At 44.8% G+C, this 71840-nt stretch overlaps 4 protein-coding genes across 5 annotated transcripts; 2 read left to right on the plus strand and 2 right to left on the minus strand.

Moving 5' to 3' along the window:
* The first annotated feature begins 12018 nt into the window (after positions 1-12018).
* Positions 12019-20620, plus strand: thbs1a (thrombospondin 1a). Its single transcript, XM_079752693.1, has 22 exons — positions 12019-12189; positions 12414-12497; positions 12613-13169; positions 13358-13436; positions 13543-13632; positions 13772-13881; positions 14375-14500; positions 14823-14919; positions 15244-15414; positions 15561-15737; positions 16041-16214; positions 16313-16593; positions 16689-16907; positions 17018-17125; positions 17581-17740; positions 17829-17947; positions 18304-18538; positions 18755-18982; positions 19115-19386; positions 19502-19599; positions 19707-19846; positions 19960-20620. The coding sequence occupies exons 1-22, from the start codon at positions 12174-12176 to the stop codon at positions 19965-19967; spliced, it is 3549 nt and encodes a 1182-aa protein (XP_079608819.1). The 5' UTR covers positions 12019-12173; the 3' UTR covers positions 19968-20620.
* A 3547-nt stretch (positions 20621-24167) lies between these two features.
* fsip1 (fibrous sheath interacting protein 1) lies at positions 24168-49458 on the minus strand (the record flags this gene model as incomplete). Its single annotated transcript, XM_079752136.1, has 9 exons — positions 24168-24329; positions 31266-31406; positions 42437-42598; positions 45737-45859; positions 46395-46504; positions 47077-47155; positions 48165-48331; positions 48563-48653; positions 49294-49458. The coding sequence occupies 9 exons, from the start codon at positions 49456-49458 to the stop codon at positions 24168-24170; spliced, it is 1200 nt and encodes a 399-aa protein (XP_079608262.1).
* Positions 49459-49691: 233 nt separating this feature from the next.
* LOC307086984 (sushi domain-containing protein 4-like) lies at positions 49692-57197 on the plus strand. Of its 2 annotated transcripts, none has more exons than XM_079752344.1 (9): positions 49692-49877; positions 50487-50628; positions 51512-51703; positions 52989-53180; positions 53683-53874; positions 54213-54458; positions 55076-55208; positions 55364-55776; positions 55888-57197. In XM_079752344.1, the coding sequence occupies exons 2-9, from the start codon at positions 50511-50513 to the stop codon at positions 55911-55913; spliced, it is 1512 nt and encodes a 503-aa protein (XP_079608470.1). In that variant the 5' UTR covers positions 49692-49877; positions 50487-50510; the 3' UTR covers positions 55914-57197. The 2 variants fall into 2 exon arrangements, with proteins under 2 accessions (XP_079608470.1, XP_079608471.1); XM_079752345.1 differs by having other exon boundaries at positions 54264-54458.
* A 461-nt stretch (positions 57198-57658) lies between these two features.
* LOC307086929 (hepatic sodium/bile acid cotransporter-like) lies at positions 57659-60004 on the minus strand (the record flags this gene model as incomplete). Its single annotated transcript, XM_079752275.1, has 5 exons — positions 57659-57714; positions 57859-58058; positions 58151-58329; positions 59247-59451; positions 59598-60004. 5 exons carry the CDS (start codon positions 60002-60004, stop codon positions 57659-57661), a joined length of 1047 nt encoding a protein of 348 aa, XP_079608401.1.
* Between the last annotated feature and the right edge of the window lie 11836 nt (positions 60005-71840).

A 71840-nucleotide genomic window follows, 5' to 3' on the forward strand; every position in this document is an offset into this window, starting at 1 on the left:
TTATAATCGGTTGTACAGTTTTAAGTTACATGAATGGAAGGTATTGACTACAGAAACGTTAACCTGAGGATCCCATGGCCAATAAGGAGCAACTCACTGCCACATTCATAGCATATGGTTTATAAAAATGCAATACCACATTGACCAGGCATAGTCCATCATGTTCTCAGTGAGTGGGTGTGTTGTAATTCAATCAGGAAATAGCCGGTTAACTAATATAAATGTGTCCACAAAAAAATGAAAAGAAAACTGAACAAAAAGACATACGTTTCACTCATCGTAGCTTAGCCTAACTTGGCCGTGTGCGTTCAGTTCCAGAGGTCCCGACGAGGTCTGGAAAACATATATCTCAGCGAGGGGCTCTGGAAAAGATGCAGCTTCTGTGGCTGCGGTGGCTCGGCATACTCTGCACACCCCTGCCTTGTGCCTCCAGCGAGAGCTGGCAGTGGACGGCGTCAGGAGACGGTGCCATCTGCAACCTGGGAGAACACTCTCCCCTACATCTTCCTCGCTCCACTTTCACTGACACAGCAAAAGAACTGTGTGTGTGTGTGTGTGTGTGTGTGTGTGTGTGTGTGTGTGTGTGTGGGGGGGGGGGGGCACATACCCAACATGTGGGACCTCCAGGATAGACTCGCAGGCTGGGCTGAGTGGGAGAGAGGGTTGGCATACCTCCCTCACTCACCCCAGCACTGGGACTTGGGTGCATGAATAGCTTAGTAATCAGGAGAAGGGTTTCCTGGTTGATGGGGTCTCGCTGTGTCACGCCGTATTGAAGCCCTCATCCATCAGCCTGTCTCTTTGGCGTACGGTTGCAGCTCCTTTCAGCAGATCACAAAACCATGTTGCGTTGCCTGGCCATCACTCGCATGGGCCTGGAGATCGGTATGCACCCCATTAATACCTTTGCATGGTTTGGGAACGGGACCGGTTGACTGGCAGGTCTCCTTTACCCACTCTGGTCACAGACGCTATAAGCTGTGATGTCTGTTCTTCGAAAAGCTGCTGTTTCAGATGTTGGAGCGATGTACAGAGCCCATTCCAGCAGTGGAAAGCGTTGCTGCGCGCTGTTTGATGTTTAAATATCGATATCGTCCAATATCCGTTTTAGAGGAAATGTCCATGAATAATTTCGCAGATTTTTCCTGGCATGTTTCGTTTTCAATCAGCTTGTTGGGAGTCTCAGGAAGGAAAACAGAGCTTCAGCACAGAGAGTGCAAATGGGTTCACTATTGAATGGGTTCTCCAGTCTTTTATCAGCAGATACATAGGTTTGTTGAAAGGGGCTTTGTGTTGCCTTGGAACACTGTTCATCCCCTGGTATTATATGGATAGGGTGTGCCCTCATCTGCTAAAGGAATCTCTGTGTGACTTCTGGGGATCTATTGATCCATTTGGAAACTCCACTGAACTAATACTAATAACTGAAAGACTTTTAAAACTTCAGTACCAATTTGATGCCTTGGTGGAAAATGACTATTTGTAACCTTTTACCGTCAGCCAAGGACTTAGTGTTTCAGCCTCGTTGGTTGTTGTGCAGTGATGGGTTCATTTCAGCTCTTTTCAGTGAGTCAGATCATTTGGCTGAGCTCCCCCAATGAAGCTAGCTCTTTGGGCTCCAAAACGGCTTTGTTAATTGATGTTTTCCTTGACAAAATGTGTTTTATGTTGTTTTTAAGTGCCAATTTAATGTGCTGATGAATAAAAGTATGGTTTAATTAAATCTTTGTTCTACGATATGTTGGGTAGTGTTTGATTTTATTGGAGGATTTGTTTTACAAGTCACGCCGGGAAATCGGGCTACAATTTTAAAATACAGTTTTGGCCTACGTCCCTCACTGTGATTGTTAGTCATTCCTACCTAGCAGTTGTTAATGTGGAATTTATAGAATACATTCATACATTTTGGGGAAAGAACGCAGCTAACCAGCAAAAGACTTTCCCGCATTTGATTGCTATGTAAGGTCACTATTGTTGTGATCATAGAGTACCTTAAATATCAGAACCAGATTATCTTTCCCAATCGTTTAGTTCCAAAAATGAAACAAATATTTGAAGTGTTCTGTTCATGCGTTCCGCCTGAGAACAAATCCAAGTCTGCCAACTTATTATGTACACAGGGATCATAGATAGTGTTTCCAGCTGAACGATTCCATGAGAGGATGCAATTCTTACTCAGAACTACAAACCGATCATAAAGGACAAAAGAGGTGCAAAAAGTACTGGCGATAAACGCTTTGACCACCACAGGTTCAAAATTTGTTTCAAAACTTTGGGGAAACACGCTTGCTGGTTGGCAGAGGGGGCATCTTCAAGGGACAGTACGACAATAGCTCGCATCCTACAAGCTTTGATTCCCTCTGCCTGTTCTCCCTTCATCTTGGTAACCTTCTCACCAAGCATCTCCACACAGTCAGCCATCTCCAAAACAGCCCCCCCCCCCCGGCCCCAGTGATACAAGCTGTGCATGTGTCAGCGTTTATAAAGCCTTTCTGACACGAAAGAATGACTTACAGTCCTATGGATGGGGGGGGGGGGGGGGGGTTGTGTGGGGAAGTCTCTATTTTACGGAGTAGACACGTGGAAGAAGGGGTGAAGCGAAAACGTGGGATTCCCGCTAGTATTAAAATCGCTGATGACCGCATGTTCCCAGTGCGCCTCCTTTTCCGGAAGAAATCCCCCATCATTAATCAAAGATGCAACGACCCACCCGTCAGCCCAGCCAGCCCTCTCAAAAGTAAGGAGAGGAACATTCCTCAGATTCTTCTTCCAGTAAAATGGTGGGCTGTTTGTCTGGCCCGACTACCACATGTTATATTTAGGATTTTCCTAAATATAATGAGGAAAATCCTCTAAGGTCCATTTGAAAGTCAGGGCACCACCACCTTTTAGCATGATGTGCCAAAAGCAAACAGTATAATTTCAGGTTACTCATAGCCTGATTATTAGTGGAGAAAATAACAGTTCTGTTGCAAACATGTGGCCGGCACATGGCGTGGAACTAAATTACCCAAATTAAATTTGGACAAATTGTGCAGTAATTGTTAACACAAATACATGCTTTTGCTTCTATCTTATGAACAAATACATTAAGTATCAAATATATTAAATTGTAGAAATCGAAGGAGCCAAGAAACCTAAGTCAGGCCATGTTAGAGATGGAAGACAATCGTTGTCATCATCTTGCAAAAATACAATTAAAAAAGGTACAGTTGGCCATAGTTGACAAAACTGTGTGATCCGCACCAAACATGAACTAACATTTGTGGGAACATCTGTCTCAACTGGCCTATTCTCGTAAAAAGAAATGATGCGAAGTGTTGCACAGTGCTTGAAGACTTACGTTCCAACCTGACGAGGCTTTGTGATGAATCACTGAATAATTCGGGGAAACGTCTAACCTGCGACCAGCTCAGAGGTCTCCCGTACTGGTCTGGTGTATGACCACTAGAAAATGGACCCGTCATACCTCTAATTGACTTTTGCGTGATATGAATCAGTGTCAAAAAGGCTATTTTTAGGGGTATATTCACAGAGAAGCATGCACCATGAGTATTTTAGATAACGCCTGTTTATCCAGGCGTTTTGGAACAGCTGCTGTTAACCAGATTCAATCTTCCATGCAAAGCCTGATGAAGACATAATATGTGTTTGGACAACAGCAGCTCATATACCTTTGAAGGACAGAGTAGGAAGCCAATTTTCAAGCATTTTTTTTATCTCATACAAATCATTCATGTGTGCCTCAAGCATCTTTGTAACAATCATGAGTTAAGATGTGCGACTGATTTCAAGAGAAGCCTACTTAAACCAAACCTCAAGAACAGCAACCTTTCTACTGAAGAATATTATTGCAATTGCTTTTTTTTATAATTGGCTCACACATGTGTCACTTCCATAAAAGCTGTAGTGTGTGTCACTCCCATAAAATCTGTAATGTTTGTCACTTCCATACAAGCTATAGCGCGTGTCAATCCCATACGAGCTATAGAGTGTGTCACTCCCATACAAGCTATAGTGTGTGTCACTTCCATACAAGCTATAGCGCGTGTCACTCCCATACGAACTATAGAGCGTGTCACTTCCATACGAGCTAAAGCGTGTGTCACTTCCAAACAAGCTACAGTGTGCTAGAAACCAATGCACAGCCACCATTGAATGTTGTACGTCCTGCCACTTGTACATTGCACTTATTCAAGGTACTTAATTGTGTAGCATCTACAGTAGCTGCTATCGCTGCTTTACACGGGGAATGGGTTAGCCTACGATTGTAATACTTGCACTTGGTTCTATGAACGTCTTTCCTGTACCGACAGCGATATATTGTTTCACTTCTTATGACAAATGTACTTATTGTAACAAATGCACTTATTGTAAGTCGCTTTGGATAAAAGCGTCTGCTAAATGCCCTAAATGTAAATGTAAATGTAAATGCTTCTGGGACTTCTGGGTGAGTCGTCTTGAGAGTTGGAGATCCTTGAAATGTAGGGGTTTCGAACCCAATTTCCATATCTACCTGGAGGCAACGTTGGGCAATGTGCCTCACCTGCTCCCGAATTATAAAGCTGTATCCCCCTTTTGTGCCATTGGATAAAATTTCCTGCTAAATCACTAAATAGTCAAGAAAAAATGTGGAGCTCCACTTAGCTTTGGACATTTCCGCAGTAGCTACCCCCTGCAGCCTTTGAGGAAGCTGGTAAAAAATAAAGAACAATAGCAAAGCCAAATTCAGTGATTGGTTTTCAAGATGTTCAGCTAAAGAAGGCTCTGAGGTATTATACAAGCTGCTTGTGAGAGCCCACGTGTCCCCGTCTGTATGAAAAAGGCTGTTTGGGTTTTCCTTTTTTTCATCCGGACAATGGTTGTGTTTTGGGTACATTCCTAGGCAGTTTTCCCAGACACAACCAGTGGCGTCCGTCCCAGCGACTTCTGTTGCAGAGCCATTAATGCCCTTGCCTTTTTTTTTTCAAAGCAAGGACGTTTGGGATGGATCGTCCAAGACAGTGAAAGAATGTAATGTTGAATCTCTTCTCAATGTCTATGAGAAGCCAGGAAACATTGTTTTCCGATACAGAGCAATCCCTTTGCCAAACGGGGCTACCGGGAGAATAATCCATGGGTTTACAATATGTGCGCACATCAACACTCATATGGAAAAAATCACAAAATGTAAAATCTAATTTATATCTTCTGGCTCCTTTGCTTGAGCTGGGGTGGTGATGGTGGTGGTGGCTGGGGTGGTGGTGGTGGTGGTGGTGGTGGTGGCAGGAGAAAATATCAAGCCAATGCCTGGAAGGAACAGCCCAGCAGGCTATGAAGACACTCAGTGCTGCTTTATGAAGATATTATTACAAAAACGTCCTGCATTAAGATGCTGGCAGCCTCTAAGGTTTCCAGTGCAGAAGTGCTGGAATGGTGCACTATCCAGATTTCAGTGAATACCACTTTATTTAGTCCATCAAGGATAAAAACAGCTTGATACAGCCTTGAGAAAGATGCCAAATAGAGAGAATATATCTGATGTGGTAAGAATCTGTTTCTCATCTTATACGTTTCTGAACATGGATTAGAATCAAGGATATTAGGTCATATTGGTATGACATATACATTGTTCACTTCAAATCAAATTGGTAACTACAGCAAAACAGATACTTGTAGACTAGTATGAAGGTATTCCAACGAAGGAAAACATTTAAGTGCATGACCTATAGAGTAAATGGAAAATATTAGAGATACCGGCTGTTTCCACTAAGCAAAGACATGTGCCAGACTTCTTAGAAAGAGGGTACCCCAGAAATTGGTAAACCAGCACTATATTCGTCTTCAGATGTTTATTCAGGGCTAAAGTGAATGCATAAATACCTCCAGGAACTACATGCAGTCTCTGAACTCCAGTTTCCAGCACTAGGGTATCCTCCTTATGTTTATTCTGAAAGTCTAAGCTGAACATATGTATATCTTCAGGCCTTACATTTATTTTTATTTTTTTTTACTACTCATTTCCATAATAGGTTGGTCAGCCACAGAAACATGTGTGATGTCATCTGACCTCTCACTGACCTCTAACTGACCTTTTACTGTTGGTTTGCTCCTTGGTGGGGGCAGGGCCGCTCCCTACCGAGGAAGTTCAAGAGCATGCTTCCTCGCCAATGAGCAAAGAGGTTTTCTGACCACCCCCCTGAGTGCACCTTGGTACACCTTGGTGCACCTGAGATAGACACACCCTGACTTGTAAACCATCTTGCCTTGAAATTACCATAATGTCTCATGACATTATGGTAATTTCAAAATACCAGCAACACAATTAAACAGAAAGTAGGCCACAGATATCATTTTCTGTCTTGACACACATTATAACTATTTTCAACTCGGTTTAAAACTTTAAGGCACTTTGTAAGTAGCAGTCTCCCCTATGGATTCAACCTAGACAAGTGTCTTTAAAGAGCAACTTAAAGGCCCACTTCCGAGCAGAGCATATGATGTCAAGAGAATGATGTAGACTGGCATGTCTTGCTTCCAGAAAACTAACGTAAGCTATAAACCGTTTACGGCTGCTTGGTACGTTGGAGGTGATAACACGAGGAAACATGGCTCAACGTTCAAACCCTGACCATCAATCAAACACAGATTTTCACTCAATGTGCATCCCTTAGCACCCACTTAGGGGGTGAGTATCACACACACACTTCCTGGCAAAGAACGCAGTTAGGTAAACATCGTTCATTTTGAATAGGAGACAGCCAAGGAAAGTAGGGCTGTCTTGTGGACAAATCTGGAAGGGTGGGTGGAAGGATGAAGTAGCGTTGTTGACCTTTGTTTTCTGTGAGCTCCCCGTGCGCAGGCTGATTTCTGAAGAATTTTCTTTTATACAAACTCCATTCCTCCATTCATGTGGAATGGAGGGAGAGACGGGGCCTGGTGGAGCTTCCCCTCGCCACTTGCTTTCCGATCCTCACTGCAGAACCCTCCGTTGAAGTCCAGTTGGACTGCTTCTGTATTTTAGTTTTAATACCTTATCTACAGATCAGTGGCCGTTCGCATGGACGTAGTTTCCAGGGAAATAGCTTGGAAAGTGTGTGTATACACAAAGAAGACAAGGGAATCTTAGATCTTCGGAACAATAACATTTCATAACACGTACGTGATGTGATAGTGATGGTGGAAACAAATAATAATAATAAGGTGTTTCCCTCAAGGGTCCAAGACAATGGTTTTTCTTTCACAATGACACAGACACACACATGTACACACAAACACACACACACACACACACACACACACACACGCACACACACGCACACACACACACACACACACACACACACACACACACACACACACACACACACACGCACACACACACACAAAGACATTATCATATGTGGAACGGGAGTTGGAGTTTTTACGGCCTATATTTAGAAAGGTGTTAAAACATTTAAAGTTACACAACACTTAAGTCCTTCCCAGAATAGCATTATAATGGCAGAATGCAATACAAAAGAAGCTATGCTGTTTGGAATAAGCCATTAACCGCTTGTGTGGTCCTTGGTGGTCTCTTGTACACCATGACACCTACTTGATAGCTGACATCTTCATGATGGCTCTGGGTGCTTTTACAAACCGCAGACTAGCATTCTTACCTTCCTTTGAGAGGACCTTTAACATTCCTGCCTACAGTCGTCTGCAGCCGGTTGAGTGACATGCGGTCCGTTAGCTCATTAGTCAAACGGTAACGGTTTGGCACCGGCGCCTGTCCCCGGCGTAGCTTTGCACGCTGCACGCTGCACGCCATAGCTCTGTGAACTGGAGCCGCTCTTCTGCTTGTATAGCTAGCTGCTACGCAAGGAGCACCTTGGTTGAGTTGGTGTCTGTCTGTCTCCAAGCACTGTCCCAAAAGATAGCGATAACATCACTTGCCAGAATTGAGGCGTGTCAACTGCGACTGATCGGTAATCTTCATCGTCTTCTTGCTCTGTGGAAATTCATCATCCAGAGGACGTATCCAGAGGTCCTATCCGGAGTTTCTATCTGGGGTCGTATCTGGGGTTGTGAGAGAGAAACAGGCCTGCTTAATCTTAAAGGGAATGAGGTCCACCCTGATAGCGGAACCCTAACTTCATTATCTTAACCCTAACTTCATCATCTTAACCCTTACTTTATTTTCTTAACCATTACTTCATCATCTTAACCTTCACTTCATTATCTTAACGCTAACGTCATTATCTTAACCGTAACTTCACTATTTGCCTTGATGAAGAATTAGACTCGAAAGTTTGTTTCAAGAAAATGCTTAAAACATGTCCAATCTGTATAGAAGGTTTAAACGGAACATCAACCAAAAATGCTTCTGAAGCAACCTTTGACCATGGCCAGACAGAGAAGAACTATACTGTTATTTAATAGCACATCCTTTTCAGCCTACTATGCCAGGTCTAAAGCCACTGGTAATATCCATATTCCCCACTTCAGCCTCAGAGATCATGCATGGATTTCAATCAGTGATGTAGTGTGACGGCGGGCCTAAATTCACTTTGAGGTTTTGGCCACTTCCTGGAAGAAAACAGTTGAAAAATTGTTTGGCTTGTCTGGAAAGTCTGGCAAAATTTGTCTCCCTCAACTCTGCTCATAAACGGTGACTTGAATTCCCGTTAACGTTTTTTGACCAGCCATCTCTCTTATCTGGTAAATACAACAGCCTACCATGGTAACGAACGTGCGCTCTGCCAACCTTTAACCGGGCCAGGATTGTCAGTGGCCATGCTGACCACCATAGCCAATGAACCTTCAGGGTTTAAACACTACTTTTTATTGAATACAGATCCAGCCTTTTCTACTCTGTTAAAGCATCTAAATTGTTGAATGACACTTCCCAGAGCCCAGCTATTACACTGACTTATTACTTGCATTTTTATATTTTTATTAGTACACAGACTTGAGTATATACTAATTGAAATGCTTTGAAATCATAGGGCTACATAAATACAAGTTGTAAATAAATTGTAACTTTACACTGGAACATTTATCTCAATAACGCTCACTGCACTGACAGTAAAGCCTCAAACAAAGGCTTTTTTCCAACAGAAGCGAATGTGTCAACAGCCTCCATTCCAGGAAATGATTCACCTTGATTGACAAGACACACAGCCGACTGAATCCCTCGCTAATCTAGAGTTGGCCTATCGGCTAACATGTGAATACACAGTTCTTTGACACAAACATGCTTTATTAGTCCCCCCATAAGCCTTTTAAGTCTTCTGCTGTAAAAGTATTTTAGCTGCAGGCCACAGAGCAAGATGCAGCGCTTCCAAGTAGATGTTGCTAGGAACTGATAACTTTCCCCAGCTCAATCACACTGGGTGATAAAGCATCTCAAGCCTTGAAGGGACCAGGGAGGCTCTAAGGCTCTTCAAACTGCCACTGTGTTAATGTTAGCTGGATCCATTATTCACCGCACAAATATTCCCATTAAAGTTTAAACCACATCTCAACTCCAGGTCAGGCATTGTGAGTCATGTCCTTGATTTTCTGTTAACACCGATAGCGATTAATCTTGGTTGATAATTAAAGAATGCATATCAAAACTGTCTATCAACTCTAACAATGTTCAGGATTATATCCTCTGCTTATAATTAATATCTACCATGGGGAATTTCAACAGTATTTGTCCACTATCAATGATAACAGCTATATATGTACTGTTATGGCAGATCTACTGATGTAAACTAAACTAATGTAATAATGCCAAAGTGTGTATCCATATACCGTGTAATGAATCACGATATGGAACTATCATCCACTTTTCACTGCATTTAAATCCAATGTATTGCATCACATGGTCATGATATGAACGCTACATTTTGTCTCATGTACAAAAAAGAATCGGTCCCTATCTATAGATCACCAAGGTTAAGCTTTTCAAGGCAAACAGGTAGGTTACACCCAAGGCAAACAGGTAGGTTATAATTTTTATAAAATAATAATTAAGGTCTGGTAATGACAAATATTAAAGAAAAGCACTATTTTATCGTAATAATGATATAATAATATAATGAATAATTGGATTTAGGATGAGCCGGTTGCTGGGTGCTAACATGAATGAACGGTCCTGTAGAAAGGATTTATCACACTAGCAGTCGGCTAGTCGGACCGTCTACGTAGGCTAACCTCTTGGCTAACACTTGGCCAAACACCACTGAGCAACACAGCTAGATATACAACATACAGCTCTGAAGGGAGACAAAGACAAACATGAACTCTCCCACCGACCCGAAGAGACAAGTTCTGTGTGTGTGTGTTTGTGCGTGTGTGAGTGTCTCTTACTTTTGTGTGTGTGTGTGTGTGTGTGTGTGTAGCGCTTTGTGTGTGTGTGTGTGTGTGTGAGAGTCTGTGTGTAGCGCTTTGTGTGTGTGGGTGTGTGTGTGTCACTTTGTGTGTGTGTGCGTCTGTGTGTGTCTCTCTTTCTGTGTGTGTGTGTGTGTGCAGCTCTGTGTGTCTCTTTCTGTGTGTGTGTGTGTGTGTGTGTGTGTGTGTGTGTGTGTGTGTGTGTGTATGTGTGTCTGTGTGTGTGTGTGTGTGTGTGTGTGTGTGTGTGTGTGTGTGTGGGTGGCTGTAACTACGTGTGCATCTGCTATCTATGGGCTGTTTCCGGTGCACTTGGCTGGCCGGCCTGCTTTCTGCATTCTGCCAAGGACGCCCAGGCTTTACCTCCCTGTGATGATCAGACACGCCCAAAGACATGCCCAGTCACAGCTGGCACTACCCTGGACGCTAACCCGACATGTTCCTTTGGGAAGGAAAAAACCGAGTCTGATAGCGCTATTCAACATCAAAATCCTCCAGGTTATTTTCAACTATGAGAGTGTGCTTTGACTTTGTTTTAGGGTTACTTATTCTAGAGGCCTTTGTTTCAGTGTTTTATTCCTGAGGGGCGCCGCCATGCCTGTAGCATGAAGATCTGAAATTCCAGCAGATTGTACGAACAGGCTTGAAGACAGGTATCCAGATGTTTGGGTGCCTGTGTGTCAGTGCTCCATAGATCTCATCCAAACTAATTCAGACAAAATATTTTTGGAGTGTGAATATCTGGGAATTCTGGGGTACAATTCGAAGAAATGGTTATAACATCAACTGAGGTCCGAAAAACGAATAAGGTCAATGCCCAAATCAGAGCCATGCCGTAAAATGCTGAGTCAGCCGGTAAGCCAGAAAGACAGCTGACAGATGGGCCAGTAGATAACTCTTCCAGACTTCCCCTAGAGCTGTTCTGCCCTTTTTTTGCCTGCTTGATCGATATTGCAAAGGCTATGTTGTAAACTGAAATAGTATAAGAAGAATGAAAAAATATATATAAAGAAAATAACAGGAATGTACTGATATAAGATGCTCACTGAAGAAGGAAATAAAGGAAGGAACTAAGAGAGAAACAACGAAAGAAAGATTAAATGTGTGGCTGCACATTTTATTAAAGGCTCAATGAAGCCCCTGGTGGATCTATTGGAAAAAACAAGCAGGCAAGTCTTCCCTAAACTCTTTCACTGTTGATGTTAACTTTAAAATATCTAATGTATAAAACATGACAACTTATATATATAAATATATAGGTGTTGATAAGGTAAAATCATTTAAATTGTAGGTCATGAGTTAACGGATGTTTGACAAACTATGCACAACTGATGTTTTATATTTCCACTCTGATATAGGGCTACAGAAAATATTGGGTTAGAGGGTTAGAGTCAAACAAAATTTGGATACTCTAACGAAAAACAAAGCGTTGACAGGAAACGACCGCCTGGCTCCTGTGTGCGGATTAAATAGTTGTCCGGTGATGGAAATCCAACTGTGGAATGCATTTTTTTCCTATGTGTGTGTGTCTCGGATAGAACTGTGACGGGCTGTGAGGTAATAACCATTGGGTCGTCCCCTAAGACGCTCCAATTGGCTGAGACGCGCTTTGAGGAATGTCATGAAAGCATTTAAAAAGCTCTGATGCCTCCAGCATGAACAGAACAGTCTAAAGCATCAGTGCTCCCTAGAACTAGCAAGTCTTACTATATTTCTTTATTTTAGCAATAGGCTGTAACTCCCTGAATGCACTTTCCGCAGAACTAAAGGAAACAACCGGAACAACGACTTTAATCGGGAGATTCTATATTTTATACTTTATTTCATTTCGGATGATCATATTCAAAGGTATGTGAATTTCCTTCAATTAATATTATATTATTTTAATAAATGATTTTGCCTATGGCCTATCATAACATTTTATATTATTATTATTATTATTATTATTATTATTATTATTATTATTATTATTATTATTATCATTATTTATATTTAAAAACAAGTCATAGATTAGGCCTACTTAGAAAGGATGTGGATTATATCTTGTAACCAATTGATTTGGGATGGATTAGGTATCACTCGGGACTTCACCATGATGCGGTGCAGCCTCGCTCTGCTGCTGATGCTCTGGAGCTGTGAGAGTAGAAGTGTGGCAGGTGAGTGGAGAGGAAGCAACCTGGTCCTTTTTGCTATATTTCTCGATTCGGTTTGCAGGCCAGAATTGTGAGGCGAGAGTTGGGCAAACTAACCGCTTTTGCTTTCCCTCCGCAGAGAGTGGCGAGGACAACAGTGTTTATGACTTATTCGAACTTGCCAAGGTGAGCGGAAAGCAGAAAGGAGTGACCCAGGTTCGAGGCGCAGACCCAAACAGTCCTGCCTATAAGATCCTCAATGCTGACCTGATCCCCCCGGTACCCGACATGTCCTTCCGGGACCTCATCGACTCCATTCAAACAGAGAGAGGCTTCATCCTCCTTCTCAATCTTAAGCAGTTCAGGAGAACCAGGGGGAGTCTTTTGACTGTCGAGAAGACCGACGGATCCGGACCGATATTCGAGATCATATCCAACGGCGAGGCGAAAATGCTGGATGTGGTCTTATCCACCAAGACCCAGCAACAGGTCGTGTCGATTGAAGATGCGGATTTAGCGACTGGACATTGGCAGAACATCACCCTGTTCGTGCAGGACGACCGTGTGCAGCTTTTTGTCGGCTGCGAGGAGATAAACGTGTCCGAGATGGATGTGCCGATCTACAAAGTATTGTCACAGGAACTTATAGACACTGCCCGCATGAGGATTGCAAAGGGAACAGTGAAAGACTTCAAGGTAAATCTATTTTTTTTGTTATCATTATTGTTCTTGCTTGCCAGAAAATTAATTGTGAACTACAACACGTGAAATCTTCTATCAAAAAGTGGGCTGTTACAGATATTATACATTTAGACTTTTAATTGAAAAGACTGTGAATCAAATCCAAATGATATGTGCTTTAAATGTTATGTCCTTTTATTCAGGGAGTGCTTCAGAACGTACGGTTTGTCTTTGGAACCACTCTTGAAGCCATCTTGAGGAACAAGGGATGCCAAAGTGGATGTAAGTTTCCTTATACTCATCGGGACTAATCTCGTTCACCGGTGCAAATGGACCGCTCCAAAAGAAACCAACAGAATAATAACCATCGCTTCCTTCCTCTCCGCAGCGACCTTGTCCGGTATGATGACCCTCGACAACCAGATGAACGTCTCCAGCCCGAACATCAGGACCGATTACACCGGCCACAAAAGCAAGGGTGAGCCCCGTCTCCCCCACCCTCCCCTCACCCCCACGCCGTTGATCGGCTCCCATCCCCCGACCACGCCTCCGCCCGTATATTCCTCACGGTCTGCGGTGATGTAACTCACACCTGGTTCCTCCTCCGCTTTGATCAGATGCGCTGTCCGTGTGCGGCTTCTCCTGCAACGACATCTCTGGTATGTTCGAGGAGCTCAAGGGCCTCGGTGTGGTCGTCAAGCAGCTGTCCGAGACCCTGCACAAAGTGGTGAGTGTCCGGACGCCCGCCGGGTCGTGCCTCCTGCACTCTGTCGTCCTTCCCCTGTCTGTCGCTTGCGTGTCTTTGTCCCCCCCTGCCCCCTGCTCATTGCATTCCTAATGCGTACCCACTTGTCGCTGTAACGGCGGGCCAGGGCCAAGTCCCTAATGAGACCCATGTTGAATGCACAAAATGTGTTTGGCTGACTGGTTCTCTCCCGCCTGCTTCACTAGAGTCAAAAAATTTCTTAATCACTGTGTGTGTGTGTGTGTGTGTGTGTGTGTGTCGGGCGTGGGTCTTGTTCCTATTGGCAACAGTGGCAATGCAAATGTTATCCGTTGTACTTGTCCCTAAACACCCTCTCTTGCTGTGTGTGTGTCTCCCTCCCTGTCTTTTTCTCTCTCTCTCTCTCTCTCTCTCTCTCTCTCTCTCTCGATCTCTCTCTCTCTCTCCCTGCCTCACTCTCTTTCTCTGTCTCTCTCTTTCTCTCGCTCCCCCCCAGGTCAATGACAACATGGTGATCATGAATAAGATCAAGACCAAGGACGGAGTGTGCGTGCACAACGGCATTGTGCACAGGAACCAGGACGAGTGGACCATGGACGGATGCATAAAGTGCACCTGCCAGGTAACACACCTCCATACCTGCTGTGGAGAGGGGATAATAGAGCCTGGTCCATTAGAGTTCCAGCCTCCAATTATACGTAGATAATGTTATTCCTTCACTTAGAGCTGTGTGGTGAGACATGCTAATCTATTGTGTAATAAAGTGTTGGGCGGAAAGTTTTAGTGGTGTTTAACACGCACAGCTGGATTAGTTTCCCTGAAACGTAGCAATTAGCCTTGGCACAGATCCACCTCACTTACTTTTTATGTCCTTTCTGTGTGCTTCGGGGCAGCGAGCCAGCAGGCCATTATCCATGTACTGATCTGAATCTTCCTCTGTGCAGAACTCGGCCACCATTTGTCATAAGAGCTCGTGCCCCATTATCCACTGCACCAACGCCACCGTGCCCAAGGGAGAGTGCTGCCCACGCTGCGGAACGGGTAAGGACCAGCTCGTCTCTCTGCGCGAGGAGATCATAGGCACTGAAGTCTTGGCCCGTTTTTTCAAAGGATAAGAAAGATATGATAATAACAGTAAGGATCGAGTGATGACAATGATTATCACAATGATAATGACACTGTGAATAACTATGATAAAACAAATGCTAATAACAGCAATGATCGAGTGACAACGATTATCATGGTGATAATGACGATGTAATAATAATACCAATAACTGTAATAGAAACTATACTATAATAACAATGACAACAATTCAAATTCATCCTAATTTCTAATAATTGATTGTAATGTGTTCGGCCTCAGACCCCTTGGCAGAGGACGGCTGGTCCCCGTGGTCCGAGTGGACCCACTGCTCGGTGACGTGCGGCCGGGGCATCCAGCAGCGCGGACGCTCCTGCGACCGCATCAACAACAACTGCCAGGGCACCTCGGTGCAGACCCGGGACTGCTACCTGGAGGAGTGCGACAAGCGCTGTGAGTCCCTCGTCTTTCCCCTAACCGCTCTTCAATGCCAAATTCCACTCCAGTCTGTTTTGATCCGCATCAACGCTGCCGACAGAGCCGGGGTTTGAGTTCTACGGCGCGTTGACCGTTGTGATGTCTGTGTTGTTTGTTCACAGTCAAACAGGACGGTGGTTGGAGCCACTGGTCTCCTTGGTCCTCCTGCTCTGTGTCCTGTGGCGAGGGCCTGATCACGCGCATCCGCCTGTGCAACTCCCCCACGCCCCAGATGGGTGGCAAAGAGTGTGAAGGAGAAGGACGCGCCACCGAGCTTTGCAAGCAGTCTCCTTGTCCTAGTGAGTCGTGCTGCGGTGTAGTAACGGCAGAGTAAATGAATATCTGTGAGGTCACTTTCTATCACTGAATGAGGCAACACAACGGTGATTGAGCCCTTAACTCACTTATGAAAGACCTTGCATTTGCAGTGTTATGAATGTTATGAACTGGGAGTCAGTGGTGACACCTCAGGGATCTTTGGGATAAATTACTGCTTATCGCCGAAGCTCTCAGCAAAGAAAACAAAACAGAATCTTTGGGATTTCCACTGCCAAGTTTTAGAGTCCAAGACAAAAGGCTGATAATGGTGTTTCCTCTTCTAGTCCATGGTGGATGGGGACCCTGGTCTCTCTGGGACACATGCTCCTTGACGTGTGGTGGTGGGATCCAGATGCGCAAACGTCTCTGCACGGACCCTGCACCAAAATATGGAGGAAACCATTGTGTTGGTGGTGGCGCCATGTCTCAAGTGTGCAACAAGCAGGAGTGTCCTATCGGTAAGCAACCTGAATTATAATCAGAACATGTAAAAGTAAAAGGTGCAACTCTTGTACTAGCATCTAGAACAACATGTTGTGTCTGCCCCGGCCTGTAGATGGTTGCCTCTCCAGTCCTTGCTTCGCTGGAGCCAAGTGCACCAGTTTCCCCGATGGCACCTTCAAGTGTGGTCGGTGTCCGGTTGGCTACAGAGGAAACGGCGTCAACTGCAAAGACATTGACGAGTGTAAAGAGGTCTCCGACGCCTGTCACACACACAACGGGGTGCATCGCTGTGAAAACACAGTGCCCGGCTACAACTGTTTGCCCTGCCCCGCCCGGTACTCCGGACCCCAGCCATTCGGGAGGGGGGTCGAGCAAGCCACCGCCAAGAAACAGGTGTGAGCTTTTACTGGTTTTCATGTTCGAGTCCATTTCGTGAAGTATTACTGTCGGTAGGACCGGGATTCTAAAACCCTCCATATTTACTTCAGGTCTGCAAGCCTCGTAATCCTTGCCAGGATGGGAGCCACGACTGCAATAAAAATGCCAACTGTGTCTACCTGGGCATCTTCTCTGATACCATGTTCCGCTGCGAGTGCAAGCCAGGATATGCTGGCAATGGCTACATCTGTGGAGAAGACACTGACTTGGATGGATGGCCCAACACAGAGCTGTTATGTGTGGAGAACGCTACATACCACTGCAAGAAGGTAAGCAAAGTGATACGGAGAAAAAACAGTAATGGATACACCGTCATTTCCCCAATGTTTTGTTGTGGGGATGCCCTCTTCATACCAGTTTTGTTTTGGTTCTCTTATAGGATAATTGTCCCAGCCTGCCCAACTCTGGTCAGGAAGATCATGACAAAGATGGCCTGGGGGATGAGTGTGACCATGATGATGACAACGATGGAATCTCTGATGATAGGGTGAGGCGTGACACTGTTTTTTTTTCTTTAGTCTCTTGTTTTCCTCTGGGACCAGACATAGCAATCAGCAGTAGCCTCTTTCACCCTCTTCCCTTTGGGTGGTAGAAATCGAAACCTCTGTGTTTCCATGCGGACTTCCAGCAGAAACACTTTGTGGAAAGCCAGTAGCACGTGAATACTATAATATCATATGGCCTAGGCTTAGGACAAAAGGGCCTGAACACCATAATTCTACGTGTGGATTGGAAAAGTTAGACAAGAAAATGGTTTATAATGTTGTGATGAGAAAACCCTAGATTTCTCAAATTGGAATATCACATTGCAGCGAAAAGACAGCGTCCAAGTTCCAAACCAGCCTCATTGAAATGTTTATTTTTTCATCTGGTGCCATTTAATTTCACAACTGTGTGTGAGGCTATTGGATTTTAAACAAAATGTTTTTTTGATGAATTCAGGATAACTGCCCCAAAGTGTACAACCCTGCCCAGTACGACGCTGACAGAGACGACATTGGCGATCGCTGTGACAACTGTGTTTTCGAAGCTAACACGGATCAAACCGACACCGACAACAACGGCGAGGGGGACGCTTGCGCCATTGACATCGACGGTGACGGTAAGAGTCCTCTTAAGGTTTCGAAGTTCTCCAGTGCTTCTGGTGAGCTATTGTAAGCTAATGCGGGCAAATCGTGTCCTCTCACCAGGCATTCTGAATGAGAAGGACAACTGTCAGTACGTCTACAATGTGGACCAGAGGGATTCCGACGGGGATGGAGTTGGAGACCACTGTGACAACTGCCCTCTTGAGCACAACCCTGACCAGGTAATGACATATATCCTCTTTCCCCTCGCACTCCCTCCAGGATAAGCTGCACCTGAGGGGTGATACTTAAGCTCTCACTGTGCAGACGCCCCATCCTTTGGACAAAGGATGAAGGTTGTTCTTTAGAATAGGGTTCTACTCCGATGAAAGAGAGGAATGTGGAAACATTTTAATCAGGCCAAAAGGGAAAGACATTAGATTATTGTCTTCACAGATAAAAATACCAAAAGATCATATCAAAAGAAAATTAGTAGCATTGAACAAAGTTCATATCAACTTCACCTACTTTGTATTTAAGAAAGAAAAGGATTGTCTATTAGAAGGATTTGTAATAAAGGAATTCCCTTCTCCTACAGATTGACTCAGACTCAGACCTCGTGGGGGACAAGTGCGACAGCAACCAGGACATCGACGAGGATGGTCACCAAAACAACCTGGACAACTGTCCATACATCCCCAACGCAAACCAGGCTGACCACGACAAGGACGGCAAGGGCGACGCCTGTGACCACGACGACGACAATGATGGCGTCCCCGACGAGAAAGACAACTGTCGTTTGGCGCCTAACCCTGACCAGCTGGACTCTGATGGTGAGTCACCTCTCCGCTGCCAGGGCGGTCAACTGGGCGTCCGCTACACCGGAGACATTTCTCGTGGCTAACTCGGGCAGACTCTTTGTATTCATCTCACTTAGGCTTACATAACCACTCCGTGACGAATCCTTTCCTTCTCCTGTTCCGCTATGTTGTCATGTTCGCTGGTTGTATTCCAATTCAAAAGCATGTGTTTTGATTTCTCTCCTCCAGGGGATGGCCGAGGGGATGTTTGCAAAGACGACTTTGACCAGGACAAAGTGCTGGATATCTATGACGTCTGCCCAGAGAACCTTGACATCAGCGAAACAGACTTCCGCAGGTTCCAGATGGTTCCTCTGGACCCCACAGGCACCTCTCAGATCGACCCCAACTGGGTGGTCCGTCATCAGGGCAAGGAGCTGGTGCAGACCGTCAACTGCGATCCTGGCATCGCTGTCGGTGTGTAGAACATATTGCACATGCACATGATAATTAATTGCCATTGTATGGGTCGAGAATGCACAGGGTATCTGTCAAGGTGCTCTGCAGCTGTTGGCCATCAACATTAAACTGGCCTTCATCCCCGTCCAGGTTATGATGAGTTCAATGCGGTGGACTTCAGCGGAACATTCTTCATCAACACGGACAGAGACGATGACTATGCCGGCTTCGTTTTTGGCTACCAGTCCAGCTCGCGCTTCTACACCGTGATGTGGAAGCAGATCACACAGACCTACTGGTCCACCACGCCCACCAGAGCCCAGGGCTACTCTGGCCTGTCAATCAAAGTGGTTAACTCCACTACAGGGCCTGGCGAACATCTGAGGAATGCTCTCTGGCACACGGGAGACACGGCCGGACAGGTGGGTTTTCCATTCACCCCGTCTATAAAATACTCCACATCAATGAGATACGGGCATTAGGAGACTTTTATTGCATAGGTTCATCAAGTTGACGTGTTGACTGTTATTCTTCCAGGTGCGTACTCTGTGGCACGACCCCAAGAACATTGGCTGGAAGGACTACACAGCCTACAGATGGCATTTGGTGCACAGACCCAAGAGTGGACTCATCAGGTAATGTCCCACGGCCCTCGCACTACGTATGAAAGCTCTTTCCAGAGATCCAGAGCACTGTAATCGTTCAGTTCAAATGTATTAACATGTGACTTTTCATTACTCAGGGTGGTGATGTACGAAGGCAAGAGGATCATGGCGGATTCCGGAAACATCTACGACAAAACGTACGCCGGTGGACGCCTCGGCCTCTACGTCTTCTCCCAGGAGATGGTGTACTTCTCCGCCCTCAAATATGAGTGCAGAGGTAGGAGCCACTTTAAAAACTCATGTCGGTCATGTGTTCAGCGCTCATGAAAAGGGATTTGAATGGTCGCTAGCACATTTGATTCTAATGCATGTCTTTTTTTGTACTACCAGATTCATAACTGAACAAGTGAGGTCCTGATATGGATAGAACGGATCCGTCACCTGCCACTATGAGCTTTGAACTGTAAGCCCCGCGACGACCATTCTCCGCAACACTCGACCATGAGAACACACACCGTTTGCGGAATGGATAAGAAGATGTAGAAGGTATAACCAGCTTCCTGTACATTCCCCGCGAGAGACTTCCGTGTCCCCGCACCGTACACTCAAAAAACCACGCGTTGGCCTCGGTCTGAGGTCCATCTTAACCTTCTCATTATAATTCTTGGATCTGCTTTCGAGGACCGACTAGATCCCGGTCCTCACTTGTGGTGTGTTTGCCGAGTGTGGCCATCAAAGGGAAGACTTTTTTTTTATCATGTTTTATTTTTTAAGCAATAATTTTGATCTGCTGTGGACTCAAAAAAGACTTATTTGAATATGAAGAATGCCCTAGGAGGATTTTGGTTAAGTTGGGAGCGATTCTCTCTCCTCGAAGGACCCGTGGAGGGAACCATGGACGAGTAGACTGGACTGATGCTATCAAAGAATGTGTGTGTGTGTGTGTGTGTGTGTGTGTGTGTGTTTATGTCAGTGTTTCTATGTGTGTGTGTGTGTTTGTGTGCGTGCATGTGCAGTTGGGAAACTGAGAGCATAGTAATGAAGACCACATTGCCAATGAATCATTATCATCGATAATCAATGAGTCATTTTATCCTCATTGACCCAGAGTCTTGCAGGCCTTCCAAATAGAGGCCCAAACCAAATGCTATGCACTGTCCCACGAGATTGACCCGTTGGCTCAGGAAACACCATCAGAGGGACTAAGAAGGGAGGAGTACAATGACTAGGACAGCACAGGGCCTCGAAGCAAACATGTATTGCTTTGAAAAAAGAATATTTTAGAATAATATGTGGAAATGATATCTTTGAGTTTTAAAAACAGTGTCAAGGTACGTAACTAGTCAAGTGCCAGTCTTTTATGTGTGATGAATGGACTTGTATTGCTTTAATTTCTTATTTATTTAGTTGCCAGAGATTGTTTGTACCATGGCTGCCATCAAAAAAAACTAAAGTCAGTGATCAATTAAAGAAAAACTGGAAAATACAATGCCATGGTATGTTATTGTAAGGCGTATGCCAGATGTTTTAATTGATAATTTTATTTCCAAATATTCTTATTCTGCACGGTAAGCACGATCGGTGTGCCTGAGCTTGTGTGTACATTTTTTTTTTACAAGGAAACTGAAAGGAAAAGTACTGAAACGAAGTACAAATATTACCTCATCATTATTAGAGTTTGTATTGAGGCCACCATACGAGAATATCTTTTTCCAGCAGCAGAGTATACATTGGTTGACTTGTATTTTTTCCCCAAGACAGACTTAAGTACAATCATTTATATTCTGTATATAAGATATTTTTGTAGCAAAAAGAGGCCCGGTTAGCAGTGTAATAGATTCAAGAAATGTTCCCTTTACTATGTTGTGCGATATGTGCTGTGCATTTTTATAAATTATTATGTTCTATGTTAAGAGTTTATTTCATTTGTGTAGATAAATGCTATTTAAATAATTTATCCAGGAACGTTGCCATAATATGGTATCGGTCCTGTTTGTTTGCACACTGACACAAGGATGTCTTTGTTGTTTTTGGTTTTGTACTTTTTTTTAATACTAGGAAAACTTTTTCTATAAACATTTGTACCATAGTTTTTACCCACAAATTGTTGTTTATACTCCTACCAGTGATGTGTAATGTCATGGAACAATAAACACTTCAGGAAAAAAATATAAGTGTATTCCAGTTTCTTGGCTTTTATTTCATGCTGAACCATTAAGACTTAATTGCTAAAGTCTGAGAGGTAAAGCGCATTTCCTTTAGGTCTGAAACTTAAAACACCTGAATGTTGGGATGGGACACGGTGGGAAAACACAACTGGAATCCATTAGTTGGGTCTCATACAGTCCTGTGGAGAAAAGGGGAGAATCGTTCAGAAGTCCAAAGCCTGCACCAATAAACATGAAGTGTGGCCTACTAAAGCACCGATCCTTCTACGATCACACCTGAGACGTGCATCACCCACCCACCTTACCTTTCAGCTCCCGTCGCTCACGTGACGAGCAGACGCAAGGAATGAGGAGCCCCCTTCACTTGAATGCAAACTGGAAGAGTGTCGCCTAGTCTACGTGTTACACTACTATTGTATAAAGGAACCCGTAGAAAGACTTGAACAAGACACAGACACACATGCATGCTGTAGGAGAGGGGTGGTGGTAGTCATAGCCCTCAAAGCCATTGGTAGCTCATTAAAAAGCTCATAATTTTCCAGAGTAAAATAAAGATGGCAGATTTGGGTCTTTTACGAGCCAAGCCGTTTCGGGGCCTGATGCAGCCCTCACAGCTCCACTCTGAGGAAACCCAGACAGACTCGGTTAACTGCAGGTCTCCTTACATTAGAAACGACCTTGTCGCCATGGAAACAAGGTTAGTAGGCCATACATTAGCCTCAATGCGTTTCCCTCGCAATAAATGTATACTACACACATGTGTTCCAGGATAAAGACAAAAGGTGGTCTGTGTGTGTGTTTCTTTGACATCCTTCATAACTCCCTGATGATCAATGAGCTATGTAGCAAAATGTTGGACACGCGGCTGTTATTACATTGCAGGCTAATTCTCTGGTTTTAGTGTCTATGCGTGTTCCTCCGAACCTGAGTTGAAAGTCCTTACTTGGCCCCCTACTAGACATGGGAACATTGTGACAGAAAGTAGTCCCAATGAAGTTTTTTTTCCACACAGCTTCAACATGAGCAACAGAGGCTACACAGCTACGCCGCACTCTGCTCAGTTGTTTCTAAAAACTTGCTCATGCAGCACTTCTTGTAGTTCCTCCTCTGGTATTCATAATGTATATGATATGGCATCTCAAATAATGAGGATCAGTTAAAATTACGTATTCGTTTAGGCCATGGAACCTCACCTATCTTGCTTGTTTGTTATTTAGAGAGAGAGAGAGAGAGAGAGAGAGAGAGAGAGCAGGCCCGATAGGAATCCAAGAGAGAGAAAATAAATAAGCTTTGCTCACAGGTCAACCAGGTGCAGAAGAGCCCATCGCACTGAGCACTCAAACCCCAAAATCTTCTCCTTCCATCACTTTCCATTATACCTGCTTGCTTACCAAAATGGATGAGAGTGAGATGTATTGCAACTTATAAACAACTTTAATTCAACCCTGAATCTCATCACCTATAGGGGCAGGGATTTGGGGGCAGGCCTTGCGTAATAGGAGTTCAACCGAGCTTTGCTGTTTCTCAGAAAGAGAAAAAAAACATGGTCTGTCGATCTGGTCTGTCGGTCTGTCAAGACCCTGAACATAAGGACTCACACACAGCGCTTGTGTTCCAGTGTGGTGTGCAGTACGTGAGAGGAATGTCCTGTTCTCTCTTCGACTGCTGTGATGGGGACAACAAAGTTGCTGTTCTCGTTCAAATAAGACATCCCTAATGAATACACCGCCCTTAACGCATATAAAAGGAAAAATAACTGTAGGAGCCAAAGAGGAACTAATTGATTTATAATAATAAGTTAGTTAAAAACAATTAATTATTGGTAATGATGATTGTATTATTATTTACAAGGTTTATATACGTTTAAAATGAATAATTTACTAATGTATAGATGATAAAATATTTTGATGTTCAAACCAAGGTTCAATATTTTGTATTTCTGATTTTATAAATATGACGTCACTGTTTAGTATTAACTACGGTTGGACCTAACTTTGGTTAATTTGGAGTCAGATACTATAGGAAGCAACACCGTTTTTTGACCCTGCGTTTGATATAATTTTTTGTTTTCTAATTAAACATTAGAAGAAAGTTATCTTTTCTTGTCACTCGCGTTACAAATGTTGTATGAAACTTACAGGAGCAAGTGGTACAATTACGGAGAAGAAGAACGAAATGGTGTGCCACCACACCCACAACACAGGCGGGACAAGATTCATTTTTGTTTGTACTGTTAATTAGGGATTGACAAAAAATGTACGTGAACAAAGTGTATTAGGGATTGAAACAACACAAAAAACCGACCTGAACAAACTTTATTAAATGCATGTGCATGTGCGCGGATGCGTCTGCATGCATATATTTTGTTTGGCCATTGGTGTGTGTACAGGGATGTATTGAGAAGAGACCCACAATCCTCTCTGGCGGCAGTTAGTCGTCGGCGGGGAACGGGCCGCTGTGGGAGAAGCTGGTGGTGTATGGGTCTTTGAGCAGGGCCGCCAGCTTGGCCTTGGAGATGGGAGGCCGAGGATGAGACCTCTGACACTGCTCAGCCTCTTCCAACAGGGAACGCAGCTGCTCTGCACTAATGCGCTGTTGAGGGAGAACGGACGTGCATGCAAGGTTTAGATACAAGTGCACAAGCTCTCGAGAAAGGGGCGTGGTTATCCCTCTAAACAAGGCTACTAGTAGCATATAAACATTTGTATAGCAAGATATACACATTAGCGGACAGGGAACGCCCAATTCACAAACATTCTGGAATGATGTCACCAAACTATTTAATAGACCAATGAAGACACGTTTTTGTATATTTATATTTTAACTACCCGCTGCACATAACTTTATAAAGCTGGAAGTAGCATAAAACTCTTTCATGCTACTTCATGCTACTAAAAACCCTCATGTGGAATTCTTTGTGCAGAGTTGGACTGCGTCCTGTGGGTTCTAACGAGCTAAAAACTATTCCCTGAATTGCCTGAAACGCTTCCAGCTGGACGGAACCGTGTTTTTTTGTTCTTCTCATTTGCTGAAGAAGTCAGAATCCTTCCTCGCGGATCCTTGAGGGACTTCATGTGAATTCAGGGTTGGGAGAGCCAACCTTTTCCAAAACTAGGTTAGGATGAGGACAGGCTTTCCGTAATTCCAACGTCAATATTTATCCCCTGGGAGTCGTTCCTGGGATTTTGACTTATCTTTTTGGCACCCACCCCTTACAAAATCTGCTGTTGGGTTTATTTGGACAACCAGGGAGACTTTTAATTCATCTGTGTGAGTAATAGCAGCGCGCCGACTGAAAAACGCGGTTCAGAGCGAGTGTTAGAGAGAAGAGCATGTTTCTATTAGGTATCGGGCCGTCACGATTCTGATCGAGTTAGCTCAGTGCTTCTCGTAAACGCTACGCAACGGCTTCCGAGACCGCTCTGCGACTGAACTCCTGGCGTGGTCCAGACCGCCCTGTGTCATCGTTCTGGACTCCAGTGGTCTGACCCACGCAAGAACATGGTTGGAAACAAAGCCCAGGCTTTTTCCCTCACTAGAAGCTGTCATCTCAAGGGCCTTCTCTAGAAGCACTATATTTTCCTCGAACATGTTTATGGCCTTTCTCCAATCCCTGCTGAGAGAATTGCATTGACAACAAATGCACCCCTTAGCCCCGGGTGCCCCCCCCCCCCCCACCTGCCCGTAGCTACCTCCTCCATCGCCCTCACACTGAGATGCCCACGTTAAGACATCCTCTCAAACCTAATGATACTCTTTGGGTCATTACATCCAAGGTATTACTGTGTTTTTCCTTTTTCTTTACGAGCGCTGATGTTCTCCACACTGCAGGCCTTTGTTTCCACCCGGCCCTGCAGAAGATAAGGGGCTATGGACACACACCCATTCCCCATCTGTGGGGCTCATTGAAACGGCTCTCCTGTCTGTAGACCTGACCTTTCAATACCTTTCAATAGGACGCCGGAGATGAAAGCAGCACATGTGGTTGGTATAGGAGTCGCTGTAGGAGGTTCTTATCTGGGCCCTGTAAAATTGGGTGTATCAACCGACATGCATGCGTGTGTGTGTGTGTGTGTGTGTGCCTGCGGAATTGTGGCTGTGCATTTGTGAAAGCATGCATTATCTATGATTTAATGGATGCAGTTTGGAATGTTTCACACTCAGCAGAACTCGATACAACTGGAATGAAAACATAAAATGCAGAGTCAATGTTTTGTGTGTTTATAGATTGAGGCAATAAAAAAAGGGGACAACTCGCTGAACCCTAGTGTCTCGATGTAGAGAAAGGTTCATAATGAACTTCAGATGACCCGCATAAGGGATAAAGGGAGAGAACCATAATGTTGGCTACATGTGACGAGAAGAGCAAGAGCGAGGGCGAGAGAGAGAGAGAGACCTTAAAAGAAAGATCCCACATTTTTAATGGCCTGAAATTTGATGGTCAGACGTGAAAGTTGGCCGGCCTCTGATGCACCACTGCTCTGCAGACCGCCGTGTCACTAGGCGTCTGAGTTCAGGTGAGCTCAACTGCCTTCTGTCTGTCTGTCTGTCTGTCTGTCTGTCTGTCTGTCTGTCTGTCTGTCTGTCTGTCTGTCTGTCTGTCTGTCTGTCTCCTACGGCCTTTCCGTCAGAAGTGTGGGAGCAGTTCTCAGGCACTTTATATTTCCCCTGAGCCAGGCGTCAGCGGCAGCACTGATGTCTAGATGGAAACCAGTGCAGATAACAGAACTGCCTTCCAATGGAAACATGGACAAGAGAGAGGCTTCGCTTGATTGAGGGGGTTTTCTGGGCATTGCCTTGGTCTCATGATGTTATCACTGGGATAGGAACGTCAGGCCTCATTAGGAACATGTAAAACACTGCTAGGCCGATACCAGGCGAGAGTTCGGAGAACTTCGCCAGCCGGCACTTTCTTCAACATTGGTCGCTGTTCCTCTTAGCACATTTACACCAGAGCAAAGTGGTTTAAATCTAATCTAAACCCCTCCCAGGGGAAAAGAGAGTAACGTGCAGCTGTGTGTGTGGAGATGGTTGTCGCCATCCATCCCAGCCATAGTTCCTTTAGCAGGAACATGTGAAATATAAAGTGGAGGTGGTGAATCCATAATCGCCCCCTCAATACCACACACCGGACCTGTCGGGATCGGGCGGTAAATCCCCTCAGCACAGAGATGGAGACCTGTGTCCTTGAAGGACCTTAAAAGACTTCAGAAGGAGAATGTGAAAAGGTGGCTTGTTGAGGTGTAGGTTGGATTTGTAAGCTTAAATCTCGACAAATCGCCTCTAAGGCCCATTTTTAACCCAGGGTTTTTTTCAATAGGTTCTTGGGTTGGCTCCAGGAAGCTCCAGATGCTCTCTGTGCCGTACCTCAAACCACCTGCCTCACGCCTTACGCCGGCTTGACCCAGACATAACCTTTTCAGCAGGCATTTATCGTATACATCTGTCGGTTTTTTAACATTTTGCATTTCCATGTGTGCGGGAGGAAAATATGATTCAAACTCACCTCACAATCCAGCTTCCTACTTCATGTGTTATGAACCTTCTGTAAACCTTTTATAGTAGCATATTAGTACCAATCCACCAAGTCAGACTAGATTCATGATGTTGCCATAGCAAGCAGTACTAATCATAGGCTAGCAACACTTAGGTCAGTGGGACTCCGAGGGGTTCCACAATAACAGCAGGGTGGGATGTCCCAAGACGCGTAAGGGCTCCTCACTGTCACATCTCTGGGAGACGAGCATGACAGCACTGGAGCTCCTTCCGTCCACACCCACCCTCCAGCCAAACGTCTCAGTGCGGACCACCCCGCCATGCCAGTCCCGGCTGCTCTTCAGGGTCCCAGGGTTCAGGGCCATTTCCCCGCCAGCGTGGGCCACTCAAGTAACAGGGTGAGACTTCAGTCTCATAGCTGCCTGACTCAGCCGCCGAACGGCAGGAAGCCAGAGCGCTGGTCACAATGGCAGGGATTGTGTTCGTCGCGCGGACAATGCCCTGCGCAGATTAAGAGTCCTGTGCACAAGCCGAAGTGCAGGGTGAGTCAGCAGTGTGTTCTTTATGAATTATACGGTTGTATCCATAACCGCATTGTGTGAAGGGGAGAAGGCTTGAGACAACTGCTCGTTATGAAACCCAAAGGAAGGAGTGGGTTTGTGATAGTATCAGTAGATGGTGTCAAAGGACATGATCATGGTCCTCAAAACCCACGGGAGAGCTGTTTCGGAGGCTGACTCAGATCCTTCTCTTATGCTGGAGAACTTAAATCCGGTAAAAGCTGAGAGTATACATGTTACCTGGGAGGAGAGTTGAGAAATATTACACAGTGTTAAGACGTATCGCATAACGTTTCCATGACGAGACTAAAGACTGCCAACCCATATTCGCCATTTCAGGCATCATACAATGTCCGTAAGTTAATCAGTGGTTCATGCACCATAAATACTCTATATTAGCTGTCCCAGAAAATGAAAACTCTAGTGGTCTAAGTGGCTAAGAAAGACTGAGAGGAGAATCCTTGTTTTCCTCCTTCCTTTCCACGTCTCCCTTACTGCTGTGGCCACATAGACCACATTGTCTGCAGTGGGAAAGGTGTTGCACAACTGGAAAGTTGGCAGCACAATAAAGTCTGAAAAGTGAACTTGCCACTTTTCTGCAAGCTTTAATCTTCCATGGTTGGCTTCCCACATGAAGTGGATTTTGATTCTCTGCTATGCGACGAGGCATTCCCTAAATGCAACGATTGATCTTCTACAATCTTATTGGCAACAACATCCCAAACTGATTAGTACACAACACATTCTTCATTTTCAATCCCGTTAAGATAAGGGAGAAATACGGTTTTACGGTTTTAAGGTTTTGATTGTACACAGAGATAACAGGAGGCCCGTCATTCTCAGGCTGCATATTGACATGCTAAAGTGTTCAAGTGTGTGTAGCTATAAAGAGAATGCCATCGGATTTGGCCACATGAAAACATGGCTTGATGCTGAAAAGGTTCTGTCTGGTTTTATAAATCCTGCTCTTTTCATCATCATTCAAAGAACAATCCTGAGATCATTGTTCACACTGGTGTAATTACATTGGCAGTGCTCTGCCACAGGGTTTAAAAGCATTGTCTGCACCCCGTTGTTGTCCATCAGTGCCTACGATTGCAGAATCAACAGTAACAGATCAATTGGTGAGGATCCATTACACCAGATGAGCTGGATGCCAAAAATAAAACTACAAAACACTTTTATTATTCATTCTGGGGGCCATTAGATTGTGTTAGACAGAACCAAAATAGATTGACAAAAGACAAACACAGTCAATGACAATCTGAATCTGGATCTGTATTGTATCTACCTGTACCTCTACAGTGTCAGGACTATAACCAGCTTTGGAACAATAAAAGCCATTGGTTTGCTTACGCACTGAATAAGCGATCAGCAAACAATGGAAAATCCGGGGTAGAGATTCCTTGGCAGAGGAAGGCCCTTGAGTTAAGAGCGGGAATATTTCAGGCACCCGGGCCAACGTGGGGTTTGACGTGCATGCACCGCTGGCCTCAGATCTGAATCCAACGCAACAGCTGAGTTTCGGAGGATAAATCACAGCAAAGAAGTAAATCAGGTAGGGCTATCAGGTGGATGTCATTGGATCACTTTAAAAGCAGTCCTGGCTCGAACACGAACCAAGGGAAGTGGGGGAAGGCAAATCGCCACTCAACCACATTAACTACATTAACAACCTCAGGAGGCCAACTGAACTCACATTTTCCGTCTTTCATTTTAACTTTTACACTTCAGCAGCAGTCCAGACTAAACATAATATATTCCCCTCCTGCTGTAAAACCTTTCCATCTGTCGCCGGTAGCTGGGAGTGGTATTTATCCAAAGTTAAAATGTTCTTATTTTATAAACACAAGAGACTTGAACGAGGTCCATAATCTGTCGACATATTTTTCATTCCGCTCGCAGTTACGCCTGGTATGTCCCCGAGTTAATATTTGGTATTTCCCTCACAAGTGTCATCTGAAATACATTGTAGCCTCGCCTGACAAAGCCTGCTGGAAACCATTGTCTTCAAACATGGCAACGAAAGGCATAACACTATTATGAGTCCTCACAGAGAGAAGAGAGCTTTATTAAGGTGGTCGCCCTCAAATGAAAATAAGTCTTAAAATGTCGCAATGACAGCTAACGCTAACAATAGCCCTTTAAAAGTAATCACATATGTTTATGTAACCTAATTATAATAATTAAAAGAAGACAGTGTCTTCAAAAATTTTGCAACTCAATAAAAGAGGAATTAGATTAAATTGATATCCTCATTGGAATAGTAGGTCATTCAATACCTTTTTATGAACAGTTTCATAGTGTCTGTCTTTCATAGAAATCAAAGACAGAAACTTATGGAGGATAGGCTACGATCGTGTGAACACACCAAGACAAGAGAGTGCATTCGGCAAAGTGGATTTCTTTGTAGCCTGTCAGGGCTGTGGGAAAATGTCTCAGAAAGTGCTCCCAGAAAAATTCCACTGCATTAAATGTGCTCCCGGCCGCAAAAGCTGCCTCAAACTCATTGATAATACACAGAGCGTGTGTTTACATTGCAGACCCTTGCTGGCAGCTCGGCATGCACTGATAGTGACATATAAAATCCTGCGGCCCCATGCACACACATAAAGCCCAGAGAAACAGAGGGGTGTAATTTGTGTCTAGCAGCACCAGTGGTTAGCCTGTTGGTTTTGATGTTTTGCAATCATCATTATGCTTTCTTGAAACTTTAAAAAAGTTTAAAGTTAATTAACCAAAAATGGGTCATCCACTTGTTTGTTTTGTTCTAATTATGGCGAATCCGTTGCCTGGCACTGCCCTTTCATGGATGGGTGTGACAAGCGCTTTGAATGTTTTATCACCTCCGCAGTGTGTGAGAAGGGGAGCCTTTTTTAAGTTTAAATGTGTCATTCGTGTGATGACATCACCTTGTGGCTTGTATGTTATTTCGGTGTTGAGCTCCAACCAACCCGGTCCGCATTAAGCAGGTGTCCTCTGGTATAGTGGGCACGGTCGGCTGGGGCTGCCCTTTATAAACCATAAAACCAATGGCTCGAGTAGTTCCCTTCTCCTGACAATAGTGTTAGCCAGTAGCGGCACTAGGTGCAGAAACCAGGCCCGTTGGCTTTTGACTTAAAGCATTCTTCTCTCGTGTCCTTGGGAACCTGGTTTCGGGGGGGGGGAGTTCAGGACTTGCCAGTTTTGTGTTAAACCAGTTAAATAGGTTCTTAAAACACACTCTGTCCAATAGTCTCCAAGGCAAAGTGTGGAGCTTGAATCCCAGAGAATGATAGCAGAGAGCTATAAAAAGTGAGCAAGTGAGAGAGAAAGTGAGAGTGAGCAACGAGGTGAACAAGGGGAGCAAGGGGAGCAAGGGGAGCAAGGAAAACAGAGAGACTCACATCAGAAAATATTTAAGTGTGTGCGTGTGCAAGTGTGCATGCGTTTTGTGTGTGTATGCGCATGAATCAAGCCACTTTGAACTCACTGGGTTGACGCCTTCGGCTGCCATTGTGTCCCTGGGAGATGAGGCTTCACCCGCTGTCGTTTTCCTCAGGTAGTCCACTGCACATCTACTGCTGGCCCAGCTTTCCCCGCCGAGCCCCCAGATGGCGTCCGATCCAGTGGCCTGACACAAAGAGACAAGGCAGGCGCCTCACATGGTGCAAACCACTAATCGGGCAGCATTTACATTTAAGACATTTTGCAGACACTTTTATCTAGCTTGCAAGGCGACGGCCAGCTTGTCTTGGGCAGTCAGGGTTAGGTTTCTTGCACACCTCGACGATCAGCTAGGAGGAGACGTGGATTGAACCAGCAACCTTCTGGTTCCCAGTGACCTGCTCTTCCTCCTGAGCTAAGCCGCCCCTGCAGCATCAGCCAGGTGAGTCGTACCCAGGAGGCCCTCTCTCTCCGTGGAAGCTAGGATCTCCTGGGACATGAGGTTAATATGTGACATGTGTCCACCACACCGCCTACCCCTCCGTTGGTCTCCTGACACGTCCTGATGTGGGACACATGGCAGACAGGACAGGTGCTGTCCGCTGACCAGGGGATGACCAGGGCTAATGCTATATGTTCTGACCTCTATAAATACACGACTGTAGGCTGTAAGGTTCCAGCGCGGGCCAGAAACCAGCTCTGGAGAGGATGTTGCCAACCACAGGGTTGTTTTCTCAACATCCATCCAGTGCCATGCGGTTAGACTCTCCAACTATTTTGGTTAGCATAAGTGCCAGTCAGGCCTATGCATGATCTAATAATGTTGAAATGGATGGATATTTCATTAAATCTAGACATATCAATGAAGTCTTACTTACAAGCAAACGGCGGTTTACTTGAGCCGGCTGAATCTCTTTAATGTTTTTTAACATAAATACTACATGTCTTAAATCGGTTTTGACACATTCACGGTAGGATGTAATCTTGGTGGATCTCCGGGCAGGGGAAGAGGGTTCAGCAAATTGGCCAGTGGTCGAGTAAAAGGCATGCATGGAGCTCCCCCCACGGCAAGAAACGCAAAGTAAGGTTGCATGTGTACCATCAAATAACATGGTACTACAAACAGAATGTTTCGACGCAAATGAAAAGACACGGCTGCACTGTCGCACTGGAAACATTTGCAGATTAGTAGCTTTCCTACTCCTGCCGAATACAGCAAGAACTGCTGACCTCCCGTTTCTGGGATTCCTTCCAAACCTCCTCTCGACCCCCGCCCCCTTTCCCCGAAAAAAAAGTAGAAGCTTATAGGGAGTGCGTGTGGCCTCACCTAGAGGCAGAGCCCAGATGACAGCTTCCATCTGAAGTCTCTTTTAAGTGGTTGTCATTAGAGCTCTTTTTCTAGGGACTCACTCATCCAGGCTCTCGGAGCTCCCCCCCCCCCCCCGGACCTTACCGGGGCCCCAGGGTGGAGGCTCCCTGATGTGGGTCAGAGTGAGAAGAGCCGCGTACCTACCAGGCAAAATAAGAATTAAAGTCTAGCTTTACTCACCACCCGTTTCACCACTAAGTGCACGCTTCCAAAAATATAATGTTATTTATTTTATTTGGAAATGCTTAGGAACGGTGTCCTTGGTTCGAGCTCCTCGCCGTCATCCACAACATAGGCAGAACATGGGAATATCATGTGAAGTCCCCGTCAAAGCCCGCAGTCCATTTATAAATCGGGGTTTGCCCACTGCTGTATTTTGTATTTAAACGGTACGGCTTGGCCACACATGCTAAATAGACATCCTGTTATTCCCATCAAATGCAATTTAAAATGAAGACAGCCGTTTAAAATGCACAGAATGGTAGAGATTGCATGTTTCATGACCAGTACGTTACATGACAGAGTTTATCCTATGCAGAACGGCAGCTTCAAATGAAACAGGATTGCCTTACTTTTGAACATCAAGAACGTTTTGTTTTCCAACTGTATGGAACTCCCCGCAGATAGGAAGAGTTTTATACAAACCAAAGATCAAGGATTGTGTATTATTTCCTTAGGGGTGCATGGGTGGCTCCATTAAGATTCGTTGGAGCTACTCTGCAAAACTGATGCAAAAACGTTGCTAACATCCCATAATTAAATACGTTGAAGATGAACAAGACATTCTATATTCTAATATAGTCTAAAATCCTAATATCTCTGACCGGTTCACTAAGGCATTAGCATGCACAAATAGACACCAGTCAATCACAAATGGGCAACGAAAATGGACTGCATTAATATAGCGCTGTCTCACCAGTAGCTACTCAAAGCCTTTTACAATATTGCCTAACACTCGCCCATTCAGACACACCGGTGGCACTGTCAACTATGCACATTGCATGGCCTTGCACTGGAGCAGTTAGGGTGAGGTGCCTTGCTCAGGGACACACAGTCTGTATTACGTTTATATCGCTCCTTGGTGGTGGATCGCTCTGACTTTTATTATCCTGGAATGTGTGACAGGCAGAACTCGCCGGGTCAGACAGAGTGACTCTCCAATGCGAGGTGGGACAGGAGTTCAGGTTCTCCAGACAGGGGCCAAGATCTCCCATGACTGGCTCTCCGCTGTGCAGCTGCTTGGCGTGTTGCTGCAGATCTTCAATAAACGCATTGGATCATTGAGTCCCAAACGGGTCTCCAACGAGCCTTTTGATCCGTTCGGTATGCAAAACATGTCAAACAGAATAAGGGTTCCAAGAATTATTTGCCACAGTCTGTTCATGAGTTTGCGATGAATGCATGTCTGTTTCCCTGCAAGCTTGTAGGTCTAAACTACAGTCCATGGTGTGCGTTCAGCCTATGCCAGGGAGCTGACATTTAAAACTGCCAATATTTTTATGCAGGTTTTTTGACAGTGAAACAATTGGGGAAGTAACTTCACCGCAAAATTCCTTTCGAAATCAGCTACCGATCATTTTCTTGTTTTCTTGTCTCATCATTCCAATATTCACGATTCATCTTCCAAGACTATTTTAGCCTTTCAAACCTGGAGTTCTGCCTACCCAGGAGAGAGTACACTGGCTGCTGAACCTCTGCATAGGATGAGTGGTACAAGTAGGTGTTAGGCTTGGGAGACAAGTCAGAGAGGATGACGACTGCACAATTCTTCAAACACTTCATTGACGATCAAGCAATTCAATCTGGTGACACCTATCTCCAAATTACATCTTGGATAACGCAACACAAAATGTACAAATCCCAGATAGGAATTAGGATGCCAAAGCAGAAAGCCTTCCTTGGACATGTTCAATAACAAATATGAAACATTTTTAGGCTTTTTCATGGGGCTAATCCTCTGTCAGAGGGTATCTGTTATATCATCCTCATGAGACAGCGGAGGGAGCCACTGAGTGAGTCGTGGTAGCCTGGGGTCTGAGATTCCTCTGCACTTCAAAGTGGGACGCGTTATGTAGCCTACTAGTTTCTAGCCAAATGCAACAGCTGGATTTCCCCTGTGCAGATGCCTTCTCTAGCCACAGCCCAGCAACAGCAAACACAACAGAGAGAGAGAGAGAGAGAGAGAGAGAGAGAGAGAGAGAGAGAGAGAGAGAGAGAGAGAGGAGAGACCGACAGAGAGACAGAGACAAAGAGAGAGAGAGAGAGAAAGAGAGAGAGAGAGAGACCGATAGAGAGACAGAGACAAAGAGAGAGAGAGAGAGAGAGAGAGAGAGAGAGAGACCGATAGAGAGACAGAGACAAAGAGAGAGAGAGAGAGAGAGAGAGAGAGAGAGAGAGAGAGAGAGAGAGAGAGAGAGAGAGAGAGAGAGAGAGAGGCTCCCATGTCCGTCTTTCGGCCTGTGGAGTGTTTGTTATTTATGTGTGACTGTGACCACGGCGGTTGCTTCCCACCCCCGCTGTTTGCTTCCTACCTAGAGCTTCTGGGTGTCGAATGCTTCTGGGATGACTGTAGCATTGGCAGATTGAGGTTAAAACAACTACAAGGGCTAGCAGACACAGTGTTCCATGCCCTCGTCGAAAGACTCACGACAAGCCACTCAGGGCGGTATCTCGGCCATATCTCGCTGCGATGGAGTTGTCCTTGAAAGCCCCATGGACCGTCACATCATACAATACCAATCTGTTACACTGATTCCCCTATTAAGTACAACCCGCAGAAGGAACCCGAGAAAGATTGAAAGAAAGAAAGAAAAATCTATGGGAAAGGAAAGCTTCTTTACTACTGCCAGGGTCCGCTATAATTTGTTGACAGTTAACTGCAGCTCTGGTATTTTTTTTCTCTTTCCCTTTCCTATTCATTTGACTGGAAAATGCTTTTTATTCCTCTGGTGAATCCAATCAACTATACAATCCCGTGTGTCTGCAGACACTAAGTCTTGTTGATGGCGCTTGGACAGGATCTCTGTCGCAGCCACTGGACAGGAGGAGGCCGGTGCTGGGAGTACTTTGACGAAACAAAAAGAGCTAGTGAGACTACCACGCTGACTCACTGGGGTGAGTCGTCGCTCACTCACACTCACTCTCTCTATCACTCTCCTCTCTCTCTATCTCTCTCTCCCCCTCTCTCTATCTCTCTCACTCTCTCTCTCCACCCCCCTCTCTCTCTCTATCTCTCACTCACTCTCTCCCCCCTCTCCCTTTCTCTCTCTCTTTCTCTCTCTCTCTCTCTCTCTCTCTCTATCTCTCTCTCTCTCTCTCTCTCTCTCACCCCTCTCCCTTTCTCTCTCTCTCTCTCTCTCTTTTTCTCTCTATCTATCTCTATCTATCTCTATCCATCTCTATGCATCTCTATCTATCTCTTTCTCCTAGCCCTCTCTCTCTTCCTCGCTCTCTCTCTCTCTTCCCTCTCTCCCCCTCTCTCTCTCTACCCCCTCTCTCTCTCTCTCTGCCCTTTTCTGCGAATGTGAAGCATAGTGTAGTAGGATCTGGCTGTGCCACGTGGACTCGGGCTGTCTGCCAAGGACTGTGTGTGCACGCATGCTTAGCCCCGAGCACGGCCCTGCAAGAGCGCCACGGTGAGTGAGTCAGGAGCTAGCTCCTGGCGGTCCCTGGGAGGCCTTCTCTTCCTTCAACGTTCTCCTTCCACAGACTTTCATGCCTTGCCCGTTGGATCCATTGCTATTCACTTATGAGCAGAAGCAGGGGTGCTAAACGCGCGGGATAGTTTCCACACAAGTGAGAAGAGCACTTTACCGTCTCCCATGCAAATGAGAGCATACCTATCTAGAACAAAGTCTAAGCATTTCTTCAATAAGAGAGTCAACTAGGTCCGAGCTGTCCCTTTCTGCTCTGGTTAGGCTGCTTTTGTCCTCCTGGACAACTGCTTGGTGTCTGCTGGAAATTCCTGTACTATTAGGTGATTTACTTGTGGGTCATCTGGATTCTATGATAGCTTTTCATTCGGGTGATCTGGTTGATGTCGTTTTTCCACCTTATCAAACATCCTTCAAACCAACAGTGCATACTAATGCGCAGCCAGGTATATACGTTTCCGGTATTTCGGTATTTCGTCGTTTCGAAAATTGGAAAGAAATTAAATGTAGAGATTTGATCTGCCTCAGGTTATGCATCCTCAAGCTATTAAGATTCAATTGTGATTATCATTGTTTTTTTTAATGTTTTGGATGCCTGCTATCCCAACCCTAACCCTCTGCACAGAAGCCTTCCCCTTTCCAAAGGTCACAAGGAGTCTACTCGATCTTATCCTATCCAGGAATACTCTTTTGCACCCTGCTAATATTATTGAGTGGCCACTGTCTTTTGCCAGACAATGACGCACCAGTCAAAAAATCAGGACATCGAGAGCTTGAGAATAACACTACTTCATCTCCACTGTTTATTCAAAGCATCTGGACATGAAAGACCTCCAAGCATCTTTTTGCACTTTGCTTGCCCCGCTCCGAACCTCGCCGGTGACGGCACGAGCACGAGTCCGGCATCCTACGTGACAAAGATTTCCACAAATAACACTGTCGTGATTGATTGGGTGCTTCTCCCTAACCGATAACAGATTGGCCAATCGTGAGAAGGATTCAAACTAGAGCTCGACATATTGCAGTTCACACCATACACACAAATATTTATGCATTTCCTCCATCGTCACATTTTAATCTTCATTGGCAACGGGAATTCAAAGACGGCACGAAAAGGGTCCACCGGAATTTCCTTACATGGCGCATCATATGAGAAGTAAGCAAGAGATAAAGCAATCTTCAGAGTCCCCGATTGACCTGACCTGACCTGACCCAGGGTACGACTGCCAATACGACTGCAAGCACGACTGCAAGCCTGCACCGTAGTGCACGTGGGACTCACAGGCTGTGATGCGGCTGCGGGGCTATGACGGACACTGTGGCGAGCGCCGTGACGCAAGTGAGCTGTGAAAGGGACATTAGTGTCAGAGCAAGTTTGCCTTGACATGGACAAGGCCATCGTAATTCTATGCTCGTTCCCCCCCACCTTGTTGCGGACATTGTCAGCGAGCCAGAATTGGGACAATGATGGTGCATCAGCAGCATGAAAGCAAACGTATGTCTGCTGCACACAGCTATCTAGTCTGTGCTCACATTGGGGGTGATAACAATGAGAACAAATGACACAATTATGCCACCGTCCTTCTGTGGTGGAGTGGTTGTATCCAGATGGCACATATATATATATAGTATTTTATTGGAGACAAATAATAGGAATTAGCAAACTGTTGCTTCCAGAAAGTCCAGTCAGACACTCTTTAGTAAGTAAGTAGGGTAACAAATAACACAGTGTCAAGTTGGTAGTCCTATTCAAAGCCTGCGCGACAAAAGGGATGAGTAAGACTCTGCACGGCCAGCCGCCCCCCCTGGAGCACTCTTAACACTCCAGCATCTGGGGATAACACCACTTATGAGCACACAATAACAAGGGAACTGGGAGGATTACAGGGTTGGGCTGGCATGGGTGTGGTATATTCCGTTGGACCACACGATCCTCGCAGAAAATAACCCCACGGGGATGCCGCGAGATGACTACATGAGCTCTCAATTGTCACCAGCCGACTGACCTCGTCCTGCAGAGAGGGAGGGCCAGGCTAATACGGCCCTGACACACACACACACACACACACACACACACACACCGCTTTATTTCTTCCCTGTTTGTTTGGTGGATGAGATCAGGTTTTGCTTTGCTGCTAATAGAACTAGCATGTCAATGCTACGCTAAGTAGATTATCATTGACGGAAGACCAGGAGAAAGGACTTCCTCGGATTCACTCTTATTTTGTTTTGTGGATTCTTTTCGAGTGTGTTTCCAATGAAAAGACCCAAGGACAGTTTCTTCTTTCTTATATCTGTTTCTATCTGGACAACGGGGACAAAATGTTTCTCTCGTTTTCCTCTGGCAGAGGGGATTCACAAGAATAGCATCACGCTGTCGTAAAGTCAGACAGGTGCTTTTTGATGCAGGCTAACGCTAGGCAACACGTCTTTCCCTGAAGCGAGACGAGGATTCCTGTTGTCACATCATTATTTTTTGTGATAAATATTTTTCATTATCATGTCCTGTCCTGAAACAGGACTATATGTCTTAGCCATCAGTAAAGGTCCACGATTTGTCGCAAAGAGAGACGAAAGTTAAAACTGTTGACTCTTAGCTGTACATAAACTATTCACATCAACGTTTACCTTTCAGTTACATAAGGCTAAACATATCTGGTATATATGATTCACATTGATACAAGACAAGTCTGTGGAAGACGATTAATAATACACACGTTAGCTTGCATGACACAAGGCTAAAGACTCGCTTTCACAGAGATATCTGATTTATGTGTACGATGACGTGCTCTACTATGCATGTGGTATTTAATCTGTCAGCCACGTTGTGTTAGGTTCACTCCCATGGTTGATAGGCTGTGACTCACCATATGGATGCTTTACAACTACGAGATGTACTAACATCATAGCATCCATAAAAACTTACCTCATTGTAATATTTCAGCCACAAAGTGAGTGCGAAAGTAGTGAACTCTGAGGCAGTGATGGGGATGAAACTTGTGCCAAGGGACAGCTGAGAACCTTAAGCACAACAGCCATGGAATGGAGTTGAAGGTGGGTGTTTCAGCACATTACTACATCCAGGTTCAAGGAGGCATGATGGAATATGTACAAAAGATAAGATAGGATGCAACTTTAGGTGTCCCAAAGGAAATTATTATGCCCGATATTGCTAAAAAAACAAGCAAACAAAAATAGAGTAATAATTATAAGGTTTATAATAAGTAAATGCTCAGACCAGTGCCTAATAGGCTAAAGTAGGTTCAATTTAGTAAAATAAGTAAACTACAATGACAAAATTAACTAAACTTAAAGAATAGTAATATTGCACCTGAAATTGAGTTATATTAGCAATGATATTGAAAAAGGTAATAATAGTAATGTTGCACATGATATTCAAAAGTAATATACGCATGATGGCCACTAGTAGAAAAGCCCTCATTTGGCGTTGTTTGGTGCACCCAGGAGGTCTCTGAGGGGGTGAGAGATATTCTCCACAACACTGAGCAGTTGCCTCAGCATCCACCCCTCCAACACCTCAAGTTCCACTCTCAGGACAGAACCTGCCTCTCTGATGAGATTATTGAGTCTGCGGGCCTCATGCTTAGACAACTTGGTGGAAGAGGGTAATTAGATATAAGTATAAGGAAAGTTCGACATCATTGTGATTGCGGTTTTGTTGCTTAACCTTTGTATAAAACCGTCCCTCTGTCAGTGCTTAACAATAAGGAAATCAGAGACAGAACGTAAAAGAAAAACCGCCAAAGTGAGCTTCCTAAATTTCTGTTGCTCATCTGCTCTTCGTGAGCCAAGAGTTCCATTTTAAGATGAGTTTGAACAACAGCAACAGGTGAATATATCCACCTGTTGCAACCAAAACAAATTGTAAACGACATGTGTTCCAACCAACGCACATCCAGAATAACAAGATCCTTATGCGCAACATGATGTGAAATAATAAGCGAATGCAGAGTACACCCAATCGGTCATTTTAGCTGACAGTAAATGCAGTGAGTGCATGTGTTAATATTGCCAAATGAAAGGGCTTGTGCCCGTTCGAGAGCTGGCTCTCCTCCACCTTTACCACCCCTGTAATTACGTCCTGATGAGGATGGCTGCCTCTCCTCTGTGGTGCTCACCAGACTACACTGCCAAGCCTCACAGACTCACTCCACCCTCCCAGACCAAGTCAATGCACACAGGCGTACGCACAGACTTGATGGCTTACTTCTCCTGCACATCAACCGTGGCCTTCCCGGGGCCGGGCGGGGGGGAAAGATAATATGAAGCCAAATTTCTCGAGTCACAGGTTTATGCCTCAGCTCATCCTCCCCGTGCCCACTGGAGCGTGCTTAATCGCTACCTTTTCCATGTCACCGGCGATAGTACATCCGTCTCAGAGCGAAGGCACCCAGAGGACGCTTCCAGTGAGGCCGACCTCGGAGCGATTCGTGCCACGGTTAAATCACACAGGCACAAGACGAGGCTTGGAAACCCCAGCGCTCGACACTCCCTCTTGTTTACTCCAGCGCTTGGTTTTGATGTGGACGTGTATATAGGGCAGGTGGTTGAGGCGCTAGTACCGAAGCAAACGGTTTCAATTAGGAGGGCGACTGCTGCCGAGCAGAGAGGTCGCCGCCGCATAACAAATGCATTTACTTTTTACGATCACCTTTTGGATTCCCCACAACAGAGGCACAGAGTGACCAAATGGCTGTAAAAACCCTGATTTATCGCGAGCGTAGTTTGCCTTAAATGTAGGCTTAACGAGGGAAATATGATTTAAGTCAGGGAAAATAGCAGTTTCTTTGAAAGCCTGGTAGGTGTGACCTTCAGGGAAGTTTTAGCGAAACGAAGAGGAAAGAAACAGAAGGGTGGAAAATGGGTTGTTTGAGGGATCAACAGAAGTGACCACATTGATACAGAACAGATGCAGGATGGTTTATGTGGAGTTTATGCCTGGCCCAACACATTGCTTTTCAAGAGCCATGTTACATCCTGCATCTAACCTATAGCACCTTACGAAGAATTTATAAATTATATGAATCGATTGTATACACACAGCATACCCACATAGTATTATAGATTGACAGTACACAGAATGAAATAAATTAAGGAGATATGAAGCAACAGAAATTAGCACATGACTTCAGGGTTCAAAATCACACATGGAGTGCTGTCGTTTGAGATTCCCGTGGCACATCAGATTTTCCTTGACCATATCCAGGAGAATTCAAGTGGGACCCTGGGTTCACAAAATGTCCTTGTAAAGGAAAAAAACGTTTTACAACTCCAGGAAAAAACATATTTTTTATTTCTTGTTGGCAATCTATGGCAAGGATAAGTCTACCATCTGGATCATGAATGTGTAGTGAGATAACGTTTGGGAATGAGATAGTACATGAGCGCACGTCTAGGAACAAGACCACAACAGAGTCTGAAATAAATCGTTCATTTATGTATCTATATCTTAATATTTCTACGGCCGTGCAGCCAAAGACTGAGGTGCTGCCGGGTCAACCCTCACTTCTCATGTGAAATGTTAGCGATAGCAGCCTATGATATTTGTTGATATTTGCTGATATTAATGCCGCCGCAAGTCACCGCTAAGATGTTGGATATTGGTGCTGAAATCGTCGAAAATACAAATTCGCTGACGGTTGGTGCTTTGTCACATTCTTCGCTTAATAGAGTCTAACAGAGAATCTGGGAAAGAATGCCTCCCAAGCAAGGTATTCCCACATACAAAGGCCATAGTGTGGTATGGTAGCCATGAATAGGGTCTGAAAATGCCTTCGCCTGAGTAATCCTTGATAACAGCCACATTGTATAACAATGTAGCGATGAGTTTATCCAACACAAAGCTTTCCAGGGCTAGATGATGCATCGAAAGCCTATAATTCCTCCTATGGAAACACACTGTGTTTACAGCAACAAAATTACTGCAAAGATCGACTCTCTCCTTTTTTACGGCGAGGGGGGCTGCCAGGTAATTTACAACCAATGCTTTTATAGGAGACTTCCCTCGGCACCCCGCGGCACTGAACTTGTAATGAGGCCTAATGACCCTGAGCGTGGGGGGGGGGGGGGGGGGGGGCGACTCTGGCTGGTGAATAGGAAGAGAAGTTAATGGGGGACCCTATAAGGGTGAAATCAGAGCAGGCATGGTGCGGAGGGGCGCCACTGTACACATACCTCAGACTCGCTTCCGGTCAGGAAGACGGGGAAGAAGTCTTCCGCCGGGCCCAGCGGGCCGAGGAGGCTCAGCTGGTACTTGATGCATCTCTGGCGCTCCAGGTCCGCTGGTTCCAGGGTGGAAGCGTGGCTCGTGGCAAAGGACGACACACATGGATCTCCCTAGCGGTGGAAAAGGGATAGAAAAAGATTGTTCTGTTTATCCATCTGTCCATCTTTGTATCTGCCCATCCATCCATCCACTTAAGATAGCACCCACCCACAAATCTACCTACCTACCTACCTACCTGCCTACCTACCTACCTACCTACCTACCTACCTACCAAGTTATCTACCAAACAACCTGCCTATCTACCTACCTACCTACCTACCTACCTACCTACCTACCAAGTTATCTACCAAACAACCTGCCAACCTACCGACCTGCCTACCTACCTACCTACCTACCTACCTACCTACCTACCTACCTACCTACCTACCTACATACCTACCTACCAAGTTATCTACCAAACAACCTGCCAACCTATCTAGTAACTTATCTATTTATCTACCAAACAACCTGCTAACCTATCTAGTAACTTATCTATTTATCTACCAAACAACCTGCTAACCTATCTAGTAACTTATCTATTTATCTACCAAACAACCTGCCAACCTATCTAGTAACTTATCTATTTATCTACCAAACAACCTGCCAACCTATCTAGTAACTTATCTATTTATCTACCAAACAACCTGCTAACCTATCTAGTAACTTATCTATTTATCTACCAAACAACCTGCCAACCTATCTAGTAACTTATCTATTTATCTACCAAACAACCTGCCAACCTATCTAGTAACTTATCTATTTATCTACCAAACAACCTGCCAACCTATCTAGTAACTTATCTATTTATCTACCAAACAACCTGCCAACCTATCTAGTAACTTATCTATTTATCTACCAAACAACCTGCCAACCTATCTAGTAACTTATCTATTTATCTACCAAACAACCTGCCAACCTACCTACCTAGCTACTAAACAACCCATAAACATAATAAACACAACTCCTGGAAATGAATGACAGAGAAGGAAGAACACAGAAGGTGATTTTCCTGGCAGGCAGAACCCGAGCATAACCAAACCATCTGCTCAACCAAGCGTTGATTGTATAACACACGATGGCCGTCTCCCCCCGGACAGCGTCGTTGTCGGACTCCTCTACTCAGCATTCCCTTCCTCTGCATGGTGGAAACGAGAGCGATAATGACGCCGCGGAGCCTGCCAAGCATGCTGCCAAGCACCAGCAAAAAAAGTTGAACAATCGCTCCTTCCACACAATGGGTGCTGTGGATCTATCATGAGAATCCAGAGGGTGGACCATGAGCTCATCTGGGGGGGGGGGGGATTACATCAGTGAGGTAGGAGTTGTGTAACAGTCCTCTGGTGCAGAGCATGCTCTCAAAAGGAAGGCCTAGGAAGCTGACACAACTGCACGGGCCAGCCAAGATGAGACATCAGCGCGATGCTACGAATGGGTCTGTAAAAGGCCTTGGCACGAAGCAGGTCTCATGGCAGGCCTGTTTTCCTTTTTGTTGGTGATAAGGGCCCTGTGGTCAGTTTCTCATGCTAACCTAACACAAGAGCTCATTGTGGATTCCAGGTTCAACATGTCAACTCAAGTCAAACTTTGTGATCTTTAAAAAAAAGAAAAAGGCAAATCGGACCATTCAATTCATTCATGCCTCAGTCATTTTGATGGCTGCTGTAGATCAAAAGAGAAAATGAGTGAGAGGAATTTAAGATCAAAAGCTAAAAGATGGTGTAATATAAACCACAGTGGAACAAAATGTGTTTGGCCACAAACGATTCTGGCCTCCAGAATCACATGGTGATCAATGAGACACAGAGGTCCAGCAGGCTGCAGTCTGAAAGCACAAATGTCAATTATCAAAACACAGCAGTGGGGCTAGGTTCCAATTTTCATCTGTGCTCTGTTTCTCTCTGAATATTACTCATTATTACACATGTGAACCTCATAGATTGGATGTTAAGTGGGGCGCGCTTGCCTATTCAGTCGACACAGGAGAGATCGGAGAAGTTTAAGAGCGGAGCAACACCGACCAAGCATACTAAAACTTCCCTGACTATATTACCTTTTCGTGGGGACTTTTATGGGGACTGGTCAGATCTCAAGAGCAATTAACTTAATTGTAAAAAATAACATTGTACCACCAAGTGACTCACACCAAGGCAATTGGTGGACATTACCTTCCTCAGTGTTCAGAACGGTAAGTCTGGTGTCGACTCTAGCCAAGGTCTAAGACGGGTCCGCAGAAGGGAGGGCTTTTAATGGCCAAGTTGCAGGGCCGTGACGTAAATACAGGCTTGTTGTGTTGATGCCATTTATATGAGAGATAACAGCAGGCAGGAAGAGAACCTCTTGCCAACAAAAGAACCCAGAGCATCTGCACTCTCGACGGTTTGGTGTTGGACACCACAAGGGCCCCCGCCTTGCTTCAGCAGTCAAGGAAAACATTGAAAAATAGAGCGATGCCATTAAGAAGTCTTTTGGCAGATTTGGCGAAGGGTGGGCACAGCTGACTGGGGTTCCAACGCAACCATATGCAAGACTAGTACTGGTCTAGTACCCTGCGCCACCTTCCCAATGTCATTTCCGTCCCTGTGCTTTCAAAGGGGACTCAACCGCCACCAGGGGAGAGATCAGCTAAGCCAAGAGTTGAAGAAGGAAAAGTATTCATGGATAGGTGCGCCAAGCTAGTTGAGGTGTGTGTTGGAGCAAGGCCCTCCAGGTGGGAGGGCTCTCTTGCAAGATGTTGGTGGTCCCACCTTGACCCATCCTTTCTCCTTTTCCCTCCGTCAGACAGATTTGTTTTTGCGTCAAGCTAGCAATATCTTGTCATGAGGTTAACATTCTATTATTATATAATTGTAATAGTTTCCGTCTTTATATATATATAATATATACATATATAGTAATTCGGTGTGCTGGCTCGAGGTGGGTCTCGTGAGAGACCTCTCCTAACTGAAGGGCCGTGTACCAACACACACGGTTTCCTTTATTCTCCTCAATCCGCTCCATCCTGCAACCTAAACAGAGTAACCCATGCAGACAATAAACCACCACAGAGTCCTTCAAAGGATACATTCAAGCTCTTCAACGACACACTTACACACCTTGCCATAGTGGAAGGATTACAAAACAACGAAAGAACAAGAGTACAGGAAAACTTCAGAATGAGATGCGCTCCTCCTTCCCCACATGTTGCCCATCAGCACTGCGTGCCAGCCCACCTCCTGGTCGCCGGCTCCTCCGAGAGCGGAGTCCTCTTCCTCGTCGGACTCCTTGAGGAGCTCAGCCAGCCGCTCCTTCTCCGCTGGTGTCATCCGATAAGGGCCTCCAGCGTCCCCGGCAAGCTAACACGTTCCACGGACCGATGAGAAGGACAGAGGGCTGAAGGGCACCCATCACATCCCACACTTTCTGAAGTTCCCGGATCATTTCAGCTCCCTTCCCCACAAAATATCTCCCCATTATGTTTAAATTCTAGTTTTTATTCAATTTTGATCTAGAATAGTAGTAGTAGTTCCCGTCTTTGTATATATATATATATATATATATATATATATATATATATGGTGTTGTCGTTTTACCTTCCTCATTGTTTGTGTTTTTTGTTCTGTGTGTTCTTTGTCATTTATGTGAATTGCTGCTGCGACACATTTCCCCATGGGCAAAACAAAGGTACTCTATCTCTCTATCAATCTATATATCCATCCATATGTGACCTGTCTACACTATCTAGCGTTCGCTGGAACACATGACATATGATACATACATATAGATTTCCACAACCACTGAGGGGAAAACAAACAGCAATAGAAATGTGTACCATGTCACGTGATGAACTCAGGCACTGCTCCCACTGCCCTCTGGGAAACATTGACATACCTCAATGTTTCTCTTCACAAAGTCTTTCTTGCTCTTGCCCTGGGGAGTGGCAATCGGGGTGAAGTGGGGAGAATCATCTTCCTCTGGTAAAGGGGTCATATTCTTTTTACCTATCAGAAAATACATCTTTAAAATATAGGACAAAATGATGATTACCAGTAGCTAGTGCTGACATCTGGAAATAAAGGAGGAGAGACAGGAGAAGCAGCACACATGTCAGTTTGTCTCATTGCAAAAACGTGATTGTGTTTGGATGTTTCTCGATGACTGCATTCAGAAGAGCTGAATCTAATAGTCAATACCATTAGAAATGTGACTTCCTATAGGGATAAAAAGTAAAGGGCATTCTTCCCAGCTCAAGGTGGCGGTTTCGTTTGCTGCTGGCGCCATCAAGTGTAGAAAAGTTTAAATTGATTCAAGAACACTGTGAGGCGTTCCAAACTTTCATTTTTAGACAGAATCTCAAACGTGTTATGACTTGCTGTTGCGTTCTATTTGTACAATCTTACTTTGCTCCTCATATTTGTTTTTTTATCTATTTCAACCTCATCAGGAGGTTGAGTTCTAAAGATGGGTTTACAGTCTCCACTTTTAGATCTCCAATTAAAACACAAATATCTATTTGGGGCAAATATGACACAAAAATTACATTTTAGGAAAACTTTTCAATTAGTATCCATACCTTGATGAGGTGCTTCCAGTGCCAAAAACAACTTTGTGTTTTCAGCTTCGGCGGTAGATTCATATGTCCTTGGTATACTCTGCCATCGGGGTGGTATAGGGTTGATTTGTATCAATATTATTGGTGTGAAAAGATTGACAACACGTATATACATCTGAAATCTGAATGCAAATATCAACAATCTGTGTGGAAAAAAAAATCTGTAAATATATACAACAATTCCAAAAATGAAAATAAAGAGTTAAAATATTTAATGTATTTGCAAGATATGTGGTATTTTGTGTTTGTGAAATGAATTATAATTACAGATGAACAAATGTAGCCTTCACAGATTGTCAATATCTTTACACAGTTAAGCACAGACAGTGTGTAGATTAAGAATTAAGAAAGCATCATGTGACACAGCCTAGAACGATTCAATACTCAATGGATCAATCTTCATGCTGGCAAAATTAAACACAATTCCAACACCAAACTAAATAATAAACATGTAAGAAAAGGGGCTATGTTTTTCATGACCCCTTTTCTTAAAAAAATTATAAATTGCCTTCTATCAGAACACATTCTCTATTGATATCTTGGGACCGCTTTTTTCATTCAATTATATTTGCCCTGACGTTAAATAGAGGGGTTAAATGGTTTCCATTCAATTTATTGTTTATATTTAGAGTCTCAGGCTTAACCTAACTCTACTCAACCCTTGCTATCTATCTTGGCCCTACTTCCCTTTATTAGCATCAATTATTGAAACAGGTTTGATGTTGTGCTATGTGCTACCAGTGCTAGGTGGTATTCACCCTAAAACAGGAAATGTATTTCAAGCGTATATAATATCTTATATTAATGCTGCTTTCTAACTCTATTCTCTCTGACCCAGTTTTGTCCACATTCATTATTTCACTTTCACATCAATCTCTTTGATGATAACCTATTGTAACCCTAATCCTCTTTCTTTTGGTATCAAGATTACATATTATAGCCCTTGTAGTTGCTGTGATATTTACCTTGGGTATGTTAATTAAGGCCAAAACCTGAGAAAGAGGCCTAGCGACAAATAACTTATTTAAAACCACGATTTGTTTACATACCATGTATTCGCTCCAACGCTTTTGACTCCATTCTTTCCTTTGTAACTTAACCTGGTTTAGCTTCAGTTCAGATGCAGCCAAGACAAGGTCCAATCTGGCCATTTCAACCAGTGCTTCTTGAGTTTTACAATCCCTATGTTTTCTGTTAGTAGGCATAGCCTTGGCATCTGAAAGAATGTCACATGTGCATGTTTGAAAAACACATTATGGTTGATTTTTGGATCTCTATAAACCATATGGGAATACTAATTGTAAACTTAAATATAATGGACATATATAAAGTTGATCTTGCATGGGATGAGAAAATACAGCTAGGCACATGCATGGTAAAAATAATGGTATACTTTCCTCTCTTTATAACTTAGATACTTGAGACTGTCTACCTACTGTACACTAACCTTCGTCCGTATGATTTTGTAAGGGACTGCTTTCGCTTGTACTTGGCTCATCCTCAAGGTAGTTATCATCGTTTAAGGTCATCGTGGATACCTAATAAAAGATTGTGCAACCACCAATATAAAATCTGTTGAATTTTCGATTTTGATTGGTCAATTACCGCATTACCGCATGTTATATTCGGTGTAAAATGGAATAGTCAAGATAATGTACAGATGGACGTTCTTTATCGCGGAATGAATAAATGAATAAAATGTTTTTTATGTCATTCAGCCTCATTAAGCCTTCGTTTTCGCCTGGATTTGACCGCTTTAGAATAAAAAAAGTATTTGTGCCCTCATGATGGAGTGCGAATGCTTTGAACGTCATGTAATTCTGACTTTCCTTAAAGTAATATTTTAGAAAAATCGAAGATTTTATATTTTGTTTTCCTTCATATGGGCCTGTAGATGCTGGATTTTCTTTATATTTTTTACATCAAAGTTAAATATGTATTTGCTTCGTTGAGCAGTTTTCACGTGAAGCCTTTTAGGACATCCCTGTACATGGTTTACTGTAAAGATTTCTACGGTAGAGGATTAGGGCCACGTGTGATTTTATATTTTAAGCGGACTGCTGACATTCACATTTTTTCTCAGATTTCTGACTTTACTCAGAATTCAAAATGATTCACATATGGCGCTAATACTCTTCGTTAAATATAGGCCAATACTCTTTATTTATTTATTTTTACCTGTGGGCTGGCGTTCTCGTTCCTCAGAGCATCGTCGCGGGATGAAAGACCGCTCGGACTCCTGCTGACAACCTGAGGTGCGTCTGAGGACACGCTCGACGCCCGGCTACTCGGCCGCTCACTCGATGCAGACCGGGGTCTTCGATCCAGAGTGCCTCTCGTCATATCCGTCCTGGCTGTTGTCTAGTAGTTCTGTTTGAGGGTTTTAGCCACTCAACCAGACGCTACTAAAATACATTTTACGTTTTCGGTTGGTAACTATGGACGCCAACTCGACCGGATGTTTACATCCATGTAGTTAACGTGACTTTTTGGTTTCTAAGGTTACGTGACGTAACCCTCACGTCACGTAACCCCACCCCCCCCCGTCCAGCTGGGGATTCAGATTCGATCACTTCGGCTAGCGGGCTAGAGGTTACCAGGCTAGCTAGCTGTCACTTTAGCCACACTGCCTTTCGGTGTAATTGTATAGCCCCTGTTTTCCAGTAAAACCTTACGTGAACCTGATGATGGATTTATACTCGTGTTGAATGACCACTTAGCGAGAGTGGAAGAGGTTGAGGGGGATACGAGGCAGTGTTGTGGTAAGTACCGTCGAGAATTGCTTTGCTATTGAGCCCGTTAGCACGCTAGCTAAGATAATATGGGATTAACCAACAGGGAAGCTGACAATGACAGCCCGGTAAAATGTTTTTCCTTGTATTCAGGTATTATATTTCCGAATATATCAATGGCGTGAGCATTCATGTGTTGGTGATGTTTTATAATAGCTGTCCTTAGACTGTTGCATTGTTCTCTCTGGTGGGGCTGTAGGGCAACAACAAGGAAGCCAGTGGAAATGGGCGTGTAGCTGCATAGTCCGGCCGTTCCCAACCAGGTCACAACCACAGCTCATAGTCTAACTTTAACTCAACCAAACGTTCACCTGTTTGTCGATCTAAATCCAGTGCGCTAAATCAAACTGTATACAACTGTTTGTGAACAAGCGGAAGATCCTTTTTCGTCGCCGTGATAAAGTACTAGGAAATAAGAACGATCCTTCGTAAATTACGCCCATTTCACTGGCAACTGTCCAGTTTATGCAGAATTCATGCGTCATGCAGGTGTCCGCATTGGGTCAAGGTTTTCGGATTGGTCGCCATTGCATTAATGTTTATGTCTGTTTACGTTAAGTCCTCCTGTGTTCTTGCCAGGTCGGCTTGTGTCTGCCAGGAAAGATGTGCAATGGAATGGTTGAGTCAATATCAGACGCCTATTGGCCCTGCACTTCTGGCAACATACGACCCTTCTCCCTGCTTGTTGTTCTCGCAGTGTTGTCGACTGGACATGGCTTAGGTGAGTTACACAGTTGGACGTTTTATGGATTCCACTATTACCACTGGGCCAGTGAGATAAACTGTCGAATTGCCTGATTAAAAAAATATACAAATTGTGTTATACATTAGTAATCAATTAAAACATCAGTTATGCATGCGACTCATGTCTCATCTGGCACAATGTGGCAACTTGCTTTAATAGATAATCAACCTGCATGAAATCTTGGACGTTTGCTTATACTTCTGTTGAAAAATCAAATTACATTTTACTTGAATATTTAGATTGATCAGCATAGCCTTTTCCTCCAGTATGTTTTAGTATGGTCAAAGAGTGGCAATAGCTAGCAGATGTTTTGCAAAGGTGTGTTTACAATTGCATATCAAACCTGAGGAGGTTAGTTTCTCACCATCACAAGGCTCTCTTCCAACGCTTAACTTAAGTTTACTTCAACCAAGGGGAAGCAATAAAAAGTCCCACACGCCTGACCCAGAAAACACACAACACCATAAATAAGGTCAACAGGCAGACAGAATGCAACCCTGCCAAAGCAGATGTATAATAGCTTGTCCTGCCTACTTTCCCTTGTTCCAATATTACCTGGGGCATATTGTAATATGACCCATTTATAACTTCTCCATATAGACCATAGAGTTACACTTACTCTTTCTATTCTTTCTAACTACATTTTTATGTATAGTCTTCTACCACCCAGAACTATCGTTCTAGACACAGGTGGCTCTCCTCTCATGGCTCTTGTTTTCCTTGCAGCTCGACAACACGGCAGCCGTGTCGAGTCTCACGCAGGGCACACGGGAAGCTGCTACAATAGCCGCTTGATTTCTAGTCGAGAACCCCAAAACCTTTTCTCAGGTCGCGCCCCTTTCTCCCCTCTCCATCCCAGGGTGCGTGAGGCCCTACATGGTGCCCAACAGCTGGGTCAACCTAACGGAGAGCAACCGGGGTTCCCTCCCCGCAGGGACCGTGCTCCAGTACAGCTGTGACCCCGGCTACGTGGCGGACGGGCCCAGCACCCTCACCTGCACCCCGCTGGGACACTGGTCCGCAGAGCCACCGCGATGTGTCCACAGTGGCCGTAAGGCGAACATACTAGGTTATGAGGGGTTGGGTTTGTTTCATCTGCTTCTCTATAAGATATAGATTCGCCTGCTTAAGACCCACCTGCAATAGAGTTGAACACCTTTTTGAGGATGTATGAATCAAAGTCAATAGTTTGACTGTACTTTATAAACACTCGTGATTTATACTTCCTGAAAAGAAATGCAGCTTTTTTCATTTGTTAGTAGTTAACAAAGCACAAGAGGTCATTTGAGTACAAAGGTTACGGTTTCGCGTTTTGCAATTATGGTTTTCGCTAGGGCTGTAATTATATGCGTATCGAAACCGAAATTGTGATGCTCAGAGCCACAAACCTGTCTCGTAGTGTGAGAAGGCAGAAGCTTGCACACTTTTCTAACTCCCTCCTTCCTCCTATCCTTCCTGTCCAGATCCAGCCACATGATATGAGCTTTTAGTTCAGACAAATTAAATGTCTGACAAAATTGTATCACTCCGGTCAAGTTGTCGGATTGACAGGCTAGGTACTTCATTCTTACACATAACCGGACTCGTTCATTTCCTCACTAGACTGAAACACATACGCTACCGCTCGCTCTCCTCGCTCGTCCACTCACTCGCTGACGTCACTCACACACACACACACATACACACACACACACACACACACACACACACACACACACACACACACACACACAAACACTGCCATTCTCGCGGACACACATACCTTGTAAAATTTTGCCTCGTTATTGCGAATCACACGTTCAAGTTATATCTATTTGAAAGTTAGGCTATTATGCATGTTGCATTCTATACGGCCTGATTATGTCATTATTTAAGCTACATAGCCTAATAAGAAGCGATAATAGGATATTTGACCGGCATATCATCAAAATGGTCAGAAAACTAAACCTATGCAGGTCACTGACCGGCATTTTGCATACTACGTGCAAGCATCCTCCAACTGCGTCTCATGTGAAGACCTTCATTCATGTGACGCATTTTTTATTAAATGTTACATTAAGTTAATTGTTACATAAGTGTTGTTTAAATAAAATGCTTTCTCAATTAAAAAAGGTTTTGGGATGTATCGAACCGTGGGTCAAAAATCGTGATAAAAACCGAATCGTGAGTTGGTGTATCGTTACAGCCCTAGGTTCCACAGTGCAACACAAAGTATTTGTTTCTTGGTTGTTATTGTTTTCAGGTCACAAAGAATCTGTCATACTCGCCTGGCAAAGAGGGACCCTGTTGTGCGTTCTGATATACATGCTGTGCTCTCGTCTCCCCCTCCTCATCAGTGTGTCGGACTCCCTTCGAGCCGGCGAACGGCGGCTACACCTGCCACCCGTCGCCCTGCCGCCGGTTCTCAGACGGAACCGTCATCGAGTTCTTCTGCGACCAGGGCTTCCTCCTCAAGGGGGACTACAAATACGTCACCTGCCAGGAGGGACAGTGGGACGCGTCGACGCAGGTCAGCTGCGTCAGCCAAGGTTGGTGGTTGGTTCCAACTCTAACGTACGTCATCACTAAACTGCTATAAATGTCCCTTTCAGCTTTGATGTCAGGATGTTGTGGAACAACGTGAAGCGCTTGGGAACCGTGCCAGCTGTTAATCGTTGGCGAAGAAACCTATTTCTTTCTAAAATGACCTTTACATTTAGGGAATTTAGCAGGCGCTTTCATCCAAACGACTTACATGAGTTAATTTGTCAGAAGGAAGAGAAACAATAATATATCACTGTCGGTACATTAAGGATGTTCATATCACAATGTAACGGCAAATTTATTTTGGACTATTTATTTATGTATACTTCTTCAAAATTTTGACAGAATTATTATCAACATAATATATTTATTCATAAGATGTCAGAAACTAGTTGAATAGAAAGTCTGTATTTTTTGATGGTATTGATTAATCATTCGAACAGTATTTCTAAACTATTTTGGTGTGACCTAGTGGTGTGTAACCCCTTCCTCTTCCCCTCCCCCTAGTGTGTGTGAGGCCGGTCATGGTGCAGCACGGCTCCACCAACCTGAGCGAGAGCAACCGGGGCTCCTTCCCCGTGGGCACGGTGCTGCAGTACAGCTGTGACTCGGGCTTCCTGGTGGAGGGAGCCAGCCTGCTCACCTGCAGCCCGCTGGGCCACTGGTCGTCGGAGCCGCCTCGCTGCATCCGGAGTGACGGTAAATTCACCAGCGCCCCGTGACCCTTAAAGGACAACGCTAGGCCCAGTCTGGGTGATCAACCCAGTGTGTCCGTCTCTCCTGGCGTCACATAAACAGCCGTTCCCGATATCATTAATTCTGCTGGATGGCATTTAGCGTGAGCATGCCTGCCACAAATGTAATGACACAAAGCAGTACATTGATGACAAAATGATGAAAGTAAGACATTGCTATTGTTCACGCTCAGGCTAAATGCGTTGTGTGTTGGACAAACGTCATGGTTAACGGATGCACTAGTGCGGCCAGCAGAGACGCTCTCCATGGTTCCATCATCCTGCCTGCTTTCCGGAACACAGGGTCCCAGAGTAAGAGTCTCTCTAATGAGGAATCTGTCGATCCGCGAACAGTGTGCCTCCCCCCCTACGAGCCGGAGAACGGGGGCTATACCTGCCACCCCGCGCCCTGCCGCAGCCTCTCCCACGCCACCGTCATCGAGTACTTCTGTGACGAGGGCTTCATCCTCAAGGGGGACTACAAGTACCTGACCTGCCTGAACGGGGAGTGGGACGACCCCATGCAGATCAGCTGCCTGATGGATGGAGGTAAACGGGGGACAGCGGGGGGGGCAACACACTGCAGTTTGGGTTATGTCTGGCGGGCTGGTTGGCTGTTGTTCGGTGGGTCGGCTGTTGGTGTTGTTAACAGACCACCTAAGGCAGTGGCTCCCGGACCTTTTTTGTCAGGCCCCCCTTTGGTGAAAAATAAGTAAAGCCCCAACACACTGGTTATTTCATTATGGCTGCCGCTTAGGTAGTTCACGCCGGCCCGAGCAGGTAATAAACGGTGACTATAAAGTTTGGCACTTTGGCCCTACACGCTAGCAGTTATTTATCATCGATCTCTTGTGTGCAACAGATTTTTTGTTGTTCGTTACATCTGTGCTTTGCTTTTACACAGTGTGCTATTTGTATTAAAGCAAAATCACTGCCATAATGTTTCCTTTTTTGTTTGTCCCAAGGCTTTTCATTGAGCTAGTTTATCTAGTTTTTCCCCTGCTGTCGTTTTTATTGTTTTTAGTGTCTTTAATGCACTGTAACAGCACCAGGAGATTTTCACTGAGAGTGAAAGGTGCTAGATAAATGAGATATTATTATTTTCATTAGTATAATGGCATTAGGAATCCTGTTTGTTTACTCCCATGTCCGTGCCGCCCCCACAGACCGCGATCCAAAGCTGCCACTGGGGATGCCCACGCTGTCCATCGTGGCGTCTACGGCGAGCTCTGTGGCTCTGGTCCTGCTGCTGGTGGTGCTGTTTGTGCTGCTGCAGCCCAGGCTCAAGTCCTTCCACCGGTGAGCGCTGTCGCCAGTCCTCCCTTCCCCGGGCGCTTCTCAACTCGGATCGTCCGGGTTCAGACCGTATGCCGGGTCAGGCGCCGGTTGGGTGGTTAATGTAGAGTGTCGTCACGTAACCTCACAGTAAAGGTTTGTTGTGTTCTCTTGGCCAGCCGGGATCAGGGAGTGACGGGGCAGCCCGTGTCCATCATGGTGGAGGGCGTCCAGGTGACCCTGCCCTCCTACGAGGAGGCGGTGAACGGCGGAGGGCCCCCCACCCCGGCCCCCGGCGGTCCCGAATCCCGGGTGCAGATCGTGCTGTCGGAGGGCGAGCAGAGTCCGGAGGCGGGCCCCTCCAGACCCTCGTCCCACCAGCACTCGGAGATGGCGGTGGTCCACACTTTACCGCCCTCCTTCTCCTCCTCCTCCTGCTCCTCCTCCACGCCGTCCCCCTCGTCGTCCTGCTGGGCCCTGGAGCACCACGCAGGGGCCGCCGGCGCGGCCCCCTCCCACCATAACAAGCCCCCCACCAGCAGGGAGCAACACAGCCTGTCCCTGGTGGACTCGGATATGGACTTCTCCGATGGTAAGGGCCCGGAACCGCTCGCTCGCTCTGCTAAGCTGCTGTTGTTGTTATGGTTGTTGTTGTTGAAGGATGCTATTGAATGTGTGGTTCTCTGTCTGTCCCCCTCCGCAGATATGCCTTTGTTGAAGGAGGCCTGAGACCGACCGGACGCAGTGCCCGAACACATCAGAGACTGCATGGTGCCGTTGGTGCTGCTTCCCCACACTGTGGCGTTAAGCAAGACGACGGCAGCTGTCAACACAGAAGACCCCCCCCCCCCCCCCCCCCCCCCCCCCCATCTGACCGCGCGACGCACCGGCTCAAACAGGCTGCTTGACTCTCAGAATCCCCCCCCCCCCAGCCCTCCTAGAGGGATGGGATTCCACATTGTACATACGTATATGCTTCAACATTTTATAGGAATCCTTGCGTGTATGTCTGACTCAAATGCATAAGTTTGATCTTTTGGTCATTTTGGCTTAGCTTGGGATTTAGCAGCAAAAGAAAAAAAAGAGAGAGAGCCCCGTGACGGAGCAGCAAGGTATATATTTAGAGAGGGATCCATCTCGCCACTATGTCTTGCCCATTGTACGTTGTTAACCTGGTGGTTATCACATCACACACTACACGTGCACCAGGAATGATGCATGAAGGCCTGCCAAGCCGACCCCGGGACTGTCATACCCAAGCACACATTCTTTAAATCTGTTTTTATTTTCCCCTCCATTATGTCCAGAGTCACAGGATTCTGAAGACTGAGATGCGCGTAGACTGGATTTAGCCATCTAGTGAGTCGTCTGGTCCTTTAGCCCAGTAGACCTGGGGCCCTAGGACCTCTCTACCGTTTACATTCATACCCCTTCCAATGGCCTTAGCTTTTCACTTCTATGCACAAGCATCTGTAAGAAAAGGAATTCACTGGAATTGAATGATGTTTTCATAATGAACGTGAATTGACGTCGACGCCTTTTGTGATCGTTTTGTGTAGCTTTAACACACCTCGCCCCTGAAAAATGTCCAAACTTAATTTATTCTGGCTGCTCTCGCTAAGTCTTGGTTATCGGGTTAGTATCGAGTGTTTATGTCCAGATTGCTGTTGATCAGCCACAGTTCTTTTATTTCCTTTTCTTTTTATGCTTCCACAATCCTGGAAAAAGGTTTTCTAAAAAGGATCTTTTCACAGTGCTTGGGTGGAACTCTACCGCAGGCATGTAATATCACAGCTTTTAATGTTTATGGGAAAATCTGAAACAAATTACTTATTGTACATTATGGTATGATGTCAGAATTCAAGTTTACGTTTTGCTCTCCTTTTGGATTTAGCAATGGACTTTTTTTGTTTTAAAGATTGTATTTTAATATTTGTAAAAATAATAACTTATGTTCTAACTGTATATACTATGTTCATTCGAATTAAATATTATTTGAGGTGTCGATTTTACTATTGTTTTCATTGTTATTTTTAATACCACAAAATACCGCAGACAAATGTGTTTCAGTTGGCCTCCTTATGGTAATTTATTAATAAACTTTACATCTCTGCATATTTCAAAGTAAATTTACACGCAAACATAATTATTATAAAAACATGTCTAATCTTACACTAAACACCACAGTCTTATTTTTGTAATGATCTTGATATATATTGCAAAACATTTACCCTAAAAGATAGTTCTATATAACAATATTAATTTAACAATCATCAGATTGTTTCAATATAAAAATTCCATTTATGCGTACTAAAGAGCAGTGTCTCGAGACTTATGACACACATCTGTGTCATGTTACTGCCTGAGGTAAACGACATGAAGGAAGGAGGCTGTTTGTCCTCGACCCTCCATTGATGACGCTGTACACATCGTTCTGCAGCACTTCAGCCTGGGACATCCAACCGCAAACTCCTTCAAGGAATTTTAATTTCCTCCATGTTACCGTTAACATTTGGATGTACTGTCTTTTCTGTACAAGCAAACAAAAAAAAGTCAATGGATTAGAAGCAAGACTTTTGAAAGATTAGGGGTTGAACTTGCTTCACACTGGAGATGGTGGGAATTGAAAAACAAAAAAACATGATAGCATAATATGTTCAGCTGTGACATTTACCCTCAATTTTGGGCTTAAGCGCTTCGTAACATCTGAAGAGCAGGATGAAAACGAGGGCCTCGCCTCCCTGGAACACAATATAGATGAGGGGGAAGAGATACAGGGGTCCGATGACCTCAGGAGAGAAGGCCACCTTCAAGATGGTTGCACACAGCTGGATGTTCTGGCAGCCTGTCTCCATGGAGATAGTCCTTCTACATCTGACCAAAAAAAATAAAGTTTGCTTTATGTGACACTTATTCAGCAAAATGGCCCAAATGTTAAATGAGCTCCATTAAAAAAGTTCACTTACTGATGGTTTTGTTTAAAGATGGTGGACATGACGTAACCGAGCGTATAGCCGGTCAGCGGCATCAGTGCGGCCACAGACATGATCTGGGGCGACAGCACCACCCACACCGACCCCCCGATGGTGATGCCCGACATGATGCCGACGGCCACCGAGGAAATGAGACAGATGCTGAGACCAACCTACCAAGAGGGAACTTCAGATGAGAGACGTATCGCATCAAGGAAAAGTCAATGGTAAGAATGCAAACAAATGTTAACATGTGACCACAAGTCACTGGGTAACTAAGCAACGTGCTCAGTAGAGCAAAGACCTCTGCTAAGGAATCAGCTAAGTAGAAGTCGGCCTGGCTTTGAGGGAGCCAATTGGCTGCTCCGAGCTGAATCCAATGACAACCCAGAAGGTCCCTTTAGAATTGTTGGCTTGGGGAGGTTACCCAACATCTTCATTAACATGTGACATTGCACAATTAGCATGGGGTTTTGAGATATACCGCACACTTGTCACACAAATCAGCCTTTAGATAAACATCCTAAACCTGATGGCAGATAAGCCTTATCTGTGTGTCCATGGCGTTTCACTTTATTTCACCATGAATTGATTACACCAATCACTTCCTTGGGGCGACAATCTGTTAAAGAACTGAGTCAAAAAGGTTTTATGAATTTTGATTATGCTGTCATGGCTTTTGATGACTTGGTGGCTTTTTCAGTTCACACTGAATGGAAGACTCAGCTGAAATGCCATCACCCTGTTCCAGCAGTATGGTTGGTCTTATAAAAGATATGCCATCCAAAGAGCAAACCAACTCAATGTTTCTCCTAGCAGCTGGGAAAACAAGCTAAAACTTCCTGTCTGGCCATCAACAGCCTTCGACAAAGAGTTTGTAAAGGTTTAGAATCAAACCCATGTTGGAGACAGTCCACTGCAGAAATCAATCTGTTCATCTTATGTTCAAAATCATCTTCTGAGACTTCTGGTTGCCGGCGCAGTTTCCCACACAGATACACAGAAGTACAGACACACAAGGCGTGGCGAGAACACAACCTCCTTGGTGGAGTTAACTAATGTCTGAGTTCAGAAGGAAGGAAGGGCCCACCTTGATCACCACGGCTGAGTATTTGGGCTTGTAATGATTGAGGGTGATGCCGAAGCCACAGGGAACAAGGGTCATGAGGAGGGCGATGGTGATGCCTGTGTATGGTACAGCGTTCTGCAGACTGCCCAAGCCCTGGCTGTAGATGAGTAGCAGGAGGGGCATCATTCCCAGGGCAGCGATCGTCGAGAATGTGGTCATGACAATACTGAAACGAAACACATGGGGAAAAAAGGACAGAAATCAGGTATGGAACGCTGAACACTTTCAGGTTCAAGTTTCGGCTTGTAGTCCTGTATTTGCAGTTAATGAAAAAAGCAGGTAATCATTTAACACGATTCGAGAATGATTTACCTCAGGTTCATGTCTCCCTTCAGTGCCAGAGAGAAAATGTTGGACAGGTTCCCCCCTGGGCAACACCCACAGATCAACACAGTCAGGACCTCAATCTGCTCCAGCTTGAAGACGGTGGCCAGGCAAAAGGCAGTCAGCGGCATGATGCCGAACTGAGCCACCACTGCAATGGCAACCCCCTTTGGCTTGAAGATGTGGTCCTTGATCTTGGCCACTTCCATGGTGCACCCAAGAGACACCATCGTGATGAAGAGGATGATGATGGTGAAGCCATTGATGGCTTTGTCCATAGTGGGTGAGAAGGGGTTCTGGAAACCACTGCTCCCATTGTAAGACCCCTTCGATCCATTGTAGAGGCTGCTGCTTTCCAAGGCTGCTTGCTGTGTCAGGTTGCTGATTGCACTCATCCTGGATGTCTACAGTAGTGTGGGTTTACCCTAGATTTTATGAATACAAACATGAGGACTGAGGACTGAGGACTTTAACTGGAGCCAATTCAGGCATAAATGTTCAAAAAAAACAAACAGATTATTTGACTTTCAAATAACTGTTTTGAGAGAATACTCTTGAAACTGACACATGATGTACATTGTTCCAAACACTGAGAATATAAGAGAAATCCACACCAGCATATTGGCATACTTACTGTCTGTCAATTATTGGTTTGAGTCTTGAGCACAGATAATTATTTAACAAGCTTTGAGTATTTCCATTCAACAACATTTTATAAATTTATCTAACGATAATGAGTTCAGCCTCTGCTCCTGCTAAATTGTATCGTATGATTTCGATTTTGAAACTGTATATAGGAATATTTTTGCAATACTCAGGTAATAGTAATTACTGGAAGTAGCTTTGGAGAAAAGTGTAAATAGTACAATATTAATTTTTGACATTATCGAGCAGTGAATTACATTTTTTGCATAAAATGATGTTGGCTCCTTGCCTGATTGCTTCTCTTGTTTCTCTGGTGGAAGGAATCCCTGTACCCCTTGTGATAACAAACTAACCAGGCTCTAACAAACTAACCAACACTGGCGAACAATACCCACCTTGTGGGTCACCAAATCGCATGTGTAATCAAGAGGCCCATAGGGGGTGAAAGTTGTTTCTTTCAAGAAAATATTCTTCAAATGGCCCGTCCATCTACAAACCGGTTCAAAGATGGACACTTATCACTGTAACAAGGTTTTTAATGAAAATTCAGAAGACAAATGTTTAATTCTTACCTTCATCATTTGTCAGCTGCCTCCTTGGTGAGTCTGCGATGCACTTTACGCACTGTTGCTGCACTCTGTGCTTCTCTATCCCTCTCTTGTCTCACACAAACTAACACACATCCACCCCCTCATCAACCACATTCTCCTCTCAGGCCCCTTTTCTTTTCAAATAGCCCCCCTCCCCAGCATCACATGGGAGTCCGATCACATGGGAAAGGATAAACATTACCATAGAGTGTTGGCTATTTCTGGAGACAGAGCATTGTGTTTGAATATTAGATAATTGGGATAAAATTGAATAATTGACCTTTACTCTGTAATCTCCTATAAGAATAATCATAGTATCTATTATATTCATATCGTATTTATTACAAGTGCTTTACAAAAAAAAGGGATTAGGAACTGGTTATTAAAATTTAGCAAGAAGGCCAGATTTTTTATTCTGGATCTGCATTGTAATCATGGTGTTGATTATGTGGAATATTTTCACTTGAACCAAGTTTGTTCATTAACTTTGTCTCACTGGCACAAAAACACACCATTTAAGTTTCAGTATGATACATCTCTCCCTGATAAATGATATTGAGATACTTTTAATTCTCTTGAATCTCTTACGAGACTGGCAGTGATCATGCGTCAATGGGTTTCTATTTTGTGCTTCATGGGGCTGAGAATGGTTGCTAGGCAATGCAAGACACAGAACACAGTGAATGTCGGAGTGATAGGTGGTCTCAGTGCTGGAAAAACACACAACCAACATGATTTAACAGGGAATTAATTAGCAGGTTAATATTTGTGTATTTCGTATGTATTTATTTCACAGGGGGAATATGACACCTTGTGGTATATCCTGGTGTCGGCTTTAAACTAGTAAATAAATAGCTATAGGCACTAGTGATGGGTCGGTCACGAACGAGGCAGTTCAAAGAGCCGGCTCTTTTAAGTGAACGATGGGAGTCGGCTCCCGACCGCAAGTCGTTTCTTTTATTTGATTTTATATATATATATAAAGTTTGCCTAGGCAGAATGATATGAAGATCTCTGCGCTACGGGGCTCCGTGCATGCTATGTGCAGTGGCTGACTGTCACGTGCATGCATGCAACCAATAAAGTGGGGATAGACAAGGATCATACCCTTAAGCAAGCAGCGAGGGGCGGGAATGCGCGTTGCGCTCATATGCAATGAAAACAATCAGCTACAGCAATTTATTGATAATAAAAAATGTAATTTTTGCTTTTGAATAATAATAGGATGTATTGAATAATTTAAGTGATATATAGGCCTGCACGACACATACAAATCATAAGTCAAAACGGGCTACATTTGGCTGAATTATAAAAGGTATAGGTGGTAAGATCCGTTTGGGAGCCGAACGAGCCTAGTCTTGTTGATGAGTTGATCCAAATGATCCAACTCCCTAAAAAGAGCCGAAATTCCCATCACTAGTAAGCACGGCTTTAGAGTAATGTGAGAGAGATGAAAAGAGCAGAAGAGAGACGGATTTGTTCAAGACGTTGAGCAATGTTGCATTTCAAGAACCTATGTTGGATTCCCCGATCCAATTGTGCCATTAGAGCTCATCTACTAGCGAATCATTCACTACCCCTCTTTTATACAATAATCTGAGACAGGGAATTACATATCTGAACCAGTTGTAGGTGTATCAATTCTCTTCCAAAAATGTCTGCATGTCTCAGAAATGACATATTTCGAGTAACTGTAAGACTATGAGCTTTGATTGTTGACCGATTCTCTTTTAAGAAGCTTACTCTGCCTGGTAAAATACCCTTACAATAAATAGTCAAAAGTAAATTAGTAAAAAATAAATAAGCAATCAAAGCGTTGGTAACAATTTAACAGAATCATTTTCAGCAACCATTCAACAACATTTTATTGTTTGGCTGGAACATCAAGCATCACCTGCAGGATAATTTTCCCTGTTCAAAGGCATGGGTAACCAGTCTCCTTCCTCATCTGTGTCCATGTCAGCAGTGGTACTTTTTATTGACTGATCACTTCATTCAGTGTCATCTGTTTGCCTCTCTGAACTTTATTTTCTGTATTTTTCTAGCTCTAGACCTCCTTCACCTCTGTGGCGCTATACGTTAGTTTGGTAACACACTTCTCAACTGTCAGAACACAGACAAATAGACCATTTTCAATAGCAACAAGCAACCATGACAATATAACTAATATAACTATTTACTTAACATGGATTTTACCATTCTTACATAATTTCTTAAACAGTTTCTGTGTTCACGTTTTGTAAATCAATGCTGAAAAACAGAAAATATATAAATTTGACTCAAGCAGAATAAGGCCCTTGGAGGTGACGTTATGTCATAATCATACAGAATTTTGCCACTAGATGACACAATTTCACAATAAACTGTCACCAATGCGTGCAAAATAGCTGTTCTCAAATCTTAGCATTTTACTCGGGTATTTTCAACGATGTATCCTGCAGTTAATGCTAGTTTTATTTTGGTATATTAAAAACAGTAAAAAAGCCCTGATAAACGTGAATAATCTACGTCCGACTGACGCATCTTCTCCATCGTGCGCGTGCACGTGGGGCCTACCTGGACGGAGCAGCAGCTGCACTGACTCAGAATGGGAAGGTTTAACTCGAGACATGAGACCAATCATAGTGCGTCAAATAAACGGTGAGCATGTCGATTGGCCGCCACTTCTGCCAGTCACGTTGGGATTAGTGCCGTCCTCTACGGAGGCAGCGGAGAGCAGCACCGGCTGCCTGCCTGCAGTAAACATGAAAAAGAGGAATGTTGTTTGCTGTGAAAAAAGGTAAGCCGCATCGTTCAAAACTAATATTTTTACCCACTTAAGGTTCAATTAGAGGGGCGTCACCTTTCACTTGAATAAATGCAGGTTAGTATTTGAGAAAAGAAAATAGCCCCAAATATACAGCACAGTTTTTATACTATAGATTTTCAATATATCATTGCATGCACGTTTTGTTTTTTAATTGTGCAGTAGCCTTAAAGCCTTTTCATCCTTAATCTTACCGAATGGATGCATGCATCGCTACGCCTGGGCTATCTAGGCTACCAGCCACGGGGTAATGTTATGATGTAAACAGTTAAGTGATCTGCTAAAATATTTAACCCAAACTTAACGTAAGCAGTCAGATGGAGCCATTTTGGCAAGTTCCATAAAAAAATGCAGACTCAACACACTACAATGCTCAATTTAAGCTACATGGCACCTTTTGTATGAATGTTGTTTTCTTTAACAAACACTTGCACATTTTTGCAAACTAATCCTCATTTATTTATATATATATATATATATATAGGGAGGGAGAGAGAAATAATGGGTCAGTTTAATATTGGCTAACATCTAGTCTCTATTTGACAGGCAGTTTGATGGGCAGAAGACTTTTGAGGACTTCCTCTGCAGTCCCCCTCACCCATCTTCACCATGTGGGCCTCAAGCACTCGACTGGGCCGCCTCGCTGATTAGAAGCTCTCGAATGATGGAGGGCAAACACACTGTCGTGCCTCTCTACCCTCCCATAAGTGAACTTATCCTCATCAAGCTGTACGCGCCCAAGAGGTGGGCCCCTGGATTTACGTACCGGAGCCGTGCCCCTCCCCGGGGAAGGCCCTGTAATGACCGTGACCAGGCAGAGCAGGATCTCACTGAGTCTAAACAAAGCGGACACTCTTCATCTGGCTCCTCGGAAGAACTCCTCCTCAACCCTCAGCCGCCTCGCTCGACAAAGGAGGCTGTTGCTGAGCTCTGCCGGCTGGCAGTGCAGCACCGTCAGCTTCTGGCCAATCTCCTGTCACTCTGCGGAGACTGCGCCAGCCGAGTCAGGATGGGCAACCAGGAGGGGAAACTCCAGGATTACTTAGACGGCAACGAAGTGGACCTCACGGATCCGGCTCTCGCCAACAGCAACTACAAGCACCTGCTGGCTGTGGCCGTGGAGAGCAAGAAGGCCCCGTCCAAGGGGAGGAAGTTCAAGAAGATTGGGGGCAAGAAGCCAGACGGTGCGGAGGATGCCACGCAGGGCAAGACGAAGAGGAAAGGCCGACGCAGATCTTCCACCGTCGAACCTCTCCCCTCCGTTCCGGAGAGGGAGGACAGCATCACGAGGATCCAGGCGCTTGTCTCCGATAACCGCGGGACGGCAGGCTCCTACATCAGGCAAGCCAGCAACTCCATCCCGTCTTTGGAAGAGGTCATGCTGGAGAATAACCGCCACGTTGAGGTGCAGGGCTGGATGGAGGACAACCCCAACTTTGACCCCCAGCTGGACTTTTGCAACGGCCTCTCGGAACTGGACAGTGATTTCTGTCTGGGCTTGCAGTCTCCATCCACCGGCCTGCTGGAAGGGCTGAGCCGGAGGGAGAGCGGGAGCAACCTCCGTCCCTTGAGGAGGTTTGACTCTAAGGGGGAGGAGGATCAGTCGCCGGACGGCTCGGCGGAGATGAAGACGGCTCACCAGCTGTACGGCGAGATACACCGGAGGGACCCGGGCGTCCTGGTGGTGGCCAAGGTGCAGGACGCGGACGGGACGCTGCGGCATGTCCACCGCAGGACCTCCAGCGCCGGGGTCCAGCAGCAGACCTACGGGGAATGGAGGGAAGCCACCAAAGGTCACGGAGGAAGCATCGGCCACCACTCGGGGCTGAAGCCTTCAGACGGGCTCCGTTTGCCCCTCTCCCACACCACGGAGCAGTACTCCCCTGCTCCGTCCCACACCAAGAAGAGCCCTCTGTCTCCGTCCCTCGCTGGGGTTTTCAACACCTCCTTCCCGGCCTCCAGCAACCTGCAGAGCATGTCCCCCGTGCTCTCCCCTCTGTCGGCCTCTGCACGGGCCAGCCCGCCGCTCAACCACAGGATCCTGCTGCTGTCGGACAAGGACGTGAGCCCCGACGGGGAGGGCGGAGACGGACCCACCGTCGCCACGGAGATGGTGGATAAGAACGGCAACAAGCAGACTGTCCCTCGTCTGAGTCTGAGCCTCGGCAGACAGCCCAGCAGCAGCGGGATCAGCAGCTCCAAATGGAATTCTCTCAGTCACAGCCCGACCACAACAACAACAACAACAACAACAACAACAACAGGTGATTCAGTGTTATTTGAAAAAGTCTGTTATGCTGCAACCTCTGCCTTACCATCAATGTTCCCACAGCTATGCTTTAATGCTCTGAATGGTGTTATTTTGTTTTCGGTGTATGCCCTAGATCTGGTGATGGAGCAGCTGTATTACAAAAAAGGTGTTTCGAAGGGAGAGAACGGTGTGTGTTGAGCTATTGAAGGGTTGCTTGTTGCTCTTTGTGTCTGTGTGTTCGTCTGCACGTCCGTCTGTCTAGTCACTCAGCCTCCGAGCACCGCAGTGTTCATCCAGCCCTCCACTGAGTTTCCACTTTCCTGTTTTCTAATGCAGACCCTACTCCAACTTTGGCAGCATCGTAAGCGTCAAACGGCAACACTTAACCTATGCAGGTATATTGCTGAGACCAGCGGAAAGTGTGAACAGTATTCCATATGCAATCCATCACCACTGCTTTAATTAAGCGTTGCGTTGCGGTTCAAACTTGGCTCTGTTGCCCTTTTTTGTTTTGGTCTTGGCCACGTGAGAGCTGAAGATTAAAATCTCAACAACCACGAGTAGGGCTGTAGAAGAGGCCCTCCCTGAGAATGGTTTCCTTGATGATGAACCAGTTAACCCGTTTCAGTGCTGCAGAGGCGCCAGAGGTTGAGAGTGAGAGAGTTTTCAGATCAAAGGAGTGCGGTTGACACAAAGTTCAGGTTGTGCTCTCAGGAACAGTGCTGCTAACTGAACCATTGCCAATCTGCTGCTGCTGCCGCTCTCCTCAGGGACCCCTCGGTCTACCCCCCCAATCACAAGAAGTCGGAGGGATTAGCGATTTGCTGGTGTGTGCTGTCCTTTCAGTTTTCAGGGGTTGCTTTTTAATCTGGCCTACTGATGGCTCAAAGCTTTTGTGTGCAAAGAAATAATGCCCGCCTTTGAATGAATGCATCTTCTGTCCTGACGCATCGTGTGTGAAGTCCCATAGAAATCGGAAGTCACCTGCATCAGCAGGTCAATGGGACTTCATTGGTGGTGTTTTGAACCACTCTTTTTGGATTTACCTTCAAATGAGGATGAGGAGGATGTAGTCATGTCCCCTGGACTGGTACACTCTTGGCGTTTTGTGTGACCATTGTCTTTTATTTTACAATTGGATCAGTAGAGGAGATTTTTTGTATTCTCTATATTAAGTGCATGATGCCCATCCTCCCAGATTGGCAGTATCTTTATTTAATGTGATGCAGTCAGTTAGCGTCACTGTTATTAGCCTCCTCACTCTAAGAGAAAGAGCTTGGCAACATTTAGACCAGGAATCAGACAACAGTTGTATGCGGTAATTCCCTAACATATTTGTGCTATATTTGTATGTATTCATAAGTGACAGTAGTTATGTTTTCTTGGGATATTTGTTTGTAGAGTACAATAGTATAAAGTATGTTGTTTTGATCTGTTCAAAACAATGTGCACAGCGGTAGCAATGAGAAAAGAAGAGTAGCAATGGTCTTCCTCACTGGCATGTGCATAGCATGGCTTCACTCATGTAGAGATGAGTCCAATGTAGTCCATCTGTAATGACGGGTCTCTGCCCTTGGATACACACACACGCGCGCACACACACACACTAGCATTTTTATATTATTTTATATTATAAGGCCAGTATTATGACCCACTTTTATTTGAACTCTGAACAATGCTTTTGAATTAAGATATTTCTATTTTAGAAAAGCGATTAAAAACGGTCAGATATCAAATGAAATAACTACGAAAGAGGAATATAGCGTTACATTTTGGCTTTATCGCTTTTTACCGTTTAGTCCTGTGGTGAAGTGCAGTACTTTTCTCAAATCACATTTTTATGGATACCTTTTTAGCAAGTATGGCTAATCCTTTAGTCAAAGACTTATTAACCCGCTTATCTTGCCCTTTATTAACAGCAGGTTAAGGGTCGAGTTAAAGCAATATAATCTGGGTATTTATTGGACATTGTTTATAGTCATCAATTGTCTTACCGTTACGTTTGGAACAAGTACAATTTCTACAGTTATGTTCCGGGACTGTAGAAATATCACAGCTTCGGCCTTCCACATAAAAGTTGGTTGTTTTATACAAAACATGTTAAAGGTTTTAATTTAATAACCGTACTTGTGCACACACCCCAAACACTAGGATGCAGAAGCTAACATAGCTTATATGCCAGGACGGTACGCATCACCGTAACCATGTTAACCAATAAGCTAGGGCAAGGTCATATGAATCTGATCAGCTGTGCTGCAGCAGGATGTCATCCATCTCCTGCTGCAGCTCCGTCCAGCAAGCTGTCATTCAACACAATGTGCACTGCCCTGCAACAATCTGCAGCGCTCAGCCCCGGACAACGGCCAGCTCTGTTTCAGATAATGAAGTGGATTCTGCCAAGGCAGACTGGCTGAGGATAACTTAAGGAGAATCTCTCTATGCCACTGTGGCTGGCTCTCTCCCTCTCTCTCTGTCTCTCTCTCTCTATGTCTCTCTGTCTCTGTGTCTGTCTCTCTCTCCCTCTCTCTCTCTCTGTCTCACTCTGTGCCCCTCTCTATGTCCCTCTCTATGTCTCTCTGTCTCTGTGTCTGTCTCTCTCTTTCTCTCTCTGTCTCTCTCTGTGTCTCTGTTCCTCTCTCTCTCTCTCTCTGTCTCTGTCTCTGTCTCTGTCTCTCTGTCTCTCTCTCAGACAGAGAGAGACAGGAGGTCCATCTCTTATAAATCACAACATCTTTGTTTCTTAATGGACTGCTTTGCTGCGCTCCACTCTTGTTGGGAAAGAGACAATGCTATTCTTCACTGTGACTCTTAACAGCAGATGGTTTAGGCTACCAATGTGTGATGGCGTAATGCACTCATTGCAACAACTTGTTCAGATTGGATGGCTGATACTTCATAAAAACCAGAAACGAATGCACCAAATGTTGCCTGGGTAAAGTCGAGCTCCTCTCCTCCAGGCACTGCCGTACTGTACATGAGGCATGTGTCCTTTCAGTCTGGCTGCTCTGCGTGTCCCAGCAGCCTCCGAGAACGGGTTTTTCATGAGTAATGGTTGAGCCTCCAAGCATGATGCCATGCTCCATTTCAGCTGTAGCTCTCGGTGTAACATGGCACCCCCACATTCACACCAGTCACACCGCCCTGCCTCTTCTGGCCCTTTTCCGCTCTGCAACCACACAGCCAGCCGGTGCTGGGTGAGACATACATACAGCCGCGTCTACTGTGTTTGGATTTTGGACAATTTGTATAAAAGACAGCAATTTATTCTTGAAGGGGATGGAAGGAGAGGGTGTGTGTTTTAGCCAGTAAAAGTGTTACTTTCCATGCCAGTTCTCTGTATTCTCAGCAACATTAAGATAGACAAGGTTCACCTTTTTGTCCGACAAAATAGTACAACGCATGATTTCAGATTCAAATATTTTGTGTTGGATCTGGGAGATGGAAGTTCCTTTTGTGTTTCATTTTTTTCTCTAGAGGAAGGTTTAAAGAGATTTGCATGGAACTAACATTTGACCCTCTAGTCTCAACAGTGACTGTTAATCCTCATCGGGGATGAGTTGATGTCACATTGACTGACAGGGGATTAACCTGTCCCACTGAGACCTATTGAGCCACATCACTCGTAATCAGGGCCCTCCACACACTGTGCATGTGCAGTATTCTGCTAGTGAGAAGTACCAACATGTATGTAGAAAGAACACTGTGGTGAAATATTCTGGGTGTTCACTAATGTATCAGGCGGAGATAATCTTAGGCCCCTTTCGAAGAGAGAAGGATTAAAAAGGAATGAGAGGGCAGATTTTTTTGTGTGTGTGTGTGTGTGTGTGTGTGTGTGTGTGTGTGTGTGTGTGTGTGTGTGTGTGTGTGTGTGTGTGTGTGTGTGTGTGTGTGTGTGTGTGTGTGTGTGTGTGTGTGCACATCAATGAATTAGTGTTTGGCACACATAAATCCAATTCCCATTACCTAAAGTGCCGGTGCCTTTCATCGTCTCGCCAATATTCAAATCCAGCTTTGCTTCAGTAGCCTCAGGAGAACGTGGTACTGCAGTGGTCGCATGAAAGGCTCATTATTTATTAGGATCACTTCATTTTCTCTGTGTTAGACCGTTACTAATTAATAATCTGTATAGATACTGTTCCCTAAATACTATCTGTCTGCTACATCCGTCAGCAGAAACAATGCATTTTTACTGCAGTGGATTTATTTGTACCACAAATGTGGTATAATGTTCCCTTCCTGTCCAGCAGGGGGCAGCGTAGGCCTCCCGATGCATATTTAATTCCGTGGTTGGGTGATGGTTAAACTCCTACAGTTTTCCTTGTACTATACATAGTAAGAATGCTGGAGGTTCTGGGATAGATGGCACGCGTGTTTCGAATACAGTATAACGATGAGCTAAACTAAATCAGCCATTAGAAGAGAGAAGCTGTGTCTGTCCAGGATCTTCTGGGCATTGCGAGCTGCCTGCTGTGCATTTGGAGGCAGTCCGTCCCTATTCAGCATTGCTCATTTCTCAAGTGCAGCAATGCAGTGTAGTTCAGCAGAGAAATCACTATCATAATGAAACGTTGTTACTCTCCTCCTAGGTTTTCTCTGCTCTCCTGTCTTGTCATTCTGCTCACCACCAGTAGGGCGGAAGGGCAGCTGTCTCAGAAAGATGATTGGCAGGTTTGTGCTGAAGGTTGATCTCCCACAGGATCAGGTTTCTGTGCTTTGTTCTTGGTTTTCATAGAATAATAAATTGGCCCTGGACACTGATCGCATTCAAGGGGACATTTAAGGCTTTTGTTTCATACAGTAATAAAATGCATTTTCTATTGTGTCCACATTAAAACAGGTACATTTCACACCATACACGTGCACACTGATCTGAAAATCACTTATACCACTTTCCTATATGTCTTTCACATACATGGGGGCTTTCTTGAGAAGACTGAGCAGGGGGGGCTTTTGAAGAGTAAACACACCAATGTCTTCATACATTACCCAGCTAAGTATATCACTATCCACAAACCAGCCCCTGCAGTCTAAAGACACTATTTCTCATCAAGCCAGCGGTGGGAGATGACATGCGAAGTTGAACCATGCAGAAAGAAGCTTGACAACCTGATGACGTATCTTAAGGCGTTTTTACAATGTCGGTTTATTTATAGCGAGGCAAAATTCACTTGACTGAACTATCACGTGATGCTCAAGTTGTGACAAGTGCCACTCCTGTACCCAGCCAATCAGAGCTTGACTACTGGGATAAGAGATTAATTCTGTAATGCGCTAAGTCGTTCTCAATGGGCTCATAATGACGTTAGTTCTTTTTGAAAGGGATGCTGTCAAACTGAGCCGTTCTTCCCTTAACACCATCCACAGCTGTACGACCCTGTGGTGGACGTATGGAGGAGAGAGGCTCATGAAAGATTTACGTATGATCTATATATGCATGAACGTGTGCATAGGGTGCATGTGTTGTGGTCACGCTCGCAGCCTGAGTGTGTTTAGTTAAAATGGTGCTCACTCTCACCGAGATACATCTCCTTATCACATTACCAACAAGGAAACAAATATCATAAAAAAGGGATATTTGATATTTGACTATTGTACTGTCGCAACATACATTCAGTCATTGGGTTGGGCTCTGTGAATGATTTGGTACTTGCATATCCAAACAGTAACTAAATCCCATGTGTTTTAGGTCAGCGCTACACAAACCCGTTTCTTCAGTGGCTCTGTGTTGATGCAGCCTCTGATGCTGAGCATGCAGGGAAGGGGGAGTGGCAGTGTAGATAAAAATAGCCTCCAACAATTATTTAGCCTGCAACAGAAAGCGGTCTCTCGCCCTGAGCGCTGTGATGCTGAAACACTCTGAAGTCTCGGCCTCCACCTGCTTTGAGTCTCTCCACCTGTGACTCTGCAACAGCCCAACACCAACCACTACCTGTGTGTTA

The sequence above is a fragment of the Pollachius pollachius genome (assembly GCF_949987615.1).
Source record: "Pollachius pollachius genome assembly, chromosome: 15".
NCBI classification, from domain to species: Eukaryota; Metazoa; Chordata; class Actinopteri; order Gadiformes; family Gadidae; genus Pollachius; species Pollachius pollachius.

Excerpts from the sequence above, each read along its gene's own strand:
- LOC307086984 (XM_079752344.1), top strand. The coding sequence starts at position 50,511 with ATGTGCAATGGAATGGTTGAGTCAATATCAGACGCCTATTGGCCCTGC. Across the intron at positions 51,704-52,988 it reads GCGATGTGTCCACAGTGGCC|TGTGTCGGACTCCCTTCGAG; the intron begins GTAAGGCGAACA and ends CCTCCTCATCAG. Across the intron at positions 53,875-54,212 it reads TCGCTGCATCCGGAGTGACG|GGTCCCAGAGTAAGAGTCTC; the intron begins GTAAATTCACCA and ends TCCGGAACACAG.
- thbs1a (XM_079752693.1), top strand. Across the intron at positions 13,633-13,771 it reads CACCGGCCACAAAAGCAAGG|ATGCGCTGTCCGTGTGCGGC; the intron begins GTGAGCCCCGTC and ends CGCTTTGATCAG. Across the intron at positions 16,594-16,688 it reads AAGCCACCGCCAAGAAACAG|GTCTGCAAGCCTCGTAATCC; the intron begins GTGTGAGCTTTT and ends TATTTACTTCAG.